This window comes from Lotus japonicus, chromosome 3, assembly GCF_012489685.1.
Source record: "Lotus japonicus ecotype B-129 chromosome 3, LjGifu_v1.2".
NCBI lineage: Eukaryota > Viridiplantae > Streptophyta > Magnoliopsida > Fabales > Fabaceae > Lotus > Lotus japonicus.
Window position 1 is genome coordinate 71,875,638 of NC_080043.1, and position 72,089 is coordinate 71,947,726.

Sequence of the window (72,089 nt, forward strand, 5' to 3'; positions counted from 1 at the left end):
TAGTGCGGGTTGTTTGGGTTTTTGGTTTTTTGTCGGGTGGGCTTTTGGGTGCTTTTGCGGTTTTTCTCCTAGGCATTAGGGGCTTTTTCTTCTCCGGTTCTTGGGGTTCCTTTGTTTTTCCTTTCTTTGCTCCTTTCTGGCTTTGCGAGCTCTTGTTCCCTTTGAGGAGGATTGTTAATCTTGTCAATTTCCTCATCTATCTATGAATATATATATTTTGCTTTCTAAAAAAAAAGACTGTAATTTATTATTTATCATATTTTGTATTTTTCTCAGTTTCAAAAAAAATACTTTTCTCTTTTTTTTTTACATTTTCTTTAAGGGGAAAACTTAGATACCGTACCGTCTATGTTGTTGGTAATGTTCTCTTAAAATAAGACACGTGGATTGTGAGTTGAACCATGGCATAGGGAAAACCCCAATTTCTGCAATTCTTCTGTGAAAGAGACGGTGGTCAGAGTGGAAAGCTTGATTAAGTAAAAATAAATGGGGCACCAACATAATAAGGAACCATCTTCCTTAATACCCTCAGTTCCTCTCTGCCCTTCACGTTTCTATCCATGTCTACCAAATCTCGCACCTCCAGCATAGTTTTTCCTAACACCCACACCAGGAACCACTACGGTAAAGCGAAACTAATACTTTTACCACCGTCAAAATACTGAATCAAGCTTTCCACTATGACTATCGTTTTTCCATGCTGCAATTTCCTGAATTACTGCTAAAGAACAGAACATGCAGCAGCGATTTCTACACAATTTCCACCCACGTCGACGCTGCTGCTGGGTGTTTCTACACGATTTCCACTCACGAAGTTTCTGCAATTCTTATGCGAATTAAAGTTGCTTGCGTCTTCATAGCAGAATGTAACGCCCCGAATTTCAGGGGGTTACGGTAACAATCTAATAAAATAAATATGCAATATTTTCCAAAATGATTTATAACCATGCGTATATTTTTTTCTTTTCAAATGTATTTCCAAAACATGTCATGCATACTCCCAACTACAAAGGGTTTTACATTAAGCCTTGAACAAGGCGAGTACCCGAAACCTCAAATATAAATTTCTAAACCCGTTATGCAAGCTTAAACCAATAATGGTTAGCTCTCTAACTCAAGGCTCTAACTCTACACCCGACTCTATTCTTCAAGTCTTCCACAGTTCTTCAAGTTCTCCTCTCCGACTCGTACGAAGGTCAAGCTCCATCGAAAATTCTCCATCGCCTAATAGCGTTAAGCGCCAAAACAACAAATAACAAACATAAAGGGTTAACTCCATGCCATTACCACGTGTGAAAGAGAAAAACATGCTATTCAGATATAAGTGCATAACATGGCACATACGCTAGCAACATAATTCAAGATAGATGACGACATATATTCAAAAATATAGATTTAAATCAACTATCAACAACCTCAACAATATTTCTACTCAGATATCAGCAACTTAACAACCTATATATTAACTCAGATATCAACAACTTAACAAGGTAACATTTATTCAGACATCAACTTAACAACATATAACAACTCAGATATCCACAACTTCCACAGTATAGAATCAAATCATATGACAATAATCTCAACAATATAACATCAAATCAAATAACAACAACCTCAATCTATAACATCTAATCAGATGTCAACAACCTCAACAATATCGCATCAAATCAGATACCAACAACTTCATCAATATAGATTAACTCAGCTATCAACCACTTAGCATATCAGATGACAATAAAACCAACAATATGAGTCAATCAATAACGTCTCAAAAGACGGGACAATGATAGGACCACACCTCCTCATCGCCACTTTCACATCATCACACAGACAGGACAATCATTGGACCACACCTCCTGATTGCCACTTATTGCGTCTCACAAGACGGGACAATGACGTGGGAAAATCACCACCACATTGACACTTTATAACGTCTCGAAAGACGGGACTATCACGTGGGACAACCACCACCACACCGCCACATAACGCCACTATGGACGGGACAATCACGTGGGACAATCACCACCACATTGCCACTTCAAGACATCTCGAAAGATGGGACGATCATGTGGGACAATATCCACCACATCGCCACTTCAAGCAAACCAAAACATCTTATCCAACTCAGTAGTCACTCAAACAAAAATCTCAAATCCAATAATCAAACCAGGGTAACCACATGTTATTCATAATTTCAACGAACATAAATCAATTCAATGCATACCGACTCAGTTCAATGACAGAAACCAGTAAACGGCCGAAGCCTCTTAGAAAACGGAGACACACGTCTCAATGAGTTCACTCGGCCGAAGCCTCCAGAAAACATTTGGCACAAGACTCAGAAACAGTCAACATAAACAAGCATACAACATTGCAAGCATACCAAAATTTCAATCAATTGCCAATCAAATCAAACATCTTCATCTCAAGCGCATGCAGTGCGAATAAATCATGCAAGACTCAAATGACGCTCTAAAAATGAGTTACCCTTACCTTAGCCAATTTCTCCATCCAAGCTCAACATCCTAGTCCAATCCAAAATAAAGCTCTCGAATCCAGTAAGTTCCCCGGGCGTCCTCCTCAGTTGTGAAACCTCACTAATTGCTCCAAAGTCTCTTTCCTCAGCTCAACTCGTTCCAAACCTTAAGCAAAGTATCATTGCTTAGTCGCTAAGAAACAAAACAACTAATAACACTATCAAAACCCGAAAAGAAGCTTTCGAAGCTCTAGAGTTCGACATTTAGGCACAAATGGACAATAAGACATGTTTTCGCTAAAATGCGCATAACTCGAGCTACAGAACTCGGAATGACACGAAACCAACGCCAAAATTTCGACAATTGAAAGAGCTACGCAATGGCTTAGGTCATACAGACCCAAAAATTATTTTTGGACACGGTACCCTAGCAAACAGGTTTCGGCCACTTTAGAAAATAGGGTTTCCGAACTTTTTCTTCGATCTAAATCAATTCCTAGGTATTCTTAGGCAATATCTAGGCCAGGGAAACTCTCAGAAAAATTATCGGATCGAAAACTAGAACAGGGGTATTTTGGTCAAGATTTTTAGCTCGGAAACTCAAAATCGGAATTTCGAAAAGTAAATTGGATGAGGTCGATTCCCACGATGTTTATGACAACTAATCATACTGACGCTAAGCTCAGTCGAGAGTTTTTGATTCAAAAAGCGGAACCTCAACATAAAATGGGTATTTTGAGCAGAATTGAAGTTCTGCGGCGATTCGACGAGATTCGGCGAAATGTAATCCGCTAAACATGCTCTTGGGCATGCAGGGAATAAGTTTAGACAGAGAAATCAAGTTATTTGGACAGTTTTACAAAAATCTCAAAACTTTGAGCACAGAAAGACATAGAGAAAAGCGACAGAATTTACGATCAGAGGTAAGGAAAAGCATCAGTACCTCGAGGCCTACGTATAGCAACTGTCAGTGCGACGATCAGGCAAGAAACGACGAAAATCTTCCTCTCCATCTCCTCCCTTGAGCTCGCGGCCACCATGGGTGAATGGTGAGGATTTTTGAGTTTTTCTCCTATTTATAGGAGATGGAAAACGCGGGAAAATGAAAATTTCGCGATTCCTATTTTTCCTGTGCATTCCTCGGTGAATTATAAGATAGAATCCGGCGACAGAATTCCAGAACTCGAAACAGGTTTCCTGGAATTTAAGCAAACGACTCGCTAACGACGTTAATCGATTTAACCCGAAAAGTTACTTTTTGCAATCGATGTCGGAAGAGAAAATTTCCTTCTGAAGAAAGATTGGAAACATCGCAAGAAATGGGTGCATGCGTGTGGAATCTTCGTTTGAAGCTCCGAATAGAAAAAGTCTTCATCAACAGTTTACTTTAAGGTTCTTGAGCTATCAGGGATTCAGTTTTGGCAAACTTCCGAGTAACAAAATCGATCATTCGTACATTCCAGAGTTTCGTGTCGAAACACTCGTCAGGGAAAGGAATAAGAGAAATTCTTATAATCCTCTGAATATTTTTGAATTCCGCTTCTATAGTGCTTTAAGAGCGGATTAGCCTTTTACTAACGCTTTCGCCCTAAGGCGGATGTGAATAAAGCTCGTGCTATAACCTATAGCGACTATAGAACTATTCTTAACCATTTCCTGAACTCTCTTCTTCATAACGCTAATCCAAACATTAAACACAAGTCAAGTTCCCCTCGCGCTTACACAAAATCATATGCGTGAGTTGGAAATTAATTATTTATTTAATTCTAAAATCCTGGGTCTTACAATTTCCTTGATTCATAATTAAAATCAAGTCAGAAAAGTAACTTAAAAATAATAGAATATAAACACACAATTAATTTACACAACGAAGATAAATAAATAATCTAGTTATTTAATTCAGGGTCTTACACAGAACGTGATGCAGTGTATCAATTTTCTCTATCTCTACGGGTCATTGAATGATAAGTGTGTGGAATTTTAGAATTTATTTTATTAATTGAAATAAAGCCACGTGTTGTATTTTAATTAGAGAACAGTACCAACAACATAGTTGGAACTGTATCTAAGTTTTTCCCTTTCTCTAATTCATTTTACATTTTCTGATTTTCTACATATATGGATGCCAAAAAAAAACCGACAAATGATGGATACGCACAAATATGAGAAACACAAACAATACAAACAACATGAGAATCTTTTGTAAGACACGATAAAGCGGGAAATTTATATGTAAAAAACGGGATTGTCTAAATGACCCATGATAAAGTTTGGGTTAAATAACTCACCATCCAATCACATTGGAGATAAATGAGTTGGAAATAAATTAATAAATAAAGTATAGAAATTCCAACTCATTTATCTCCAATGTGATTGGATGGTGGGTTATTTAACCCAAACTTTATCATGAGTCATTTAGACAACCCGTAAAAAAAAAAACAAAGACCGATTATGATGGCTTCCACAAATAATTTTTTTACATATAAAAGATAAAAAATATTACCATTAGAGATATTTTAGTTCTTTTCTGATGTATAAAAAGAAAAAGATATTTTAGTACGATTTGTATTGGTACATTGGCGGTCCTACTATTTACTCCACCTTATCTTGTTTTTATGCGCACTTATTAGCATTATTTTAAGAATAATTACATTTCCAAACCTCATTTTTAAGGTGTGAGAAGTAGAAGAGAGATAAAGAAATGATAGAGAAAATAAAGATTTGACTTTGAATTGATTGATAAAAAAAACTAAATAGATAGAAAATAAATATTAAAAAGAGTGGAGGTGTGTATAAATTAAAGGCTTAATTGCACTTTTGATCCCCCAACTATTTCCTTCTTGCAAAAATCGTTCTCAAACATCAAAATTAGCAAAAAAATGTCCTCCAACTATACCTGGTGTTGCACTTTTGGTCTGCCGTTTGCCTTCCGTGAGAAAACTAACGTGAGAAGCTGATGTGGCTCCCTCACGCGCGTCTCACGTGACTTTCTTCAAAGAGCTTGATGACTAGACGAGTCACATGTTTCTCACGTAACTCTGAAAGGCTCCAACGGTCATCTCCCTCCTACATCGTCTACTTCACCATGGAACCCTTTTAGAGTCACGTGAGAAGCATGTGACTTGTCCAGTCATCAACCTCTCTGAAGAAAGTCACGTGAGACACGCGTGAGGCAACCACATCAGCTTCTCACGTTAATTTTCTCACGGAAGGCAAACGGCAGACCAAAAGTGTAACAACATGTATAGTTGGAGGACCTTTTTTTTGCTAATTTTGAAGTTTGGGGACGATTTTCCATTAAAGGCAATAGTTGGGGACCAAAAGTACAATTAAAACTAAATTAAAACTCTTTATCTCACATCCAAACTAACCAATATGAAGTTGTTTTAATTTTTAACGATATTTTGGGTTTGGAACCTTGAGCTATCTTCATTACTTCACATTAAGAGTTTCGTCATAATGGTCTTATCTGATTTGAATATAATTGCTTCAATTTCAATTGAAAATATATGGAATTTTTTAAAAAAATCAATGAATTTAAAATAATAGAAAAACTTAAGAAAAGCAACAAGACTCTAGTATAAATAACTAACATGTTTGGAGATTGAGGTTGTCTAAATGACCCACTAGAAGATTTGGGTTAAATAACTCATCGTTCAATCATAGTAAAAATAAGTGAGTTAGAATTTCTATATTTTATTTATTAATTTATTTATAAAAAATCTTAATGGTTCATTAAGTTGTGGATTAGTAATCCATATGGGTTATTTAAACAATCTCTTGGAGATTAGGTAATTTCACGAAACACTTGTGGTTTAAAAAAAATCAATGATTGTTTAGCAAGAGAAATTAAAAAAAAAAATGTCCATTCATTCACACTTAAAAAAATTTCACTCAATTTTTAGTTAATTTTGTTTTTACATCATATTTTCTCTGTATTTTCTCTTTATCTCTATTCTCTCCATCATTTTTTTCCACTAAAATGAGGTGTGAATATAACATTATGCATAGTATATCGAGTGCATTTGTCTATTAGATAATTTCAACAAACCTTGATTTAACAAAATAAAAAACAACAACTCAAATAGTTGAATGAGTCCATCTTATCTAATCCAACTAAAAAATGAAAATCATCACTCAATCTCACCATTGAAACATATTGCCTCTCCCCTAACCTCTCTTTCACCATTGTGGCAGAATCCCCAATCCCCACTATGGCTCCAACAAAAACACCACCCCCTTAATCAAATTCCCCAAACTCGATTCCACTTCCAACTTCCCAGACATTTACAACCTTGTTTTCCTTACACTCATGTTCCTCGTTTGCATATATGAATCCTCTGCTGATCTTTTCTCTGGATGTCTCAACACTTTCAAAGAACAATTTTCAGGTGGAAAAAACTTCCATCAGGTTTCTTCTTCCCTCCCACCACCGCCATCTTCTCCTTGATCTATTTCCCTCTCACCGATCACAACCTCCATCCATCTCTCTGTATTTCGACCGCGTTGTAGATCTGGTTAATGAGAGCAAAAATTAATGCCACGAAGGGGAAGGGTTGCAGAACTGGGTTGTTGACTGGACAGAGGAATCAGACAGTGGGAGGTTGGCGACAGAGGGGGGAATTGGGTGGGAGAGGGCAAGGTGGAACCGATTCAAGAGAGAAATACGGTGACGGTGGGGTTTGGCGACAACGATGCGATGAGGATACAGTGATGGTGGGGTTTGGTGACGATGGAGGCCGAATCAGCGTTGTGATTTGTCTTTCACCTTTCATCTTCCATTTTTTGATCATGATTTGAGGTTATGGTTTTGATCTTTGTTGGTGATGAGGTTCTTTCTTTCTCTCTGATCTCTCATCTCTCCTCTCACCTTGGGTTTATGGAGTGATACAGTGGAAGGGGGTGAGTGAGTTATGGGCTGAGGGTGGTTGCACGGTGTGTGGGGTTGAGGGTGGTTGCACGGTCTGGTTGGGGTGGTGAAGTTGATGATGACGAAGAAATGAATTATGGGTTTAATTTATTTTTTTATTTTTAAAATTTATTTGTTTTATAAATGTATGTTTTATTAATTATTTATCTACATGGAAGGGCCACATAAGTTGCCATGTCAATTAATGAGTGCCATATCAGCAAATTCTGTTAGTCAACTGACAGAAATAGACGGAAGGACTAAAAACGCTCACGGAAAAAAGATTTGGGACATTGACTTTTGCACGTTTTAAACAAGAGGGATCACTTTTGCACAATCGTGTTACTTCAGGGACTAAATATACAATTAAGCTTATAAGTTAACTTAAATCTTCCAGCTAAAAGTACTTTTTTTTCCGAGTGAATGGTCACTTTCGTCCCTAAAGTTATAGGTGTCGAACATTTTAGTCCCTATTCTATTGAAATATCGCTCGTGATCCCTGAAGTTGCAAAACGTCAATCATGGACGACGTTTCAATAGAATATGGACTAAAATGTCAAGGGACTAACGTGATTGTCTGCAACTTTAGGGACCACGAGCGACATTTCAATAGAATATGGACTAAAATGCCCGACGCCTGTAACTTTAGGGACGAAAGTGGCCCTTCACCCTTTTTTGTCAGAAGAACCTAATAGCTCAATTCAAAAGAGAGGCCCAAGGTACAAATAGAATTCAAGTGTTCTTATAGTAGGGCTGAAAAGCTAACATGAAAACCTGGCCTATGAATGCCAAAAGCCTAGTGAATCGTACCCTAACAAGTGTTCAGAACACATCAGAACTAATTGACTTTGTGACCATCAAGTACACCACTTCACAACCTTTCTCGAAACCTAACCCTAGATCACAGGGTTCCTCTATCTCCATGAGTAGAGATTGGCCCCTGACTCATGGATTGATCCCATAAGCCTACTCTTCCTTTCTGAAAATTGTGTGCAAAGTCATTATTGTACTGTATTATTAAAGACTGTCCGGTGATATTTAGCAGTTATGTCTTTTTAAATTTGTTATCTTCCTTAATGAAAACCTTATTCTTGTTATAATGAAATATACTCTTAAGATATAGGGAAAATAGCTCTTAAGGATATATAGTATGCTCTACACTCATCTCTTCATTGAAATATTTTGTAATATCAGATGTTTCAAAATATAAGATGTTTTAGCAGTTATAGTATGTATTAAAATCAGGGCCGTGTACAGACATTTTGCGGCCTTAGGCGAAAATGTTAAAGGACCCCTTTTCAACTTTTCGTTTTTTTTTTTTTCAATTTTTCATAACTAGATTCATACTTTCTATTTGGCATTTCCTTATGTAAATAATCAAAATAAAAAAATTAACTAAATATTAAAGAAATCTAAATAAACTAAATAGTCTAAACTCTAAAATAAATATAGAAAATGATGACGATGAACAAAATGATAGAACCTGAAATTGAAACCAGATAAAGATTTTGTTGTTTAGATGTTGTGTCAGGCGCAAAGGTGCAGCGTGTTATATTGTTGCGTACTCAGAGTCGTGCCTGTGAAATCAATCATTCCACCAATCCACCGAGATGGAGAATTGACGATGAAAGGCTCCATACGCGGGACGGCAGGATGTATGCGGTTTTCAGAATCCAAATGATGTCAAATCCAAAGAGGTTGAGCCGCAGAGACAAAGTTTGATCAATAGACAATAGGTTTCAAAGGGAAGGAGAAGAAGATTTTTTTTTTTTTTTATGAACAGAAGATGAGGAGATGAAAAAAATGTGAAAGCTGAAGTCTGGAGAGTGAGAGACGTTAGTTAGAGAATTGAGATGGGTTAATAGAGATTTACTTCTTTTTTTTGGGATAAATAAAATACTTTAAATGACATTAGTTATGATATTGATTAATTTTTAAAAGATGATATTGATTGACTAATTTTTAAGGAAGATAGTGATTTTAAATTATTATATTTTGATCAGTTAAAATTTGTTAATATTAGTAATAATAAAAACAAAATTTGGGCCTAATTTCTTTTTTTACGGGGCCTTAGGCTGGTGCCTAATTTGCTTTGCACACAAGACGACCCTGATTAAAATATAAGTTATTTTGTAAACTCAAAACATTTTTCTCTTTTTTTTTTTTTTTTTCATTCTATGCCCTTATTTAATAATATATTTCTTACCTATCACCTTTAATTTTCACTTACCAAAACTTTTATCATGCATTTAACTAATAATCTCAATTTTTTTTCCTTAACATAACTAAACTTTAAATAGAAATATTTCAATCAAAATATTTATCAAATGGTTGTTTTAATACTTGTGCATAACTATAAACAACTTAATATTTTAGAATGGAGAGAATAACTTTTAGGTTAATTCTGAAGCCGATAATCAATTCTAGAGAAGAAGTTCTTGTCTTCAAAATTGTATTTGGTGAAAGAGGAACTCTTCCAAGCATAAACAGTAGATAGAACCATAAACCATACAAAGAACATGAGAATCTTTTCTAAGAAACGACAAAGTGGGAAATTAAAAAAAAAATAACAATTATGAAAAAAAGATATTTCAGTAAGATTTGGGTTGCTACTTGCTATGCTAAGTTGGTGGTCCTACTTACACTCCTTTCTTTACCTATTTTGCACGTGTATGCGGCATCAATTATTGTTTAGCATCAACATAAAAAACTTAAAATATAAGCATCCCGTCAATAGTACAATATAATAATGCAGAAAAATATTGACTAAAATCCATTCGTTTCCTAAACAATGAGAGAGACACTAAATGAGTTGATTTCACTCCACTGATTTATGAATGCATCTACTTTTTTCAATGAGAGCGACCCGAATGTAGGACCTCTTACTAATTTGTAATGAATGGAATACCATCTTTGTAGAGGGAGAGCCAATTCAGATGCACTGTTCTGGCTAATTTGGTAGTTTAATTTAGCTAGATTAGACAATGAATAGATTGAGTAATTCACAAATAGAATGGAAATGACAAAGACCTTAACCTAACTTTTTAATTATTAGTACCACATTCCAGCTCTAGCACAAAGCTCACCTTTCTCTTAACATCAAAAAAGAAATCACCTTTCTCTACTTTGTTTATGTCGATATAAGTTTTAAAAAATAATATTATTTGTATAGAATAAAGTAAAAATATTTTCAAACATAAAATGATTAATAAGAAAACTGCTATTAAATAAGGGTACCTGAGAATTCTCATTTATTCAAGTATGTTAAGTAGGTGAGACCATATAAATGTTTATATGAAAGAGATAAACATAAAAATTGAGAAAACACAAGATTCTTAAATGAAGGATCATAGTCTCAAAGAGACACTTATATTGCAATTTTTAGACATTTACACACCCTTTTACACACTCATTTCTCCAACTCATTTTTACTCAATTGATTTTTCTATGTCCAAAATTGGAGGTAGAATTCTTTTTGCTTCTGAATGCCACCTACCCACCCCTGTTTTATTTCTTTTTTTGTAGAAAAAGAATCCTGTATTCTTTCAAAAAATTAGCAAAAGAAAAATCCACCACCAAACCATTTACCAAAGAAAAAGAAAAACCTCCCTTTTCCTCCTTCATTGTTGGATTGTATTTGTATATAACCAAGATAGTAATGTCTCTTGGGATTGCAAAAATTGTGTGAAACAATCACAACCATTTTCACCATTTTGAACAAACAAAGGAAGAAGAGAGAGATCAACCAACATGGCTTCCTCTGCTTGCACCAAACCCATCTTCCCCTCCACCTTCTCCTCTTCTTCCTCTTCAGAATCATCCACGTCCAAATCCTCTAACATCTCATTCCTCAGCTCCACCACCTTCCCCAAGCTCTCTCACGCTTCCACCACCACCTCCCGCCACTCTCAACAACGTTCCACGGTGGTCAACGCTGTTTTGAAAACAGTTGACCAAACACAAACCTCTGTTTCAAGCTCAAGCTCCAACGATGTCGGAAACCTGAGCCTGAAGCCCACCATCCTCGTCTCCGAGAAGCTCGGCGATGCGGGGATTCAGGTGCTGCGCGAGTTCGGTCACGTGGAATGTTCCTACGACCTCTCGCCGGAGGAGCTCTGCAAGAAGATCTCGTCCTGCGATGCTCTGATCGTGAGGAGTGGCACCAAGGTGACGAGGGAGGTGTTTGAAGCTTCTAAAGGGAGGTTGAAGGTTGTGGGGAGAGCTGGTGTGGGTATTGACAATGTGGATCTGCAAGCTGCTACTGAGTTTGGTTGCCTTGTTGTCAATGCGCCGACGGCGAATACTATTGCTGCGGCGGAGCATGGGATCGCTCTTCTCGCCGCCATGGCCCGGAATGTTGCACAGGCTGATGCTGCCCTCAAAGCTGGTAAGTTTGAAACCTCAACTTTTTTCATGTCTGGATCAGCTTGTTTTTTGTCAGAATCAATTTTGAAATCCAGAAGTTAGTTACAGAAGCTTTTTATCATCGTTGGTTTTAGCTTCATATATGGTGTTTTATTTGCGGATCTATTCATGGCTATGAAGAATTTAACACTTACAGAAATAATTGTTATATTTATTACTATAGAGTATGGGCACACGCTTCACCTTGCTCATTGGGGGTGGAAAAAGCATAGATTTCTGGAGTAATAATTAATTCAATGTTTGGATTGAAGGTGAAAGTGTTTTTCAGATTTGGGTTATTTGCGTATACTCTATATTCAGGTGTTCACGATATCTGGACTGTATGATTAAAGATCGGTCAACTCATATTTTTCATCAAGATTGGGCAATAGGCATGTCTTGAAATTTGAGTTGTCTGATCAAGATTGGACGGCTCAAATTCAGGTACCACATGAATGTTGGGATTTCCTAATCATAGAATTCATTTTCTGTTTTTTCACAAGTTTCACGAATTCCAAGGAGTTAGAAGCTAAATGAAGAATTTGGCTGATTGTAGCTGAATGTGCTTTTTCTCAATTTATTGGTTGATCCATGATGTTTTGCAAACACACCCTAACTTGATAGCAAGATTTTACTTGAAATGATCGGATTTAATTTGGAGAGAAGTTGATGGTTTTTAGACAAAAATGTGTTTTTTCATTTTTTTTTTATGTTAGCTTCATCTATTTATTTTGCTGTTTGGTTAGGGGTAGATAGTGTGGAGTAATTTATTGATATGTTCTTTGTGGATAAAAGTTTCCTTTAATGGTTACCCTCCTTTGGTTTTTTGTGGAGGTTTAGATCTTGCTGACAAAGATCCAATTTTGCAGGAAAATGGCTGAGAAGCAAGTATGTGGGAGTTTCTATGGTTGGGAAGACATTAGCGGTGATGGGGTTTGGAAAAGTTGGATCTGAAGTGGCGAGGCGTGCAAAGGGGCTTGGGATGAATGTGATTGCTCATGATCCTTATGCTCCAGCTGATAGAGCCCGTGCAATCGGTGTGGAGCTGGTGTCATTTGATCAAGCCATCTCCACTGCTGATTTCATCTCCCTTCACATGCCACTTACTCCAGCTACTAATAAAGTCTTCAATGATGAGACTTTTGCAAAGATGAAGAAGGGAGTTCGCATTGTCAATGTTGCTAGAGGAGGAGTTATTGATGAAGATGCATTAGTAAAAGCACTTGATAGTGGAATTGTTGCTCAGGTGCTGCAATTTTTCTTTTCTTTTTCAATTGTCAACAAGTGCTTGAACTGCAATGTTGGGTATGCCACTGAATATGTGCCTCAAATCTCTATATCTTTGTTACTATTGTGTGTGTTGCAGGCTGCTCTTGACGTGTTTACTGAGGAGCCTCCATCTAAAGATAGCAAGTTAGTTCAACACGAGAATGTCACCGTTACGCCGCATCTTGGAGCTAGCACCAAAGAGGCACAGGTTTGTTTTTCTTTTGGGTCCTGCTTTCAATTCTGTTCTTTAGCTCACACCATCGTCTGATCAAGTTTCCTTGACCAATTTTGACTCACCAGGAAGGTGTAGCTATTGAAATAGCAGAGGCTGTGGTTGGAGCCTTAAAGGGGGAACTTTCAGCAACTGCAGTCAATGCTCCTATGGTTGCTCCTGAGGTAAATAGCATTGTGACATTCCAATAAAGTACTACCCATGACTTGTTATATATTGCTATATTATGGAGGCAAATTAAACATAGTGCTTATTTGAAAACCCTTCTTAATTGATTTTGATCTTGAATCCAAAATCAATTCTGGGGGCCAGCTTCGATGAGTAGTATGTGTACTTCAGAATTGATTCTGATGATAGAGAAGTTGATCCTCGAACATGCTAATAGTTGGCTCTTGTGATCAGGTTCTGTTGGAGCTGGCTCCATATGTGTTGCTAGCTGAGAAACTGGGCAAGTTAGCTGTGCAGTTGGTATCCGGAGGAAGTGGAATCACATCTGTGAAGGTGGTTTACGGATCAGCTAGGGGACCGGACGACCTCGACACCAGACTCCTACGAGCGATGATCACGAAAGGCATCATTGAACCAATATCAAACACAATTGTGAACCTTGTGAATGCTGATTTCGTTGCCAAGCAGAAAGGGCTTCGCATAAGCGAGGAAAAAGTGGTTGTTGCTGATTCATCTCCAGAGCTACCTGTTGATTCAATCCAGGTACAGGTATTCAATGTGGATTCCAAATTCGCCAGCGCCATATCGGAGAGCGGTCAGATCAGCATTGAAGGGAAAGTGAAGTTTGGTGTGCCCCACCTGACATGTGTGGGATCCTTTGGTGTTGATGTGAGCTTAGAAGGGAACCTGATCTTGTGCCGACAGGTGGATCAGCCTGGGATGATTGGCAGTGTTGGAAACATACTGGGTGAACGAAACGTCAATGTGAGCTTTATGAGTGTGGGAAGGACATCTCGTGGGAAGAAAGCTATTATGGCTATTGGTGTGGATGAAGAACCAGGCAAGGAGGCTCTTGAGACTATTGGAGCTGTGCCTGCTATTGAAGAGTTCGTATTTCTCAAGCTATAGTTGATATTTTTTATCTATATGGATTTGAAGTACCTGTGAGTTTGGGAAAGTAATTAAGTTTAAGATAGCTATTGATTGAAAAACAAACCTTAGTTTTGTTGCGCGTTTCAGATGAGTTTTACCAGAGGTTTGTAGTGGACTACTAGAGGAAATTTAAGGTTATAGTGGATGTAATGGATGATTGAGAATAAAACTAGCTGCAGACATAAACAGCTAGCATTATTCACCTCCCCTGTCGTCTTCTCTGCACCAAGTTTTGCCATATATAGCATTATCATGGTTTCAACTTTTGATTTATAGCTTCATACATTTGCCGCATACACAAACTGTTGTTTGTCTTTGGTCAGGGTTTAGGGTGTGATTGGTCTTCGTTTCCACTTGTGCAAAGGGAGGTTGACACACAATCCAACATGAAATTGAAAGAAACTTTTTAATTGTCTGTTTATATTGCATAACTAGCTAGTAGACAAACAAATATTTCATCACGGAGGGAAGCTTTTGGGGTATGCATTTAATTTTGGAAAAGCCAAAGAGTTTATTAAAAGAAGCACAAGGATGCTGCTTCAACCCATGAACACAAGTGTTTTACTAGTTAGTTACATGAATAATATATAAGAAACTACAAGCCCACAACACATTTGAGCTTTAAAATAAAATCGGGTAAATAGTCATATTGGTCCCTAAATGTTCCCACCGACTTCAAAATCGTCCCTGGAAGAATTTTATTAGGCTCGCGGTCCCCAAATGTGGCAAAAATCAGTCATATTAGTCCCTGACGTTAAAAACCTCTAACGGACGTTAATCCAATTAATAAAAGTCAACATTATCTTTCTAAGTTTATTTCACTTTAGTCCCTTTCTTCTTTCTTTCATCATCTTCATCCCTCTTCTTCCATCATCTTCACTAAAAACTCCTCCCCTTCTTCATCAACCCATTATGAAACAAAAATAATAAAAAATCAAATAGAATTAAAAACCCAGAACCTTCTATCATCCTCTCTTCTTCTTCATCATCCATCTTCTTCTTCATCATAACAACTCTCAAACTCTCACACAAAATTATTTAAATCCATAAATCAATAAAAATCTTCAAACTCTCTCCTTAAAATCTCCCAGATCTGACCCTCACCACCATAAGATTGAAACCTGGATCTGCCATATCTACTACCTCCAGGTCTGCAAATTTTCTATTTACTTTTGCAAATTTTCCGGCACGCGTGTGTCTCTGTTATGGACCCAAAATCAGAATCTGAGATTGCAGAGATGGCTGAGAAAAAAGAGAAGAGAGAAATTACAAGTGCTTCAATGATGATAATTGAATGGCAAACAGGAAAAAAAAAAGAGAGAAGAAAGAAAGAAAATTCTCCTTCCAAGGGTTTTCACTTAAACAAAGAATTCCCGTTGTAAAACCAAGCTAGTGGTCAGTTCTCCAACTACAGCACTTCAGAATAAATCCTCTTCTACCTCTTTCTACTTTTTAAACTAATCACAGACATAATCAATTCTCTTACTACTCTTAATCGACTAACTAGTTGTGCAGCTACTTTTTCTCAATTTCTTTCATTCTTGTGTCCTGGGTCCCATCACCATTTGTGCTTAGGCTTTAAGGCAAGTATAAAGATTAAAGAGAAACTTTCTTTGATTATGGGTCTTTTTGAGGAAAAAGCATATTTTTGTCTGTTGAGAGAAACAGAGAAATCAATATAACATATGATGTATCCGTGTTTCAATTACACAGTGGAGAATAAAATTACCTTTCTCATGAGATACACCCCTTATATATATATGTTATGGTGTTGAAGGTCAGATCTGGGAGATTTTAAGGAGAGAGCTTGAGGATTTTTATTGATTTATGGATTTAAATAATTTTGTGTGAGAGTTTGAGAGTTGTTATGATGAAGAAGAAGATGGATGATGAAGAAGAAGAGAGGATGATAGAAGGTTCTGGGTTTTTAATTCTATTTGATTTTTTATTATTTTTGTTTCATAATGGGTTGATGAAGAAGGGGAGGAGTTTTTTGTGAAGATGATGGAAGAAGGGGGATGAAGATGATGAAAGAAAGAAGAAAGGGACTAAAGTGAAAGAAACTTAGAAAGATAATGTTGAATTTTAATAATTGGATTAACGCCCGTTAGAGGTTTTTAACGTCAAGGACTAATATGACAAATTTTTGCCACATTTGGGGACCGCGAGCCTAATAAAATTCTTCCAGGGACGATTTTGAAGTCGGTGGGAACATTTAGGGACCAATGTGACCATTTACCCAAATAAAATCTCAGCGTACCAGAACTTTAAACCAGCAACCACCTGTTGAGAAATTAAACACGTGCCTTGGCGGCTGCTTAGATAGTTTAGTTCAGTTTGAATGAGTCAAATAAAATATCTTCTACTAGCTGTTAGTGGAGATATCAGTTTCTGTTTTGTTTTTAATTATAAGTAACAGTCCCTAGAATTTAGCTAGAATTAAGGAGGTTATCTCTTATCAGTTATTTTCAAGATGTATTTAAATTCAAGTTTGTGATTCAATAAAGGATTATGCTTTTGCTGTCTCATATCAGAAGTTTTATACCGTTCAATTTTTTCTTCTGCTACTTTTCTATATATCAAAAACAACAATTGGTATCTAGAACTACTTCTTACGAGACCTGTGCCATGGATGTCGAATCAAGTTTTTCACATGTAGCTCTTCCTATCTTTGATGGGGAGAACTATGACCTTTGGGCTGTGAGAATGGAATCCTACTTGGAGGCTTTAGACCTCTGGGAAGCCGTGGAAGAAGATTATGAAATTGCTCCGTTGCCAAACAATCCCACCGTGGCCCAGATGAAAAATCACAAGGAAAGAAAAATCAAGAAGGCAAAGGCTTGCTTGTTTGCTGGTGTCTTAAGAACGATTTTCACCAGAATCATGACCCTCCAAACAGCAAGTGAAATATGGAATTATCTAAAGGAAGAGTATGCAAGAGATGCCCGAATACGAAGCATGTAAGTGTTGAACTTAATACGTGAGTTCGACCTACAAAGAATGAATGAGTCTGAGACAGCCAAACAATATACTGACAAATTGCTTGGCATTGCCAACAAGGTAAGATTACTTGGCACAGAATTTCCAGATTCAAGAATTGTGCAAAAAATTCTTTTAACAATGCCTGAAAAATATGAAGCCTCTATAGCATCTTTGGAGAACACAAAGGATCTGTCACAGATCACCTTGGCAGAAGTTTTACATGCCCTACCAGCACAAGAACAAAGAAGAATGATGAGACAAGAGGTGGCAGTAGAGGATGCTTTTCTAGCAAACAACTCGCAAGGAGGAAGAGATGAGAAGTATAACAAAAGGAAACAGTACAACAAATCTGGAAGTTCCAACATACAACAGAATGAGTCTTTTCCACCTTGCACATATTGCAAAAAGACAAACCATTCTCCAAGCAGATGTTGGTGGAGGTCTGACATCATGTGCAGAAAGTGTGGCAATCTTGGACATGTAGAGCGTATTTGCAAGTCTTCAACGGAGGCAAAAGTTTCCATGGAGCAACAAGAAGATGAGCAACTCTTTGCAACAACATGCTTTGCCACAAGCAACAGTTCTAGTGATTTGTGGTTAATAGACAGTGCCTGCTCAAATCATATGACTCCTGGTGAAACTCTTTTTAAAAAGAGCTTGACAAAACCTTCACTTCCAAAGTAAAAGTTGGAAATCATGTTTTTATCCCAGCCAAAGGAAAAGGAACGGTTGCTATTGAAAGCGTAGCATGTTTAAAATATATTTCTGATGTCTTATATGTGCCTAACATTGACCAGAATTTACTTAGTGTTGCACAGATGGCTGACAATGGCTTCAAAGTTATATTTGAAGGAAAATGGTGTCTGATTCAGGATGCCAAAGGTAATGATCTATTTAAAGTGAAAATGAGGGCTAGAACTTATGCTTTAAATCTGATGGAGGAAGAGCAAATAACTTTTTCAAGCACCTGCAACAACATCGAATTATGGCACAAAAGGCTCGGACATTTCCATCTTGCTGGACTTCAATACATGCAGAAACATGCTTTGGTGAAAGGTGTACCACGACTTGAAGACAAACTTGATGATTGTGTAGCTTGTCAATATGGCAAGCAAGTCAGAACACCGTTTCCGCAAACAATATGGAGAGCAACGCAAAAATTGCAGCTTGTGCATACAGATGTTGGAGGACCTCAGAGAACACCATCTTTAAATGGTAATATCTATTATATTACATTTATTGATGATTATACCAGGTTTTGTTGGATTTATTTCTTCAAATTCAAGGCTGAGGTTGCCGATATATTTTGGAAATATAAAGCACTGGTGGAAAATCAAAGTAATTGCAGGTTGCGGACACTAAGGTCAGACAATGGGACAAAATATAAAAATAATACTTTCGACAAGTTTCGTGAAGAAGCCGGTATTGTGCACCAACTTACGGCACCTTATACTCCGCAACAGAATGTAGTTAGTGAAAGAAAGAATAGAAGCATTATGGAAATGACAAGGTGTCTTCTACATGAAAAAGGGCTGCCAAAGAAATTATGGGCAGAGGCTGCAAATACTGCTGTCTTCTTGCTGAATAGGCTGCCTACAAGAGTTTTTCAGAGGAAAACTCCATTTGAAGCTTGGTTTGGTTACAAACCAGATTTCCATAAATTTAAAGTTTTCGGTTGTCTTTGTTTCTCTTTCGTGCCACAGGTTAAAAGAGACAAGCTCGATAAGAAGGCAGATTCTGGAGTTTTCATTGGATATAGTAGCACATCAAAAGCGTACAGAATTTTTCAACCTCAAAATGGGAAAATTCTTGTGAGCCGAGATGTCAAATTCATGGAGAACAAACAATGGAGCTGGGAGGAGCCAATGGAGAAGCAAATTTCAGAAATTCCACAGATCATTGATGATGATATAGATGACTTTCATGTCAGAGGTACAAGACCTTTACATGAAATTTATGAAAGGAGTAATGTAGGTGTCTTGGAACCTGCAGAATTTATTGAAGCTGAGAAGAACAAAAAATGGATAGATGCAATGAAGGAGGAGCTAAATATGATTGAAAAAAATGACACTTGGGTGCTAGTGGATAGACCTCAACACAAGCAACCTATAGGAGTCAAATGAGTTTATAGAACTAAGCTAAATGCAGATGGTTCTATAAATAAATACAAGGCAAGATTGGTTGTGAAGGGTTATGCTCAAGTGTTCAGAGTTGATTTTTCAGAAACGTTTGCTCCGGTTGCTCGCCTCGATACAATTAGAATGCTCCTAGCTTTGGCTGCACAGAAAGGTTGGAAAGTTTACCATTTAGATGTGAAATCTGCTTTCTTAAATGGTTATTTGCAGGAGGAGATATTTGTGGAGCATCCAGAAGGATTTCATGTCAAGGGACATGAGGAGAAGGTCTACGAACTAAAAAAAGGCCTTGCATGGTCTTAAACAAGCCCCAAGGGCTTGGTACAACAGAATCGATGATTATCTTCAAAAACTCGAATTTGTCAAAAGTCCCAGTGATGCCACTTTGTATGTGAAACTGATGGATGCTAATGTAATCATAGTTTCTGTCTATGTTGATGATCTGCTTGTAACAGGGAATAAGGAGAAGTTAATCTTGGAGTTTAAAGCTGAAATTCTCCAAGTATTTGAAATGACAGACCTTGGTTTGATGTCTTTCTTTTTGGGTCTGGAGGTAAAGCAAGATCAAGATGCTGTTTTCATATGCCAAAAAAATATGCTAGAGAAATACTCAAAAAGTTTTGCATGGAGAATTGCAGTAGCACTACCACTCCAATGAATCAAAAGGAAAAATTCAGCAAAGATGATGGAGCTAATAAGGTAGATGAGCAGAAATTCAGAAGCCTAATTGGTTGTCTGATGTATCTGACTGCAACTAGACCCAACATGATGTTTTCAGTGAGTGTGTTGTCAAGATTTATGCACTGTGCTAGTGAATTACATCTCCAAGCTGCCAAAAAAATTCTAAGATATGTTAAGGGGATTGCAGACTATGGCATTAAGTACACTCACTTTCAGAGTTTTCTATTTCATGGATTTTCTGACAGTGATTGGGGTGGTTCAATTGATGACTTGAAAAGTACAACAGGTTAATTTTTTAGTCTTGGCTCAGGTGTGTTTTCATGGTGTTCAAGGAAGCAAAATGTAGTGGCTCAAAGTACAGTTGAGGCAGAATATGTAGCAGCTACAGCTGTTGTGAATCAAGCCATTTGGCTAAGAAAAATATTTTCTGATTTACACATGGAGCAAAGTGAGCCAACACAAATTTTTATTGACAATCAAGCTGCAATATCAATTTCAAACAATCCTGTTTTCCATGGGAAGACTAAGCATTTCAAGATCAAGTTCTTCTTCTTAAGGGAGATGCAAAGAGAAGGAGAAATCAAGGTGTTGTATTGCAAGACTGAAAATCAGAATGCTGATATCTTGACAAAGGCCCTTCCAAAGGCTAGATTTGAAGCTTTGAGATTCAGTTTGAGCATCTGCAACCTCCAAGGCAAGGAGGAGTGTTGAGAAATTAAACACGTGCCTTGGCTGCTGCTTAGATAGTTTAGTTCAGTTTGAATGAGTCAAATAAAATGTCTTCTACTAGCTGCTAGTGGAGAGATCAGTTTCTGTTTTGTTTTTAATTATAAGTAACAGTCCCTAGAATTTAGCTAGAATTAAGGAGGTTATCTCTTATCAGTTATTTTCAAGATGTATTTAAATTTAACTTTGTGATTCAATAAAGGATTATGCTTTTGCTACCTCATATCAGAAGTTTTATATCGTTCAATTTTCTCTTCTGCTACTTTTCTATATATAAAAAACAACACCACCACTTAAGCTATTTATCCCTATGTATCTAACTAACGATACCCATCCCTCAACTGCTGCTACGGTTTCCTCTGCTGTGTGCACCAGCTGAGACAATGACACGGATCACTTACCCACTCATAGAAAGTCGCTTTGAACTCCTTTACCTTGGCCTTCAACCACAGCCACAATCTCATCTTGATCACGTCCACAACAGATTCTACCCAGGGAACAACTCCAATGAATACGACAGATTTTTTAGCAACCAAATACTCCACACAGGACTTTTGTAAGGGTTGGAAATAAGCCAAGCCAATCCAAGCTTTGCGTGGCCTAAGCCTGGCATGCATTGTGTTTTCATGGCCCAAGCCTGGCTTGTGGCCTGTCAACAAGCCAAATTTTAAGGCTTGACTTGGCTTATCATAAAGCTTGGCTTGACCTACAAGCCTACTTAAAAGCCTATTTATCTAAAACGGTGGTGGTCGTGACTCACGATTGTGGAGAACAGGCAGACTTTGGGCGCCACAGTGGTGGGTGATTGAGGCCGCCGACATGGGTGCTTGTCTACTGTTGCTGTGCCTCATGTGCTATGCTAAAATTCTGAAAGACTTCTAATCTATGTTAGAGACTTAGGGTTTTATGTTTTATACACAGTAAAGTAAACATCAGTTTAAAAAAACAATATACTATATTATTAATATTATATTTATTTATAATATTAATAAAAATAATAGATAAACAAGCCGACCCATCAAGCTAAATAGACTTTTATAATAGCTTGGACTTGACCTTTTTAGTTAATTAAGCCTTTTAAAAAGCCTAAGCCCAGCTTTTTTAATAAATGAGTCAAGCCAAGGCAAGCCTCTGACGAGCCAAGCCACAAGCCCCTGTTGGGCCGCCTGGCTTATTTCCACCCCTGTACAAGTAGTGTAGTTTTGTAGCAAAATTACAATTTTGGGATACTTTTTTTTATTTATCATTCTGGTGTAGATATCACTATCAATGCCAACATTGTCAGTGTTTTTCTTATTTTTTTAAACAATTGCCAACATGCGTTTTATTACTTTTTTTAAAAACAAATCGCCAATTGGCTTATATATATATATATATATATATTTAAATTAGCAACTAAAATTGTATTTAATCAATTGATACTTACAAACACTTTTGTGCCTTACTCACTTTTATAGCGTTTTCGAGGGTTAACTCAAGTGGTAAAAATTATGAGACATAAGAATTAAGTGAGATGAATGGTGAAGGGCCCAGGGTTCGAACCCTAAAGATGACTAATTTACTAACATTACTAACAACTAACATTTACTTATAAAAGAACTCGATGACTAATTTACTAACATTACTAACAACTAACATTTACTTATAAAAGAACTCATTTCTGCAGTACTATGACCATAATTGTTTGAACCAATATTTAAATATAAACAATATACATTACATAATTTAATTTAAGAGAAATAGCACAAAAGTGTGTGAGTGTCAATTGATTAACTATCATTTTAATTTCTGATTTTAAAAAATAAATAAGCCAACATGGTTGGCGATTGTTAAAAAAAACACCAAAAGCATTGGCGATTCTTTAAAAAATAAAAATAAAATAAAGTGGAATCGCCATTGACAGTGACAATTTATACCATAATGATAAATAAAAGAAAAAGTACCCCAAAGCTGTAATTTTGCTACAAAACTACACTACTTGAATACAAAAGTCTTCACACAGCGGCAAACCATGTAACTTTCCATCCAAGAGCCCTTTTCTTTTGGGGTATGTTGATTCTAGCTAAGTGCATATTGATAATTTTCGGGAGAAACTTTTGTGATAGTAAGTTTCGATCAATTTAATTTTTTCTCATAATCAATTTTGGAACCTAAAAACTACCTAAAAAGCTTATTTCCATATTTTTTTGTCACATCATATCCAGCGACAATTAAAATAATCCCTCGAGACTCTAGATTATAAGTTCACATTAAATGATTAAACATATCCAAACAAATTTTTTTCATTCACACCGTTTAGTGATGAACCGTCGATTAAACAACTATGAATCTCAGCTATTTACAGGGGCGGAGGCCAGGGGGACTGGGTGGTGCCGTGGTTTGTTCCTCAACTTCATACGAATCTATAGTATAAAGATTAAATAGTCACCCTGATGACCTGATGCTGTATATATGTTTATGTCGTTTACAACTATTAAAGGCAAGCATTCATAGCCCGTAACTCAGTACCATGGCTTCCACCACCCATATATTAGCCACTTATTTTTATTCTTTTAAGTTGAAGGGTGGGTTGAATGAGACCATCGTGGTTCATGCAACATTAGTTGATGCCTCCCTGTTGTGCATACTGTTCATAGCTTCAAATTTTCACTGTAAATTTTCAATTTTAACCAAACAAACAATAGTGACAAAAGCTGCCAAACTTAAAAATACTTACATTCACCACGGTTTCAAAAAAAAAACTTACATTTACCTCACACTGAAAGAATAGATGAGGGCTTGACCAACCTCTTGAAATTAATACAGTTAATTATTTATTAATATTGTACTCAATATAATTATTGTTATGAAGAGGATGACCATTGAACCAAACTCATGTACTCTATACTTGACCCATTGGCTAATGCTATAAATATAGAGGAGGTTGCATCAAGCAACTTATCCCCATTCCTAGTATTCTCTAACTCTTGCTTCCCTCTCTACCTCATACTCCTCTCTTCTCCTCTCTTTCTTTACTAATTTCTCAACATGACATGGATACACTAATTTCCAACTTCATTTTTTGAGTTGGGATACGATTTTGCATATATTATTATGATTAAAATATTTTCAAAAGTAAATATTTCATCTAACATAATAAAAAGTTGTATTTGTTTATTAAAGAATGACTCATTGTCTGTGAAGGACATGTAATGATATATGATATATTGATATTGTACGGTAACTCTATAAGAGGCTATGAAATCGCATGGTAATGTGGTGGTAAGTGGTAGCTCACACTTGAGGGGGAGAACATTAAGAATTCAAGTGTAATTTAGAGACTCTCATACTTTGAGCTCTTCTATTTCCCAATCAGTCATTTCAAAGTATGAAGATAAAAATGTAAAAGTGTGAAAATCCCCGAAGGATTCAAAATGCGAGAAAATATTATTTGAAATATTGAAGCATTATTTTGATTAGCGAAGTTCTTCATATGGAAGAAGTGATTATGATTGGCATATGACCGGTTAGACCATCCCGAGTTTTCTGATGCAAAAGTCTATTTCTCAGATGTTGTTCTCAAAGCAAAAAATTAAAATTGTGGCAAAAATAAGGGGAATTCTCTATTATTCTTGAATATATTTGATGTGATACATGTACACATATTCAGTATTTATCAATGTTTGCAGAACCGGACCGGTCATTGAACCGGTCTAGGTACCGATTTGAGGTTCAGAGGTTCAACCGTAATTGAACCGTGGTTGAACCGGTTGTAATTAAATAATATATTTTAAATGTAAACATGTATTATTATTATCATATTTTTTTTTTGTTACAATGGGAATGGAAAAACAAACGAAAACAACTAACTAAAAACGTGCTGACAGAGCAGGGGAATCACTGATGCTGGTGGTTATTATCATATTATGATCATGAATTGACATTATTGTAAATTTAATAAAATCCCAAAAGGTTTAAAAGAGTTGGAAGAGGTAATAATTTTTTTCTTTCACGAATGCTTAGTGGAACTTGAATGTTAACCTTGGTCCTTGAGCAAATAATGAAAATGAAGGCTAAAAAAAACCAACAGTATGCGTGCGTGTTATTGTTGGCTGGATGTCATGAGACCATTGAAACGTGGCCCATGTATCAAAATGTGGCCCATGTCTTAACATTCCCACTTCTTCCAATGTACCTTGGCATGCCCGCAGAGTGGGGGAGATCTAAAGTGAAGTCTTTACAGTGGATTAAAGAGAAGATACTGAATAAGATACAAAGATGGAGTGACAACCTCTTAAATCAGGCAGGGAAAGAGGTTCTAATCAAATCTGTCCTTCAGGCTATACCTACTTTCGCTATGTCTATTCTAAAATTCCCAAAGACCTTTTGCTGTCAGATCTGTTCAAAAGTTGCCCAGTTTTGGTGGAAGGGGAAAAAACAGCGAGGGATACATTGGAAGAAGTGGGAGCTCCTAACTTTCAGGAAAAACGAAGGGGGTATGGGCTTCAAAGACCTTGAAAGTATGAACCATGCCTTACTAGGAAAACAGGCATGGAGAATCCTACACAATCCTCAAGCTATATGGGTGCAAACTCTGAAAGGTCTTTATTTTCCAACTTGTGATTTTCTACAAGCTAAATAGAAAAGGAAAAATTCTTGGGTCTGGACTAGTATTCTCCATGGCAGAAATCTGATCCTAGAGCATGGTCAATGGAACATTGGTAATGGCAACACAGTGGACATTTCTGGGCATAAGTGGGTCTCAGCTAATACTCTGGTTCAAGGAGGACCAATAGGAACCAAAGTGGGAGAACTTATAAACAAAGAAAACCACTCCTGGAACGTTCAGAGAATCTGCCAACTGCTACCGAGTACTGAGGTAGGAAAAATCATTCAAACCCCCTTTCGACTCACTGATGGGGAAGACCAGCTTATATGGCCATACAGACCTTCTGGAGTTTATGAAGTAAAATCTGGCTATAGGCAAGCTAAGGAAGCCAAGAATCATCCTTCCCAAAGGACTTCCTCCTCCTCAAATCCTACTGATACTCTCTGGAAAACAATTTGGAAAGGATCAATCCCAAACAAGATTAAACAATTTCTATGGAAACTTTGCCATAATGCTATTCCGTTGAAAGGCAACCTTAGAAGAAGAGGGTGTGGAAGGGATAACATATGCCCCATTTGCGAATTAGGAGAGGAAGACATAACTTTGTTTCTTCCTCTGCCAGTGGACAAGACCAGTTTGGTTTGGAGGAGCTCTCCAATTTAATATCTCTGATGTGGAAGGGATATGCTTTTGGCAATGGCTAGAAAGGAAATTTGAGCTCCTAGCTCAACGAGGAGATGATACAGAGTCTACTGTCAGATATTTGGGATTCACTTTGTGGGAGATATGGAAGATGAGAAATGCTTTCGTTTTCAATGGACAAAAACCAAACCCAACCTTATGCATTCAAAGAATTAATCTGGCCTATCATGAAGGAGGACCTGAAGTTATTACACCCCCGGAAACTTCTGAGATCCATCTCCCCTCTAAGAAGTCTTACCAGTGGAGGAGACCCCCTTGAGGCTTCCAGAAGTGTAATACAGATGCATGACTCAACAAACACAATAACAAAGCTATGGGGAGTATGATATTCAGAAATGAGAAAGGAGACATTACCCTTGGCTCAACATCTCGATTCTTCAATTCCAAGCCAATTATGGCGGAGGCTTTAGCCCTCAGAGCATCGGCGCTTACAACGGCAAACATGAAAATTGAGAAAATTTTATTTGAGTCAGATAATCTTCCATTAATAGAAGCCTGTTTAAGGAGGAAAACAGTGGGAGCAATTCAAAATATAGTGGAAGATATCTTAACCTGGAAAAAGGATTTTCCTAATTGGGGATTTACTTGGACAGGTAGAACTGGGAATCAAAGTGCTCATGTCCTTGCCAATCTAGCACTCCATGGCTCTCTTCCGCCTCAGTGGCTATGGAATCCACCTCAAGAGCTCCGATGTGCCCTGGTGCGAGATAAGCAACACTCCCAGGAATACATTATCAGAGGGTCTAGTTTGCATCAAGGAAACATGACTGGTGTTGGCTAATCCAGTTTGCCATGAATCTGTTTTATGAAGGGATGAGAAGATTACTGGGGACTTGGTTTGTTAAGGAAGCTGGTTCTTCCTCATCTAGATCCAACCTTGGTTTTGGTCGCTGACTGCAAGCAAGGAAGGAATTTTTGAGTGGTTGCTAGCTATTCTCTCCACTTTATTTTTTCTGGTATAGAGATTCCCATCACTTATTGTATATAGTTGGGAGCTGAGCAACCTCTGTTTTTTGTTTTAATGCTTGTCCCTTGTACTATTCTTTTCTCTTACTGTTGAAGCCACTTGCATATTGTCATATCTCTTAGGCTTTGTAATTCAGCTTTGTTCTTGGGCTTTGACCCGTGTTTTTAATGAAAGTTCATTCAACTTTGACCAAAAAAAAAAACCTCCACCCCAGTGTTTGAGCGCCGCCCCATTTCTAAGCTTCTTCTCTTTCAGATTTTGCACAAAGAACACATGGGCATGGAGGCTTGCTCGATCTCTCCCTTAAAGTGAGGGGCACACAATGCTTTATTATTTGGAAGAAGCTCTACTCCTTGCATGCTTCCCCTATCTCCTTCACTCTATCCTCAATAGCAGATGGGTTATCTGTTTGGTAGATTACTGGAGAGAGTTTGACCGGAGGATGAAGACACGCCGGAGAATGGCCGACGCGACGTCATCGGAGGCAGAAACGACAATTCTTCCATGATCGGTTTAGACCGGTTCTGACCGGTTTCACCGGTTCTTGGCCGATTCCACCGGTTTCCCACCGGTTTGCATGACCCCCGGTTACCAACACGAACCGAACCGCTCTAAGCACCAGGTCCTGGTCGAACCGGTTTGACCGCCCGGTCCGGTTCTGCAAACACTGGTATTTATCGATGCATCGACCTTGATAGAGTAAAATTTTCAACCTTGATCAAGTTGTTATGTGACATGATTTTGATTGTCGAGTTGCACATGTTCATATTTAAAATGATCTAGCAAAGATATTTAGCTAAATGCTTCTTATTTATAGCTAGACAATTATTAAGAGAACAAATGTCCTTATTTTTTTTGGACATGTGATGTCGCTAAATCTATATGCATCAAGCCAATGTGTCATTATAATTCTCTCCATTGAATTGGTTCATTGTCAGGAACCTAGTATCTCTCATCTAAGAACTTTTTATATGAACTATATGTTCTCCATTGTCCAGCAGACAACACTTAGATGAGATTAAAAGAAATTTGAGATTATGCTAAGAATTTGAGCTATTGCCAGAAGATATTGCATATCTTACTTATAGTTATTTCTCGGCATCAAGGGGAGAGAAAAACTAAGCAGCTCTAAAAATTTGCGTAGAATGCATATATATACTCATGCACAATAATGTGAATCTTCAAAAGAATGCATTCTCTGACCTGAAAGAGATTTTAAAATTTATTTATGTTGCAAATGTCATTCTCTATTGAAATCTTATTAGGCTAAGACAATGCTAAACTTGGTTCCAAAGATACATTTTAGAGAAGAAAAAGGTATTGTTATGAGGAAAATTATCATGAAAAGTGTAGAGATTACAAAAACTGTTTAAACCTCTTGAAGAGGTTCAGGTACCTGTGATGATTGATACAAAGAGATCTCAATCGATTACACCCTCCAGTCACATATATAAGTAAAAAAGACATTTTAGGTTCATTCATTTAATGAATGTATCTAGTCATTATTAATGATTACATATATTCAATAAATGAATGAACCTAAGATATCTTTTTTGCTTATATATGTGACCGGAGGGTGTATATCTTTACAAGTTGAAATAAGGAACCAAGAACTTGAAAAATTATCGACAGATAAGTAGCGCTCAATATTATAAGTGCGAGAATCTTGAACCCATATTAAAGGGTATGATTGGCCAACATATAAAGTGTTAAGTTCAAACGCATCATAAAGTTTTTAAAATCTTATTTTGATCAAAACAATTTTATAGAAGAAGTTTCGTTGGAAATTAAACTCACTATATAGCATTTGAATTTCAGGAGAAACTCAAGAAAATGTTATATGCTTCAACGTTCCATCATCAAAAAGAAAAGCTTCAGAAGTTGCAAAACAGTTCTGTGAGGCAATCTGACTCTCACTCAAGATCCAAGTCTCTAATCGTCCAATGCCACGTCATCAGTCAGAATTATTGAAGACAAATTTTGAGCGTCAAAGTTAAAGTTCGATTGTAACCAGTTGCCCAACATTCAAATCAAAAGGCAACCAATTGACTTATATTCAAATTAGATCACATGAAGACTAGTTTACTTCAGCTAAAGGCACGTTGACCAACAAGGGAAAAGTACAAGTCGTCAACATCATATTTCCCAATTGTCTCATGTCTGAAAAGTAGCCCAAGTCTATCACCACCTACTAGCTGATAAACATCATCTTTTTGGCTAAAGGATAGACTTACTTCTGAGCTCACATTAAATGGAGCTACAAACCAAAGACATTTGAATCAACGGTTTGATCTCCTTTCATAACGGCTAGAGCAACGGTTGGATTTTGTCTCACAACGGCTACAACACTAGCTGAAGGTATGAAAAACGATAAAAAGGGGGTTTGAATAGCGTTTTATATCTAAAAACTTAACCCACTTGAGATTTAAATAAATCTCTTCAATCACCAATGATAAAAGTGCAGAGATAAGAGATAAGGAAAGCACGCAAATGATTTTATCCTGGTTCACTTGATAAATCCCTCAAGCTAATCCAGTCCACCCGTTAAGGTGATTTCTTCCTTCTTAGAATGAAGGCAATCCACTAATCAGAGTTTTGTTACAACTGCACTTGCCACCTGCAAAGTGACTGACAATACACTGACTTAGCTAACACTAAGATTCACTCTCTTAGTCTTCTCTAGAACAACCTTGATCTCCTAAAGGTAAATCAAACAACTGTTTGAAGGTTTTGGGTTTACAAATAAGTGCTTCTTCAAAAGCTAATAGTAAACACACTTAGTTTTATTTGAAGAAAGATTGCTAAGAAGATTTGAAATATTTCTTGCGCGTGAACAAGTTTCTTAGGCGGCATCTTTCAATCTTCAGCCTCTTTATATACTCCAAGGATTAGGGTTTGAACGTTGCATGGAGATGCTACCATTGGAGGGCAGATCTGGAATTTCCAGGTTCTGCTGTGGCTGAATTAGTTAGGTAAGGTCGTCAGGAATGATACAATTTCTTTTGTACTTTGGATAGCGACATGACCTTCAACCTTGTTGACTTCTGATCAGAGTGATGCTTCATCTTGGAACTTGTGAAGCTTGATGATCAAAGTCAGAGGGAAGCTTGGATCCTCTGACCTTTGTACCTTCTGCTTCTAGACTCAGAGGAGAAGTACTTGATCTTCAGAGCCAGCTTACTCTTGGACTTCAGAGTCTTCACTACTCAGCTTTTGATGCTTCAGAGCGTCTGATCCTTTAGAGCTTCTAGTGAGCTGAATCCATATCAGAGCTTTATAATCTTCGGATCTTTTGAAGCTTGATCTACTGTTCAGATTGAACATAGTACGTGCGAAAGCGTTGCAGAGGTTACTCTTTGAGCATTGTGCTTCTGAATCATGTGAGATAGGTCCAGAGTCTTGGCCTATCATTTGAACACTCAGAAAACAACGTTAGAGTACCATAATTGTTCATACTCAATGGTTAACATGTAATCATCAAAACATAGAGTTGTACTACTAGATCAAAACTTGATCTTACACTAGCAAGCGAGTATATAAGACACTCTTGAAGATTGAAGACTAAGAGAATTAATTCTGAAAGAACAAGAACTCAAGCATTCATTCCAATCTTCTCAAAAGCATTCAAAGCTCAAGCAGAAAGTTTCTAAGAGTCAAACACAAGCCTTTACTTCTGCAAGTGAAAGAGAGAACCTTGTACCTTAAAATAGTCAAATCTTTTTATTCTCTTCTCACTTAGTTTCAGAAATCTTAAGTGATCCAAAGTCAGATCTTAGTCCAAACACTTAGAGTTCCAGTACCATAAATTCTCTACTACTACTCTTGAACGAAGAGAAATTCTGTAGAGTGATTTAATCTTTGTAAGATTATTGGAGAAGTCCTGAACAATACTTGTAGGAGGAGTCCTGTAGAATACTTGGAGAAGTCTGTGATAATACTTGTGGGAGAAGTCCTGTTGAATACTTGTATTGGAGAAGTCCTTGATACTTGCTAGTGGAAATCTTGGTGGTGGCCAAGTACTGGACGTAGCCCAATCGTTTAGGGTGAACCAGTATAAATCTCTGCATGCTGATCGTTCTGCTTTACTAACTTATTTCCGCTGCACTAAACAGTTTACGAAAAGTCATACTTAACGTTTTCTTAAAAGAACTTATATTCTTTTCATAAACCAAAGTTTTAAAACGTAAATTTCAAGTACACAATTCAAACCCCCTTTCTTGTGTTACTTATTTGCATCTCATAAAGAAACAATTTATTTTAAAAAATATAAGAGTTTCTGGACTTAAAGTCTATACCCCAAAGATGTAAAAGGATATTACATAGTTGTTTGGTTCTGAATTGGTCATTGATTGACAAAATGGAACATGCTTTTAACCAGTTCTGGTTTCATTGTCCAAATTTGAATATGAGAAATTCTACATTGGATATTCATCCATCACCTTGCAGACAACACAAGGCTAAAGAATGATACATCAAGGGAGATAGAACAAAGTACAAATCACCGAAACTCTTCTTCACTCATGATCTACAAAAGAATAGTGACATAGACATCCAACAAATTCGTTCAAGTGATAATTTGGCAGACTTATTTACGAAGGCTCTTCCAACAACAACATTTGAAAATCTTGTGCGAACATTGGAGTTCGTCGGCTGAAAGATCTCAATTAAAATGCATTGTACTCTTTTTTCCTTAACCAAGTTTTTTTCCATTTTAGGTTTTTCCTGGTAGGGGTTTTAATGAGGCAATGTACCAAGACGAACTATAGAATGATGTACTCTTTTTCCTTCACTAGGTTTTCATCCCATTTGGTTTGTAATTACGGTTCTCGCACAGGACAGATGTCGAACGCGATGCTGGGACAACCGGTTCGACAATTGACTAACAATAACAAAACCAGCAAAATAAAAAAGAAGAACACAGAGGATTGGTAACCCAGTTCAGTGAAAAACTTTCACCTACGTCTGGAGGGTTCGCACCCAAAGAAAGGAAATCCACTATCTCAAGATTCAAGAATTACAGACACTCATGAACACCACAGTTCATAGTTCACATCATAATCTACCCAATGTATTTCTACTTAGTATCTCAACCTAAGTATGAGAGCCCCTCTCCCTTTCTCTCAATCACTGCCATAGTGATTGGTAACAAACAATCAACAATCAGAGTTTGTAGAATCAAATAACACAGAACACAACTTTGCTTTATAGAATCAGAGAGCAAAGTTTGTTCACAGAAATAAGGACAAAGAACAATGAACAACCCTAAAACACTTGATCTCTCTCTATTAGCTTCGGTGGTTTTCAAGCTTTAGGTTTTTGTCATTTTATAAACTTCAGCAGCAGTGGCTTGGGCACTAGGGTTTTCTTGGGCTGAAGTAACAGATTGCAGCAACAAATCAAAACTGAATCTCCAAGATATTGTTGCAAAATTCAAACGTAAAGATAGAAACCAATCTTTTAATAAAGATTGTTTCAACAAATAACAACCCACAATTAAAACCATTCTGGTACAACTACTTGAACCTCAAGTAACTTTAAAAAACATATCTTCATACCCACATCACGTTCCAAGCAAAGGACTGATATCCTAGCTTCACGAAATCAGATGTCAAGGCATTTGCTTCGACATCAGGTTGTTTTTGATAAAATGCAGACAACAATGTAACAACATGGTTTTTTCTAGTAAGGTTTTAACGAGACACATTCTTAAGAGATGATCATCCCGGGGGAATGTTATGAATTGGATGACCATTGGACTAAGCCCATGTACTCTATACTTGGTCCATTGACTAATGCTATAAATATAGAGGAGGTTGCATCAAGCAACCTATCCCTATTCACAATATTCTCTGACTCTTGCTTCCTTACCTACCTCTTACTCCTCTCTTCTCCTCTCTCTCTTTACTAATTTCTCAACAATTATATATTTATTCTAATTATGAGAAAATAGTACTTACGTATCAATTTTATTGCATATGTGTTATACTATGTGAAAGTTTAGAATTATTTTTAGAAGACATATGTTTTTTCTATTTGGTCCCCTTAAGCCAAGAGTCTGCCTCCCCTAGTTATCTACCAATTGTGTTGGACCTTGTTAAAAACTCCTTCCTAAAATATAAAAATCATTGACTAAAATTAGTTGTATAAAAATTATCATTTAGTGTGATAAAACTTTTGTTATAAAAGAATTTCTAAACAAGTTTAAGTAATTTCTGCTTCTAAAAAAGAATCAAATTAAAATTGAGCAGGAATGAGCACATATATTGAGAAAGTATTCTAAATCGAATTGTTGGCACCAATGCGCATATATTCTATACTATATACTATTTTGGAAATTAAAAGATGGCAACTCTGACAAATGTCATCCCATCATTCTATGTCTTTCTTCAGAAGTTTTCTCTCTCATACTATAACTAGTAGTAGATGATGTTATATTTATATTTTCTGATTTTTTAGTAATTTTTTTGGTACATCAGAAAGATAAATTATACCTGTCAGGAATCGATCTCTGGACCTCCCCCTACCCAACTCATATGTTCCCCGGCTCCTACCACATGAGCTATCCTACGAGGACAAATTTTTTTAAATAATTTTAATATTAAATAATTTCATATTTTTGAAAATAATTAATTTATTAATATTTCATTTAATAGTTATTAATCACATTAGAGTAATTAACAAAAGTTAACTGTAACTTTTTTCAAAAATAACTACTATATTAATTTGACATTGGTTTTTAATGACTTTAGAATAAAAATAAAAGTGCATCGTGTGGCCTGGAAGGGAATTTCATGAAGCTTATGCTGATAAGAGTACTTAAGTTCTGTGGTGGTGCTGTTCAAGCATATTTTTTTTAACAACAAAAGAAGTAATTTTATTGATAAAACTTTCATGAGTAAACCCTCATGAAACCAGGAAATCCAACATCACCCAACCCGAGCTCCCCGAGCTGTTCAAGCATATTACTTGGCTTTAGTTTGTCATTTTTTGAGATTGTTTGCCTTTACTTCAGGATATTGTTTGGTGGTTTTTAGTCTCATTGTATTTTGGCCCCTTTATGATTGAGTACTCTTTTTCTTTCATTAGGTTTTTATCCCAATGAGTATTTCCTAGTAAGATTTTAATGAGACCCTCTCTCAAAGACATTTTGTGGCCATAGTGTGGGGTTTTTTTCTTTTGTATCTTGTTATTTTCTAGTAAGATTTTAATGAAAACGTCTGATGTATGTCGACAAAGTACTCTTATTTCTTCCGTGCATGGCGCGGGATCAATACTAGTTCCAATTATTTGAAAGGACAGTGTCAGGAAAGACTCAATAATGTCATGTACCGACAAGCTAGAAGCCATTCATTTTTCAATCAATTTGTTGAGGATTATAGGCTGATTGATCTCCCTATGCTAAGAGGGGAATTTACTTGGAGTAGTAAGAGAGGTGGGGGTTGTGGAGTCGGTTGTATATGTTTAATAAGAAAGGAGGATTTGCTATGCTTTAACGACGCTACATAGGCGGCAACCGGTAGAGGATTGGGGATCATCATATCATTTCTTTGTCATGGGGAACCAATAATTTTGGCCCAGAGCCTTTCAAATTCTATAATTATTGGTTGATGGAGGGTTTTAAGGAGATGGTCGTGACTTGGTGGTGTACAACAGTGATGGAGGGATGGTCAGGGTTTGTGCTACTTCAAAAGATGAAGGGGTTGAGGGAGAAAAGTAGTTAGTTGCATAAGGGCTACGGGGTGTAGGGTCGAAGAAAATGAAAGGTTTAGAGGAAGAAATTCATGATGTTATGAAGCGTATGGAGAAAGATGGGGTATCAGAGGACTTGAGAAATTAGAGGTTGTCAGTTATGATAGGATGTATTTATAAAAGGCTTAATTGCACATTTGGTCCCTCAACTTTGCCCTTCTAGTGAAAATCATCCCCCAACTACGAAATTAGCAAAAACCGTCATTTTGGGGAACGATTTTCGCAGGAAGACAATGGTGGGGTGTAAACTTCCAGGACGTATTTTGCTAATTTCATAGTTGGGGGACGATTTTCGCAGGAAGGGCAAAGTTGGGGGACCAAATGTGCAATTAAGCCTTTATAAAATGATTACCAAGTTGTTGGCAAAAAGAACGCAGATGGTTATGCCATACTTGATTTCACGGAACCAATTTTCTTTTACTCCAGGGGAGTCAGGTAGCTGATTGTATCCTAAAAGCTAATGAGGTGGTGGATACGATGAGAAAGCGATACAGAGGAGGTTTTTTGCTGAAATTATACTTTGCAAAGGCGTATGACAATGTTGAATGGAGATTCTTACTTAACATGCCAGAGGAGATGGGCTTTGGTAGTAAATGGACTTCTTGGATTCACTATTGCGTGTCTACGACAACCTTAATGGTACTAGTTAATGGTTCCCCCACAGAGTTCTTCGAAATACAGAAAGGATTGAGGCAGGGTGCTCAAGGAGGACACAAACATGGTGGGTGCTTTTAGAGACAATTTTATGTCATATTTCCTCAGCCAGCGAGTACACTTCTAGCTAGACCCATGGTTGGCTGCTACATCTACCCATGAGCCCTACGCACGTATCTTTGTGCTGGTTGTTAATCAGTTGGAGACAATGGCATATGTGGGAGTGTTTGTTGGTGGCAGGTGGTCCTCGAAGCTTTTCTTTGTACGCCAATTTTTTGATTGGGAGGTTACGATTCAACAGGCTTTCATTAAGAGAATTAAATATACTATTATGGGTGTAGGTGAGGGCAGCTTGTTGTGGTTGTGCGGTACAAGTGGCGAGCTGTTAAATTGTTGTTGCTCAAGTTGAACTACTGATCTTTGGCTCTCTAGCTTGGATTATTCCACGTTAAATCTGAAAGCTTGTTCCATCCAAAGTAGTGCTTTTATTTGGCAGGATTCTAAAAACTGCATTGTTGTAATGGAGAACTTGAGGGATCGAGGAATTGAGGTGAAAGGTGCGCCTTGTGTTGTTTTTTGTGGGGAGGGAGTTGACTGGTGTGCTCCTCAAAGTGTGTGCAGGTTGTTTGATGGAATAGGATATGTTGCATCAAAACAGACCTGGTGCTTTGGTCTTGGATTTCTTATGCGTTGTGGTGGTCACTATGGATGGCAAGGAACAATATTATTTTCCTAAATTCAGTTTGGTCCTTTGATGGAGTCTGAGATTTGCAAACGGCTAAGTGGAAGCGGTGTTTTTACTCGGCTTATGACTTTGCTCAAAACTTTGAACATGTCAAGGGGAAAAATGTGGTGGTGATCGACAAAGAGGGAGACCTTGTGGTGCCCCCCTCCATCGGGTGTGCTTAAATTCAACATGGATGGGTCTTGTAGAAGGATGTCAGGGCCTAGTGGTATAAAATAAGTGGTGCGTAATAGCAATAGCGAGATTTTGTGGGTTCTTTTGTAATGTGGTGGGAGAGTTATAGGCTTATGAAGAAGAGGTAAATGAAATACTTAATGCTTTATTGTTTTGTAAGAAGAGGTAAATGCAATCTTGATTGAGAGTGATTTTGCTTTATCGGTTGGATGAGTTACTTATAAGTCACATAGACCTTGGAAGTTGTTGAATGATTTAAATATGATTGATGCCATTATGCGAGAGAGAGAGTGCTTAGGTATGATGACCCTATTTTAGTAGTGTTTTTAGGGTCATTTCTTTGTGAGTTTTGAGTCTTTTCTCTTTGTCTCATGTAGTGTTTCATGCATTCTCATGCATTTTTTTTTTATCTTTATTTGAGTTTTTGTTTAGTTTTGGTAATTATGTAGTTTTATAAGGGTCTTTCTTGCATTTTTATAGAGTTTAGGACTTGCATGTGTTTCCCATGGAATTGTGATGACTATTGTGCTTAAAAACCCTTTGAATTTCTTGATATTTTTCCTTGTCTTGATCCTTAAGTACTTCAGCAGTTAACTCATGAAGAGGGAAGGCCAAAAAGCTTGAAGAATTACAAGAAGCCAAAAAGACCATCAGGATGTGTGACTGGCGCTCAAGCGCCAGCCTTCCAGATGAGGGGAGCAAGCTTCTGTCATATGGGCGCTCAAGTGCCCCAGGGCAGCGCTTGAGCGCCCCTACTCGACCTGGTTGCCTATAAATAAGGCCTTAGACCATTTTGTTTAGAACTTATGACTTTTTCTTATAATTTTACCAAGTATTGAAGCTTAGGAAGTGCTTTTGGGGCTTGTGGGAAGCTTCCCCCTTGTATTTTCCAGGTTTATTTACATTTCTTGTATGGATTTCCTAGCCATTAGTGGCTAGTTTACTTTTTGCTTTGGGTTTAAGTGATTTCATGAATCTCTAGTTGTTAATTCCTATCCCTATGTTTTTTTTTCTTGAATCTACCTTGAATTTTAATTCTATATTGCATGATTACCTTGTGTGCACACTTGCTAAAGGCTAAACTATAATCATATCGGAAGATTGTTGTGGTTTAGGGACTTGGGTTGGAATTGACCCTTCTATGCTTGCTACCAGGAATAGAGTAAGGGTTGGGTTTTGTTGGCCTAAATTTGCATGATCTAAAACCTCATATGCATGACTTAATGACTAAGTACACAAGGAATTGGGCTTAGCTTTTAGTCTGGGAGAATTGCTTATGTGAGGAATCAATAAGTGAGTAACTAGGCTAGAACAACAAGGGATTGATTCAAGGTTTCATATGCATAGGGTAGGTTGACTAGAGAGGATTGGATGATCGATAACCCAAGGCATTTCCATCAATTGATAATTTCAACTCTTTACTTTTGCTTATTTTGCAAACCTTTTTATCACAATCAACCAAATCAAAATCTGGAATTTTCTTGCTTTCTAAACTCACAAGCTTCAAGCTTAAACCATAATTCTCACTCACGGTCCCTGTGGATTCGATATTAAAACCCGGAGATATCTGTGCACTTGCAGATTGTCCAACAAGTTTTTGGCGCTGTTGCCGAGGACTGTTTGTGGTTTTCGGTTTAAGTTACAAGTTTGTAGTTTTTTTTGAACATTGCATTGAATAGGTGTTACTAACCTTTTCTTTGGTTATGTTATTTCAGTTTATGCAAGGTAGGCTTGGCACGGATCCATTGGTGTTTGATCCGGAGCCGGAACGTACTCTCCACCGTCGTCGAGCCCAACAAAGGCTTGACGCCATGGCTGCTCAAATGACGGAAGAAGAGATGCAAGCGCACATAGACATGAGGGTGCAAGAGGCCCTCGCTCAAAGACTTGTAGAGAAAGAGGCAGAAAATGCCAATCGCTCTTTGAGAGATCTCACCATGGCTGCCATGAGTTACGATTATCCAGACATCATTGTTTTCCCCGATGGCATGAGAATCTTTGAGCTGAGGCCGACATTTATCAATTTGGTGAGCCAAAATCAGTATGGTGGTGGTGCTCTTGAGGATCCTCATGCACACATGGAGCGGTTCACCCGCAATTGCAACACCTACAAAATTCAGAACGTCTCAGCGGACACAATCCGGTTGAGCTTGTTCCCATTCTCATTAAGGGACACGGCTGAAGAGTGGTTGAATTCACAGCCCCAGGGTGGAATAACATCTTGGGAGGATCTTGCCGAGAATTTCACCACTAGATTTGTCCCGAGAGCTCTGTTGAGAAAGCTCAAGAATGACATCATGACATTTGCTCAAGCGGCTGATGAGAACTTATATGAGGCTTGGGAGCGCTTTAAGAAGTTCTTGAGGAAGTATCCTCAACACAACCTCACCCAAGCGGAGCAAGTGGCCAAGTTTTATGATGGACTCCAGTATTCTTCAAGGTTTGGCCTTGATGCGGCTTCAAATGGAGAGTTCGATGCTCTACTTCCACAAGTGGGGTATGAGTTAACTGAAAAGATGGTCATGAGGTCTATGAACTCCAATCATGACCGCCAAGCCCGAAGAGGAGTGCTAGAAGTCTAGGCTTATGACCAGCTCATTGCCTCCAATAAACAACTATCTAAGCAAATGGCGGAGATTCAAAGCCAAATGAAGACGACCAAGTTGGTTGGATCAAGAGCCGTCAAGATAGAGTGTGTTACTTGTGGAGGTCCACATGACAGTGAAAGTTGCATTGAGACAAAACCTGAAGAGGAAGTCAAAGCCTTGGGTCAAGCTCCTAATGACCCATTCTCAAATACATACAACTCTGGATGGAGGAACCACCCAAATGTTTCTTGGAGGCAAGGAAATAGCGGTCAAGGAGGGAATTTTCAGAGACCATTTCCCAACCAAGGTGTGCAAAGTCAAGCCTCTAGACCGCAACAGCCTCAAGAACAAGTTCAAGATGGTGGTAGCAAGAAGAGTTTGGAGGAGCTTGTCGAAAGCTTTATAAATCGCACTGAGAACAATTACAAAAATCAGGAGGAAGCTATAAAGAACCTTGAGAATCAATTAAACAAATAGCTGGGAGACCTCCCGGAAAATTTCCTTCCGACACTATCCCAAATCCTAAGCAGGAGAATGCCTCTGTAGTGACTACTAGAAGTGGTAGGGTGATGAATGAGCTGAAAGGAAAAACAGAGGGAGAAAAGAGAAAGGAGATAGTGGAGGAGGAGATTGTTGTGCCAATTAAAGTTGAGGAGAAAGTTGATCCCATACCTGAAACCGTCAAGGTCCCATTTCCAAAAGCATTGGACAAGAAGAAGTAAGACAAGAAGTTCTCAAAGGTCATGGAGGTTTTCAAGAAGCTCCACATTAACATACCCTTTGCCGATGCTTTGGAACAAATGCCCTTATATACAAAATTCACGAAGGATATCTTGCATAAGAGGAGATGGTTGAAGGATGTGGACGAGACAGTAGTGCTAACTGAGGAGTGTAGTGCCATTTTACAGAGAAAGATGCCAAAAAAGAGAAGAGACCCCGGAAGCTTTACAACTCCGGTGGTGGTTGAAGGTGTGACGGAGGTTGAGGCCTTGTGTGATCTAGGAGCGAGCATCAACTTGATGCCGCTTACCATGTATGAAAGGCTGAACCTTGGTGAAGTTACTCCTCCGACTATGCTTTCATTGCAAATGGCGGACCATTCTTTGAAGACTCCCTATGGTATAGTGGAGGATGTGATGATAAAAGTGGATAAGTATGTCTTCTCGGTGGATTTTCTTGTGCTTGATATGGAAGAGGATGAGAAGATTCCTCTGATTCTTGGGTGACCATACTTAGCTACCGGAAGAGCCAAGATTGATGTTGATAAATGTCATTTAATCCTCCGAGTTGGGAAGGACAAGGTTAGGTTCTCAGTCTTCAACCCCTTGTTGGAGACTACCCTTTTCGAAGACTTTGTTTGTGAAGTAATCAAGAGTCTACCAAAGAAGGTTCAAGAGCCCCCGAAGGTGAAATAAAGAGATGTAGAGTTCAAGCTAGCTCTCATTAAGCTTGTTAGTAGTAACAAGTATGGGGGGTCAAAGTACGAGAATCTCCATGCTCATATGGTGAAGTTTTCCCTTGCTAGTGCTCTTGTCAAGAAGGAGGGGGTGAGCGATGATGAGTTAAAAATCAAACTCTTCCCTCATTCCTTGACGAAGGAAGCAAGAGCATGGTTTGATGAGCAACAAGATATAACCTCATGAGAGGATTTGTTTCAAAGGTTTTGTGTAAGGTTCCTTCCTTGCACTTGTGGTAAATCAATTAAGAGTAAGGAATTTCCTTCCTAACATCAAAGGAAGGATAGTCTACCTTGGACTATAACATAGGGCTGAATGGGAGACAACCCATGCTTTATTTTTGTTTAAAAATGCTTTAGGATAGTTCTTTTTATTTTTATAAAATAAAAAAGAAAAAAAATTTGGGACTGGGTTGGGCGCTCAAGCGCCCTGGGCTGGCGCTCAAGCGCCAGCTCAACAGAAACATTTGTTTTTGGAGCACCCAGTGGCGCTCAAGCGCCCTATACCAGCGCTTGAGCGCCCCAACACGCACACACACACACACAGTTTTTTGTTTTAAACACTTCAAACCCTTCATTTTCCCACTTTCTAACTTCCCTTTCTCTCTAAAACTGCCCCCTCACTACTTATACCCATTTCCTACTTCTCCCATCTCACTTGCACACATTTTTGCCCATTCTTTTTCTCTCAAGTTTGCATTTCATCAAGAGCATTCCACTTGCACCCACTCACTCCAAGTTCAAGGTAAGTTCCATTTTTCCACTTCCTTCCATCTACATTCATGGGTTTTGTAATGCATGAGTCTTGGGGGTTGTGGGTGAGTGATTCTAAGCTTGTGCAAGTTGGGTTTGGTTTGTTTATGCTATTCATGGGTGATTTTTGCCAAAATTAGTAATGGGTGTGAGGATTTTTTAGAGTTGGGTAGTTAGGTAGTAGTAGTTTAGTTTAGCTTTGTTTTGTGCCTTCTAGGTGTTTGTTAGAATTCTCCAATGAGTTTTTTTCTAGTTGATTTTGGGCAAGTGCTTTGTGGTTGCTCTCTTTTCTTTGCCACTTTCACTAGAAAGCTTGTTGGGTGCTTTTAGGGGTTTAAGTTTTTAGTTTTGTGAATATTCTTTCTCTTTATTTTTATTTTTGACTAACATGTATAATGTTTTGTTGCGGCTTGTGGTTGTGCTAACTATTGTGCAGATGCCTACTAAGAGAGCAAGATATCCCAAAAGAACTGCGGGGTCTTCCTCCACTACCCAGAACTTTGACCGCTCCCATTTCTTATCGGCAACAAAGGAGGAGTTCTATTATTCCGTCCTAGCACACAAGGAGTGTGTGAAGGAGCGAGGAGTATTCTATAGGAAGGGGAGGAGAGACCCCCTCGACATGCAAGAAATCATGGAGACGAGAATGTGGGGGAATTGGGTCAATCCCATTCCTATTGCTTGTGAAATCATGGTTAGGGAATTCTTTGCGAATACCTACTGTGATGATCAAGATAACAAACCGGATCCCCCAACTTTCTCGTCTTGGTTCAGAGGTGATGTCATTGATTATGGAGCTGAGGGGATTCAAGAGTTTCTTGGTCTTCTCACGGAGCATGAGGAGAATGCCCTTTTCCCATGGAAGAGTAGGAGTACCTTTCATCATTTGCTTTTGGACCGTTCTTCGGAGTTCCTGAAGGATCTTGAAGTAGTGGTGGTTAGGCCCGGTCAAAAATGGGAAAACGATGACAAGGGTAATATCATCTACTTGCTGAGGCAAAACATGACACCGCTGGCTCGAGTGTGGGCTGAATTTTTTACAGGAATCATTGTTTTCTAGCTCTCACAAATCAGAAGTGAGAGCGGTGGTGCTGATTGCCATTTACTACATCATTAGAGGCCACCCAATGGATGTGGCGAGGATTATTTCTTACAAGATTTACTCACACTACAATGTGGGTAAGGAGAAGCCTCGACCCATCTTTCCTCATCTGATTTGTGCCTTGATCCATGATGTCAGGGACAAGGCTAGGAGGCCAATCTTTGTTGTGCAGAAGAGGTTGACGGTTTCCCCCATTCTGAGCAAGGATCGGGTGATCCAACTTTTTAAGGAATGGATGTCTAGGATGCCTCGAGAGGAAGAAGATGAAGAGGATCCTACGGAGCCAGCGGAAGAAGAAGAAGAGGAGGAGGAGAATGATGTAGTAAATGAGGTGGTAACTCCACCGCGTGCTAGTCCTTCACCTGCTTAGATGGAGGCCGCCTTCGGGCTCATGTTTTTGAGACAAGATCGTCTTCATATGGATCTTGATCTCCATTGGAGGGGCGGTAGCACGTCGGATTTTAATACATTGGAGCAAGGAATGATTGATCTGAGCCTAATGCATGATGCCGGAATTCATCCGGAGTATGATGATGGGATGGGCAACCAAGGCCCCATGGAGTGATTTGTGATGATGTATTTCTACTCTTAGATAGGTCATGCATTTTTATCATATTTTCCATTTGTAGTTTTTGTTTTCTTTTGCTCATGCATTATGTAGTTAGCTTTGTTTATTTTGTTGGGTCTATTGCTTCTCTATACTCACATGTTGATGCCCGCAAGTTGTGCTCTTGTACTTGTGCTGATTTTGAAAATTGTTTTTATGGATACTTAAGTTGTTTTTGGGGATGAGTGATTGCATGCTTGGGAAAGAGATGAGGAGACTTCGGTCTTCCGAGAGTTTCTTGAGAATAGGTTGGTGTGAGTCCATTAAGGGTCTATCTTTGACCCTTCACCATAAAAATTCCATGGAGGATCCTGACTTACTTGTACTTCTTGGTTCTGCGTTGATTCACTCATTGCATGCTTTGTGATACTTGCCTAATTCTTGAGACTTCTTAGGAATTTGAGCTTCTGAGTTTATTGGCTTGAACATTATCCTTAGTTGTCCCATTTGAGCCTTGATGGAGATTTTGTTGTTGCCAAATAATTGGGATGGTTGTTAGGTTGGAAATTCGGGAAGTGTTGGTCCTTGAAATTATATGGAGCTAAATGAATTCTAAAATAGTCTCTTGCCCCAAATGAAAATTGAAAAAATAGAAAAAGAAAAGAAAAAAAGAGAACTCCTAATCAAACTAGAGTTGAAAAAGGAAAAAAAGAAAGTTGAGAAAGGGGTCAAGAGACTTGTGTTTAATTTGCTTGTTGTTAAAAGGTCCGGGGTGTTTATTTTGGACCACACTCATAATTCTTTGAAAGCCTAGTCATCCTTAGGGTCCAACTACCGGCATGTTTAACCAAGCCAACATTTCAACCCTCTTTAAAGTCTCTTCGAATCTGTGCAAGTTTGATCTCTGTGGCCTTTGAGTGAATGATACCCAGCACCTATGAACTACTTGTGTGCTCAGTGCACTATATCAATGTCTCATCTTAGGAGTTTAGATCTATATGCTTTCCATGAATGGACTCTACACTCTTCTCTACTAGAAAGTTGCATGAAGTTGGTTGTTGAATATTTCTCTTGGAACCGGCTGTAGTTTCTCTATCCCCCTGTTTTGTGGTTAGTGTCCCTTGTTAAGGCACTTGTCTTGAGAGCATTTCTTGCGCTTGAGGGCAAGCGAGTGTTTTTTACGCTCGAGTGCGAGCTGTCGTTGAGTATAGTGGTGTGATGACCTTATTTTAGTAGTGTTTTTTGGGTCATTTCTTTGTGAGTTTTGAGTCTTTTCTCTTTGTCTCATGTAGTGTTTCATGCATTCTCATGCATTTTTATCTTTATTTGAGTTTTTATTTAGTTTTGGTAATTATGTAGTTTTATAAGGGTCTTTCGTGCATTTTTATAGAGTTTAGGACTTGCATGTGTTTCCTATGGGATTGTGAGGACTATTGTGCTTAAAAACCCTTTGAATTTCTTAATATTTTTCCTTGTCTTGGTCCTTAAGTACTTCAGCAGGTAACTCATGAAGAGGGGAGGCCAAAACGCTTGAAGAATTGATGGAAACATTCAAAGGGGGGGGGGGGTTACAAGAAGCCAGAAAGACCATTAGAACGTGTGACTGGCGCTCAAGCGCCCCAGGGCAGCGCTTGAGCTCCCCTGCTCGACCTGGTTGCCTATAAATTGTAAGATCAAGTTTTGATCATGTAGTACAACTCTATGTTTTGATGATTACAAGTTAACGTTTTAGTATGAACAATTATGGTACTCTAACGTGTTTTCTGAGTGTGTTCATGACAGGCTCTGACCTTGATGTAATCTCATACAAATCAGAAGCATTTTGCTTAAAGAGTGACCCTAGCAACGCTTTCGCAATCTCTATGTTCAAATTTAACAGTAGAAAAGCTTCAGAAGATCTGAAGATAGTCAAGCTCTGATGTGGACTCAGCTCACTTGAAGTTCTGAAGATCCAGACGTTCTGATAACCCAGACACTCTGAAGGCTCAGAAGCTCTGGTGGTTTAGAAGACTCTGAAGATCCAGAAGCTGAAAAGTGAAGTCTCTGAAGTCCAGAAGCAAACTGGCTCTGAAGACCAAGTACGTCTCCTCTGAGTTTAGAATCAGAAGCTACAACGGTCAGAGGATCCATGCTTCCCTCTGACTCTGATCAACAATCTTCACAAGTTCCAACACGAAGCATTCCTCTGATCAGAAGTCAACAAAGTTAAAGGACACGTCACTATCCAAAGTACAAAAGCAGTGCACTATCCTGACGACCTAACCTAACATTCTCAGCCACAGCAGAAGCTGGAAATCCCAGATCTGCCCTCCAACGGTAGCATTCCCATGCAATGTTCAAACCCTAATTCTTGGAGTATATATAGAGGCTGAAGACTGAAAGATGCTGTTGTAGAAACTTATACGCGCAAGCAATATTCAAATCTTCTTAGCAATCTTTCTTCATCGAATTCATTGTGTTTACTACAAGCTTTTCAGAAGCAATCTCATTGTAAACAATACTTTTTAAACAGTTGTTTATTTTTACCTTTAGGAGATCAAGGTTGATCGGATCCTAGAGAAGACTAAGAGAGTGAATCTTAGTGTGAGCTAAGTCAGTGTATTGTTAGTCACTTGTAGGTCTCAAGTGCAGTTGTAACAAATCTCTAATTAGTGAATTGCCTTCATTCTAAGAAGGAAGAAATCACCTTCACGGGTGGACTGGACTAGCTTGAGTGATTCATCAAGTGAACCAGGATAAAATCTTTGTGTGTTTTTCTCATCTCTTATCTTAAGCACTTTACTTGTGTTTCGAAAGATTTGCTAAAATCTTAAGTGGGAAGTTTTATTCTGAAAACGCTATTCAAACCCCCCTTTCTATCGTTTTTCATACATTCAATTGGTATCAGAGCGCAAGTTCTGATTACCACACCTAACAGTGTTCAGTGATCCAGACCGATGTGAAAAACAAATGGCTACCACCAGTGAAACGCAAAAAGATGGTTACAATGCAAAGCCTCCTATGTTCGATGGTCAAAGGTTCGAATATTGGAAAGACAAAATCGAAAGTTTCTTTCTGGGCTTTGACGTAGATCTTGTAAGATCAAGATTTGATCAGTGGTTGCATCTCTATATTTTGATGATTACAATTAAGGTTTTTGAGGATGAACAATTATGGTACTCTAACGTTTGTCTTTTATAGTTGTGACAAACAGGTTCTGATTCTGACCCAAGCCGATTCCATCAGAAGAAGAAGACCCAAGGGTAACCAAAAAGAGAGTTCTAAATCTTATCATGTTCGTTCAGAACAGTGGCAAATCCTTCAGAAGCTCTGAAGATAGAAGCTCTCAAGAGGTACTAAAGAACCGGAGTCAGAAGTTCTGAAGACCAGATGTTCCAGAAGGAACGGTCCTGAAGTAGAAGACTCAAGTTCTGAAGACCTGCAAGAAGTTGGCTCTGAAGACCCAAGCTATTCTAGCTCTGGCGTTCAGAAGTTCTGAGGAACATGTCCAGAAGCAGAAGTTGCAAGGTCAGAGGATCCAAGCTTCCGTCTGACTCTGATCAGAAGCTTCACCAACGTCCATCTGAAGCACTCCAGATCATAAGTCAGCTGGTGAAAGGACAGGTCGCTGTCATAGTACACATCGTACAGTCACAGCCTGTCCGCCACCTACCTCGTTCAGCCTAGCAGTCTGATATTACAAGATTGCCACTCCAACGGGCAAAACCCTAGCAACGGCTACATCATATGCCTTGGAGTATATAAGGGCTGAAGATAGAAGAAAGAAGCTAAGAAACTTTGCTGATATTCTTGAATTCATTCTAACCGATCCCTTAGCAATATTTCATCACTACTCTTAAACATCTGAGTTTACCACTAGCTTTTTGAAGGTATGAAAAACGGTAGAAAGGGGGGGTTTGAATAACGTTTTCAAGATAAAACTTCCACCTTAAAGATTTTAACAAATCTTTTTGAGAACTAAGTGCTAAAGATGAGAGATAGAAAAGCACACGAGGATTTTATCCTGGTTCACTTGATAAATCACTCAAGCTACTCCAGTCCACCCGTTAAGGTGATTTCTTCCTTCTTAGAATGAAGGCAATCCACTAATCAGGTAAGAGTTACAACTGCACTTGAAACCTACAAGTGACTAACAATTACACTGACTTAGCTCACACTAAGATTCACTCTCTTAGTCTTCTCTAGGATCCGATCAACCTTGATCTCCTAAAGGAACTAAACAAACTGTTTATCAAAGAAATGTTTACAAGAGATTTGCTTCTAAAAAGCTAATAGTAAACACAATGAATTTCAGATGAAAGAAAGCTTAGAAGGATTTGAATATTTCTTGCGCGTGTGTGAATGCTTATAGCCGCTTCTTTCAGTCTTCAGCCTCTTATATACTCCAAGGATTAGGGTTGAACGTTGCATGGGAAATGCTACCGTTGGAGGGCAGTTCTGGAAATTCCAGCTTCTGCTGTGGCTGAGAACGTTAGGTAGGTCGTCAGGATGGTACAGTTGCTTTTGTACTTGGATAGTGACATGACCTTTAAACCTAGGAGACTTCTGATCAGGGGAATGCTTCATGTTGGAACTTGTGAAGCCGGTTGATCAGAGTCAGAGGGAAAGCACAGATCCTCTGACCGTTGTATCTTCTGATTCTGAACTCAGAGGGAAGTACATGGTCTTCAGAGTTTCTTGCTTCTGGACTTCAGAGTTTCCACTATTCAGCTTCTGTATCTTCAGAGTCTTCTACACCATCAGAACATCTGAACCTTCAGTGTTTCTTGGTTGTCAGAACTTCTGGATCTTCAGAGCTTCTAGTGACTGAGTCCATATCAGAGTTTGTGTAGCTTCAGAACTTCTGAAGCTTTTCCACTGTTCATATTGAACCTGGTCAATGCGAAAGCGTTGCTTGGGTCACTCTTTATACACAGTGCTTCTGATTTGTGTGAGATTGAGTTGAGGTCAGAGCCTGTAAATAGCACACTCAGAAAAACACGTTAGAGTACCATAATTGTTCATATCAAAAGATTAACTTGTAATCATCAAAACATAGAGTTGTACTACTAGATCAAAACTTGATCTTACAATCTCCCCCTTTTTGATGATGACAAAACTAAGATTTTTGATGAACAATTCTTAAACATTAAACTGAATTCACTCAGAGTTTAGAGATATAGAATAAGACTTATCCTGATGTGAATAGTTTATCTTGCTCATTCTGAATTCAAGTCACTGCTTGATTCTGAGCTTAGCTCCCCCTGAATCTAATACTTGATGAAAACGTTAGAAAAGTCTAGATTCTGAGCTAAATAATATAAGAGTTCAGAGTGAAAAACTTATGACATAGATGAAATAGAGTAATCAGAGCGCATAAGTAATCAGAGTCAATTGACACGGTATCAGAGTCTTGGGTATCAGAGTCAAACTAAAATCACTTCAGAAGAAGTGAAATGTATTCCTTGTATTTGCCTAGTGACACATCTATGGTCATAAAGGTGGAACTCTTAAATTCTCCAAAAGAAAAATAAATCACACTAACACATCTTACACATCAAAAACTGGGTTGTACTCCCCCTTTTTGTCATAAGCAAAAAGCTTGGGGTGTGAAAAACTTAGCTTGAAGTACAAGGTACTCCCCCTTAGAGAAGGTCTAAGTTTGAAATGAAAACGATGCATGAATCAGAGTTAGGCGAATTAAAGAGAAGAGTTAATGCACAAGAAGAACGTTTACCACCGGCCAAGGGAGTAAAGAAAAGGGTCAGTTACCAAGAACGTAACCTCGAGAAACTGTAGGAGCATTAACTTTCAGAGAGAGAGTGAAGCCTATATAAAGCGATGGGGAAGGGGTAAGCTTCACAACTCGAGCACTTTCAACAAAAGAAGAAAAAATGGCATCATACAGGGTAGCACTAGAAGAGCTGAGAAAGAAAGCCTTTGAGGAGGACTTGTTCCTTAATATAAGGCATCCAGAGGGTACAAAAACTATCTCAGAGCTTACAAACACACTGCTGGAAGAAGACCTGCGTCCAGAGTTGAGGAAAGACTTAGAAGAATTCCTTGCCTTCGTGGAGGAAGTGCAAGAACTCAGCCAGCTTGAACTAAAGCTGCTGGGAGAAAAAGAGATCATAGAAGGAAGGCTCAAGACTTCAGAAGAGGTTCTGGAGAGGAATGAGCTGAACGTCAATCTTAACAACATCCAGTATTCACTGGATCGTCTGGAGAAAAGTAGGTCAGAGCAGCGCCAGGAGTGCAGAAGAATGAGGAAGGATCCTCCATTCTAGACTTTAGGAAAAAGAAAAAGTATGATGTAAAAGCAAAGTGATTATGAATAAAAAAAATTTTGCAAACACAGTGTGACAAATATATATATATATATATATATATATATGCAAAGATAAACAGAACTAACAAAGCAAACAAAAATAACTAAAGAAGCTAAAGGAAAATAAATAACCAGAGTTAAAAAAAAATAAAACTGAGTAAAGCAAGAAAAACGGAGAGATCCTAAAGCTAAGGTTTATCAGTGCGACGCAGAAGTTCCATCATCATTTGCTTCATTTCAATCAGCATAGACTCATGAGTGTCAAGACGTTGTTCCACGGTGTCGAGTCTGGACGAGCTGGACTGGGTAGAACTGGAAGGAACTGTCTGAGCAGCTTGAGGGGCTGGAATGGAAGCAGAAGCAGCAAGAGTAAAGACCACTGGTGCCAGTCTACGGGCTTCAGCTTCAGCTTCAAGTTTCTCTGCTTCTAATCTGGCTTGTTCAGCTTGAGCTGCGGCTTGACGTGCAGCTTCTTCAGCTTCCTCTTGCTTCCTTCTGGCTTCTTCAGCAGCTGCAAGGAGCTTGTGTCTTTGTTCTAGTTCATGAAGAGCCACTCTTCTGGCAAACCTCTGCTTAGCAGCAGCTATCCTCTGATTCCTTTCAGCAATAAGATGACTCATCATAGCAGGGACCTGAGCAACTAACCAAGTACTCAGAGCATCCCATTCCTCAACAACAGAGTCAGGATTCTCACTTAGGTCATTGTGACCTTGCACGTTGCGTAGCATCAAAGAAGCTTCTTGATTAAATACATTGATGCACTCAGAGAGAGAGGTGGGTCTGAGGTGAGTGTAGGGAACTATGGAGAGGTATTGTTCTGGAGAGGTAGGGTGATTGCTGCTATGAGCTTCAGAGACACCTTGGGGAGAACCAATGTCACAGGTTTGGACATGAGAGTCAGAGGCTCCAAGGTGTGGTTCAGAAGTTTCAACCAGAGGATTAGGTGATCTAACCGAAGAGTGGTTAGACACAGATTGTTCTGGGTCTGGTTGAACTAGCTCTTGTTGGATAGGGTTAGGTTGAGCATGTTGAGCTAAAGGGTCTGCCTCATGTAGGGGATTGGCCAAGATAGGTTCATCTGGGTCAACTAGACGTTCAGGTCTAGGTCCAGGATATCTCCTAGGGCTTGGACATGTGAGGTAATACTCTTCTAGGCTAGACACCTTTTCTTTTCTGACTTCCATGAATTTTCTAATGGATTCAGAGTTGTTGGAAGGGGAAGAGTCAGCAACATTTATGGGGAATGATACAGGTGTAAAGACACTTGATGAATCTGTATCAGTGGTTCTGGCAACCAGATGTTCTGATGCTCTGGGGACAGAGTGATCAGAGGTTCTGGGTTCATGTTCTGGTTGGTTGGTTTCTGGTTGTTCAGGAATGATGGGTTCAGAAGTTAATGGGTTATACTGGATGGTGATAGGTGAGGTTGGAGCAGAGGGTCCGGTGGGTTGGTTCTGAAGCATATTCCAAAGAGGTGCTTCATTTGGAGAAGGTTGGAAAAATGAAGACCTTGGTGAATTGGGTGGTGAAGTAGTTTGTGTGGCTGGTTGAGACTCTGGGATAGGAGTGAGTGGGTTGGAGGAATGTTTCAGTAGGGCAGAAATAGGGAGTGCATCAAATGTATCTAAATCAGAATCAGAAGCAATAGCAGACTTACTTGATGCACGCATTGAAGATCGAGTCACTCTGACAGGAGTCTCAATTCTTCTGATCACTTGAGCAGCAGGTTCCACACTTGTAGGCCTCACCACAAGTCTTACTTGTTTCTTCTTCTTCTTGGGAGGAGAAGGACCAGCATCAACATTACCATCACCACCAGCATCAGGCTGGATGGTTTCATCATGTTTCCTCTTAGGCTGGTCAGCCTTCTTCTTCTTCTTCTGAGAACCATCAGATTCCTCAGAGGATTCTTCTAAGATCATCTTCCTCTGAACCTTCTTCGTGAGAGGAGGATCAAACTCCGGTGCAGGAGGCAGCATTCTGTAGAATTCATCAACATCAATTTCAAAGCCTTGACTCCTCAGATCATCAACGAAACACCTGATTGCTTCAGGGTTGTCTGCCTGGGTCCACAAGGGAAAGTCATTCAGAGGGACTCTTCTCCTTCTGATTTCAGAAGATGTGTCTTCATGGGCAGGAGCAATCTTCTTTTTGACTAGACCCATCTTCTTCAGAGAATTTGCAGTGAAGACATCACTGACAATGGTGGTCAGATCCTCTACGCATCCAGCATTGATCAGATCTTGAATAAGGCCACTCTCAATGAAGAGATCAGACAACAATCTCCCAAAAGGGATATACTTGATTGCTGACTTGATGGAGGCAGTAGTTCTTGACTTCCTGATACATTCCTTCAGGTAAGAGAACAAGAAGAAGGGGAGGCAGAGTTTCCTCTTGTCTTGGATGAAGACTAGCATTGCCTTCTGGCAGAAGTTGATGTAATCTGGAGAACTGCCCTTTGGCCTCTGGTTGATGCAGTTCAACAGAATCTTGTGCCAGATTCTGAGCTTGGGATGAAGATCCATCACTTTGTAATTAGTCTTGCCTGGTTTGTAGTTGGTGTACAGGGCCTTGTTGGTCTCCTCCTTCGTTTGGGGTTTCAGCTTCGATTTAGTGAATTGGAATCGATACCCACGAGCAGTTTCTGGACCCAGCAGATTCACGAAGGACTTCTCTGTAATTATGATCTTCCTTCCAAGAATGTGAGATACCACCTGAGTATCATCGCAATCGGCGTGCTTCCAGAATTCCTTGATCAGTTTGTCATACACCGGTCCTCGAAGCATGTTGAAGTAATTTTCCCAACCTTGAGCTTGGACTTCAGGACGAAGATCATACCCATTTGTAGCAAGATTGTCGAGGTCAAATCTCCATTCTGCCAGTACTTGAAGTTCCTCAGGAGCATATACGCAGTGAACGGCACAGCCCTGTTCTGCAATCGGAATAGTCTGCTCTTGAGCTTGATCTTGAACAGGAGCTTCAGGACCCAGTTGGCCTATAGCTTGACCAACTACCATATGAGGGAATTGGGTTGCATCAGCAGTATCTCTTCTGGTTTGTCTCACCATTGTTAAAGAGATTGAAGGTTTTGGGTAGAAGATAAAGGTTGAGGATGAATAGAGTGCGAGAGAGAAATCGAGGGTAAGCGGTTTTGAAAATACAGGAGAGAGAGAGTAAAAACCGAAAGTGTAGGGGATCGTGTGTGTATAGTGGGTTTTATCAAATAACCGTTGTTGATTCAAAAAGCATTTTTAAGATCAACGGATAAAAATTAAAAGCATGATAGTAACAGTAAATACACGTATCACACACAGGAGAAAAGCACATCTACACGCATCATGACAGACTGTCACACGGGCACAAGGAACTATGCATCAGAGATACTGATACACGTGTTACTGTCTCAGCTTCAGAGTCAGCACCAATGGGTACTTACACTCTGATGGAGTTTCCTTCTGGACTAGACATCTTCTGATCAAGAAGTATCATAGTCAGAGGTTCTGATCCATCTTCACTCTGGACAAAAGTCCATATTCAGATTTTTCAGAATAAAATTAAATCTATCCTCTGCTAAGGGCTTTGTAAAGATATCTGCCCATTGATGGTCAGTATCAACAAACTTCAGAAGAAGTACGCCCTTCTGTACATAATCTCTAATAAAGTGATACTTTACCTCAATATGCTTTGCCCTTGAATGTAGGATAGGATTCTTACTCAATGAGATTGCAGCAGTGTTATCACAATAGATTGGGATATTGCTCTCAAGGATTTGATAATCCTCCAGCTGATGTTTCATCCAGAGCATCTGAGTGCTGCATATTGCTGCTGAGATATATTCTGCCTCTGCAGTGGATAGTGCAATGGTTGATTGTCTCTTGCTTGCCCATGAGACTAAATTGCTTCCCAGAAATTGACAATTTCCAGAAGTGCTTTTTCTCTCTGTTCTATCTCCAGCATAATCAGCATCACAATAACCTGAAAGCTTATACTCTGATGTTTTCTTATACATCAAGCCAAGGTTAGTGGTGCCTTTCAGATACCTTAGGATCCTCTTAACAGCAGTTAAGTGGGTTTCCCTTGGATCTGATTGGAAACGAGCACATAAGTGAACACTAAATAATATATCTGGCCTAGATGCAGTTAAATATAGAAGTGAACCTATCATACCACGATAAAGCTTCTGACACACTTTACCACTTGCATCTTCTTTCTCCAGAATGCATGTAAGATGCATTGGAGTCTTGGCCACTGTTGATTCCAGCATATTGAACTTCTTCAGAAGTTCTTTAGTGTACTTGCTCTGATGGATGTATGTTCCTTCTGGTGTTTGATCAACTTGTATACCCAGAAAGTACTTTAATTCTCTCATCATACTCATCTCAAATTCAGCCTGCATCATCTTAGAGAATTCTTTGCATAGAGATTGATTAGCAGAACCAAATATAATATCATCAACATAGATTTGCACAATTAAGATATCATCTTTGTAAGTTTTGCAAAAGAGAGTTGTATCTACTTTACCCCTTACAAACTCATTCTCCAGAAGGAATGAGTTGAGTCTCTCATACCATGCTCTGGGAGCTTGCTTTAGACCATAGAGTGATTTCTTCAATTTGAACACATGGTCTGGCTTCTTCTCATCTTCAAAACCTGGGGGTTGATGAACATAGACTTCCTCTGAAATATAACCATTTAGGAAGGCACTTTTCACATCCATCTGATGAAGAACTATGTTGTGATTCACTGAGAAAGAGATCAACAGTCTGATTGCTTCTAGTCTTGCTACTGGAGCAAATGTTTCTGTGTAGTCTATTCCTTCCTGCTGACTATAGCCTTGAGCAACTAGCCTTGCCTTGTTTCTGACTACATCTCCTTTCTCATTCAACTTGTTTATGAACACCCATTTTGTTCCAATTACATGGACACTCTCAGGCTTCTTCACTAAGCTCCAAACATCGTTCTTGGAGAATTGATTCAGTTCTTCTTCCATGGCCAGAATCCAATCCTTGTCCTGAAGAGCTTCATCTATGGACTTGGGTTCAATTAAGGACACCAATCCTTTCAGACTAAGCAAGGTCTCTTCAGAGGGTCTGAAGGCTGATCTGGTTCTGACTGGTTCGTCTTTGTTGCCCAGAATCAATTCCTTAGGATGAGCTGCAGTGATTCTGCTCTTCTTCAGAGTTTGTGAATCAGAGGGACCAGCTTCTTCTTCTGGTTCATCTTCCTCTGGCTCAGCTTCCTCTGGAGCTTTGCCTTTGTCAGAAACATTTATGCTCATATCTGCAAACTTCTCAACTAGCTTTGACTGGTCAGAGTCAAGCTTATCGTCAAATCTAACATGGATAGACTCTTCAATAGTCTTATCATCAGTATTATAAAATCTAAAACCTTTAGATCTTTCAGAATAACCAAGTAATAGACATTTAGAAGATTTAGCATCAAATTTATGCAATCTATCCTTAGTATTAAGAACATAGCAAACACAACCAAAAGGATGAAAATAAGATATGTTGGGTTTTATGTTCTTCCACAATTCATAGGGAGTCTTATTCAGAATTGGTCTCACAGAGATTCTGTTCTGAATGTAACATGCTGTATTTACTGCCTCTGCCCAAAAGTGCTTAGCCATGCCAGTTTCTTGGAGCATGGTTCTAGCCATCTCCTGAAAAGTTCTGTTCTTCCTCTCAACAACACCATTTTGTTGAGGAGTTCTGGGACAAGAGAAATCATGTGCAATTCCATAGGAATCAAACAGACTCTCAAACTTATCATTCTCAAACTCTCCACCATGGTCACTTCTGACACGCACAATCCTACAAGCCTTCTCGTTTTGCACTTGGGCTATGAAGGTAGAGAACACAGCATGAGACTCATCCTTGCGGGTTAGAAACTTTACCCATGTCCAGCGGCTATAGTCATCAACGATAACCATCCCAATCTCTTGCCACCTATAGACTCAGTTTTCACTGGTCCAAAAAGGTCGATATGCAGAAGTTCCAACGGCCTTGAGGTTGAGACAACATTCTTTGCCTTGAAAGGGACTTTAGTGAATTTGCCCTTCTGACATGCTTCACAAAGAGCGTCTGAAGCGAACTTCAGATTGGGTAAGCCCCTGACAAGATTTAGCTTGCTCAGCTGAGAAATCTTTCTCATACTGGCATGCCCTAACCGTCTATGCCATACCCACTGCTCTTCATTAACAGAAAGAAGACACTTCACATTCTGAGCCTCCAACTCAGATAATCTGATCTTATAGATGTTGTTCTTCCTCTTGCTGTTAAACAGAACAGAGCCATCGATCTGACTTACAGCCCGGCAGGACTTTTGATTGAATATAACATCATAACCCTTGTCAGCTAATTGACTTATAGACAATAAGTTATGAGTTAAGCCGTCTACCAATAACACATTATCAATGCATGGACTACTATCTACACAAATAGTACCAGTACCAACAATTTTACCCTTTTCATTTCCTCCAAAGCCAACTTCGCCTCCAGGCTTAAGTTTTAGCTCTTGGAACATACGCCTTTCTCCCGTCATGTGACGCGAGCATCCACTGTCCAGATACCATGATTGGTGTTTCAGTGGAGCTATCAAGGATATCTGCAACATAGATAATCTTATCCTTAGGTACCCATTTTCTGGGTCCTCTCTTGTTAGTTACCCCAGAGGTTCTGATCACCTTGGGTGTCTCAACATGATATTTTAAAGGAATATTTGCATGATATTTAGACATAGAGAAAGATCCCTTTTTAAGAGGGGTTTTAGCAACTTTAGCAGGTAAAGGATCAGGCAATATGGTACCAGAGGGAACAAAGCATTCATACAAAGATTTAGCTTTAGACACAGAGGGCTCATTTCTAATTGGTTTAGAATAGCCAATGCCATGCATTCCATTTCTGCTTACGCCATAGATCATTGAAGCCATTAAGCTTCTATCTACACTTTTAGCCAGGAATCTTTGAAAAGACTTTTCATACTTAGATTCATTTCTACAATCAAAGGCATCACAAGCAACTATTTCTTCTAACTTAGCAATCTGGTTCTTAAGCACAGAGTTAGAATTGATCAAAGCATGATTATCATTTTTCAAATCAGAAATAATTTTCTCATGTTCAGAAGGAGTCTGAGAAGCAGCAAATAAGTTCTTTTCAACTTCTTATGCTTAGATAATAAAGAGTTATACTTATCCATGATATCAGACAAGGCATGTTTCAGTTCAGAGGTAGAGAAAGAAGCGAATACCTCATTTTCATCGTCTGAGTTAGGATCTCCTTCTGATTCTGAGTCAGAGTCAACAGCTTCCTTTGACTCTGCTTCTTTGTCTTTGACAATAGCCATAAGTCCTTGGACTTCACCATCAGAGTCAACATCCTCTGACTCTGATTCATCAAAGGTCACCATCAGACTCTTCTTCGTCTTGAAGTGCTTCTTTGGCTTCTTGTCCTTCTTCAACTTTGGACAATCACTTTTGTAGTGCACTGATTCTTTGCACTCAAAACATGTGACTTCCTTGATTGATGACTTCTTCTGGCCTGAGGACTCGTACTTTCCTTTTGCCTTTCCAGAGCCTTTGTACTTGCTCTGCCTGTGCTTCCAGATGTGGTTGAGTCTCTTGGAGATCAGAGTCAGCTCATCTTCATCATAATCTTCAGATGCTTCTTCAGATTCTTCTGCTTCAGCTTGGAGAGCTTTTGACTTTTCAGCTTTAGCCTTCTCAGATTTGGATTTCAAGGCTATAGACTTTTTCCTCAGATCTTGCATCTCAGAGCGCTTCAGCTCATGGCACTTCAGTATGCTGATGAGTTCTTCTAAACTCATACGCTCAACATCTCTTGTGAGCTCTATTGAAGTCACCAAGGGCATCCAACTTTCAGGAAGACACCTGATGACCCTTATGACATGATCTTTTGTTGTGTAGCTCTTGTTGAGAGGTCGTATGCCAGCTACAAGCAACTGAAATCTGGAGAACATTTCTTCAATAGACTCATTTGGCTCAGAGATGAAGGATTCATACTTTTGGATCAAGGACAATGCCTTTGATTCTTTGACTTTCTTGTTTCCTTCATGAGACATCTTCAGAGATTCAAAAATGTCTTTTGCAAACTCACGATCTGTAATCTTCTGGTACTCTTCATAAGAAATAGCACTTAGAAGAATTGCTCTTGCTTTGTGATGTTGTGAGTACAGCTTCTTTTGATCTGCAGTCATCTCTGACCTTGGGATCTTCTTGCCATCTGCATCAACTGGACGCTCGTAGCCATCCACAATGATATCCCAGAGATCTGCATCAAAACCCAGAAAGAAACTTTCGAGTCTATCTTTCCAATACTCGAACCTTTGACCATCGAACATGGGAGGCTTTGCGTTGTATCCATCTTTCTGTGTTTCACTGGTGGTAGCCATTGTTTTTCACACCGGCCCGGATCACTGAACACTGTTAGGTGTGGTAATCAGAACTTGCGCTCTGATACCAATTGAAGGTATGAAAAACGGTAGAAAGGGGGGGTTTGAATAACGTTTTCAAGATAAAACTTCCACCTTAAAGATTTTAACAAATCTTTTTGAGAACTAAGTGCTAAAGATGAGAGATAGAAAAGCACACGAGGATTTTATCCTGGTTCACTTGATAAATCACTCAAGCTACTCCAGTCCACCCGTTAAGGTGATTTCTTCCTTCTTAGAATGAAGGCAATCCACTAATCAGGTAAGAGTTACAACTGCACTTGAAACCTACAAGTGACTAACAATTACACTGACTTAGCTCACACTAAGATTCACTCTCTTAGTCTTCTCTAGGATCCGATCAACCTTGATCTCCTAAAGGAACTAAACAAACTGTTTATCAAAGAAATGTTTACAAGAGATTTGCTTCTAAAAAGCTAATAGTAAACACAATGAATTTCAGATGAAAGAAAGCTTAGAAGGATTTGAATATTTCTTGCGCGTGTGTGAATGCTTATAGCCGCTTCTTTCAGTCTTCAGCCTCTTATATACTCCAAGGATTAGGGTTGAACGTTGCATGGGAAATGCTACCGTTGGAGGGCAGTTCTGGAAATTCCAGCTTCTGCTGTGGCTGAGAACGTTAGGTAGGTCGTCAGGATGGTACAGTTGCTTTTGTACTTGGATAGTGACATGACCTTTAAACCTAGGAGACTTCTGATCAGGGGAATGCTTCATGTTGGAACTTGTGAAGCCGGTTGATCAGAGTCAGAGGGAAAGCACAGATCCTCTGACCGTTGTATCTTCTGATTCTGAACTCAGAGGGAAGTGCATGGTCTTCAGAGTTTCTTGCTTCTGGACTTCAGAGTTTCCACTATTCAGCTTCTGTATCTTCAGAGTCTTCTACACCATCAGAACATCTGAACCTTCAGTGTTTCTTGGTTGTCAGAACTTCTGGATCTTCAGAGCTTCTAGTGACTGAGTCCATATCAGAGTTTGTGTAGCTTCAGAACTTCTGAAGCTTTTCCACTGTTCATATTGAACCTGGTCAATGCGAAAGCGTTGCTTGGGTCACTCTTTATACACAGTGCTTCTGATTTGTGTGAGATTGAGTTGAGGTCAGAGCCTGTAAATAGCACACTCAGAAAAACACGTTAGAGTACCATAATTGTTCATATCAAAAGATTAACTTGTAATCATCAAAACATAGAGTTGTACTACTAGATCAAAACTTGATCTTACACTTTTCAGAAGCGATTCCTGTAAACCCAAAACCTTTTACAAACACTTTGTAAAGTTCCTTAAGAGACCAAGTTTGGTCGGATCTTGAGAGGACTGAATCAAGTTTGGTTCAGTGTTTAGCTAGTCTTGAGAGGATCGGTAGATCAGCTTCTTGAGAGTATACTAGTGAGAAAATCAGTGTACTGCTAGTCACTTAGCAGGTTGCAAGTGCAGTTGTAACATTCATTGATTTTAGTGGATTGCCTTCATCAGAAGAAGGAAGAAATCACCTTCACGGGTAGGCTGGATTAGCTTGAGCTTTTTTCTCAAGTGAACCAGGATAAAATACTTGCGTGCTCTACTTCATATTCTTCAGCACCTAGTTCTTATCTTTAAGTTTGTCAAAACTTAAAAAGGGGAAATTTTTGTTTAAAAACTCTATTCACCCCCCCCCCTTTCTAGTGTTTTTCGCACCTTCAGATCTCTGGGATATCATTGTGGATGGCTATGAGCGTCCAGTTGATGTTGATGGCAAGAAGATCTCCAGATCAGAGATGACTGCTGAGCAAAAGAAGCTTTACTCACAGCACCACAAAGCTAGAGCTATTCTTCTTAGTGTTATTTCCTATGAAGAGTACCAGAAGATTACAGATCTTGAGTTTGCCAAGGGTATCTTTGAATCCTTGAAAATGTCCCATGAAGGAAACAAGAAGGTGAAAGAATCAAAGGCGCTGTCCAACAAGGTATTATGCATTTTTATAGAAAATCTAATGATGTTGCTGATATGTTAGCTAAAATAGGTTGTGATTGAGAAATTCGTCTTTAGGAGTTTTTATCTTAGTATGTTTGGTAGTCTGGGCTTGGTGCAGTTATGACATGGACTCCAGGATTAGGACTTTCATATTTACTAGGCTAAGTAATTAGGGTCGCAGTCCGCCTTTACATCATCCCTCATACAGGAAGGTTCCAGCCCTTACCATTTCACCACGACATGGAAGCATTGCCTAACCACTCTAGGGAATCTAGTACGGAAACTCTTCTTCGGCATCAAAAGTGCAATTGCTAGCTGCAATTTGTCCTCCATTTACACAGCCCTGACTACACTTTGGAGACTGACTATCTCTCATATTCATCTAATGATTAGCATCAATATACTTTCTCCAACTCCTAGGCCACATTTGGAATCTGTATCTTTGCTAGATTTAGATGCCTGTAATAGTGGTGAGATAGCAAAGTCAAGCAAGTATCATGACCAGTTAAAGGATTTAATGAGTTTTGATGAAGACCTTAAGGATTTAACAAAGGAAACCTTGTCCAACCAAGGAAATGATGCTAGTGATGTAATGATGCAGCCCAATATGGGTTTTGCTGAGGCACCTAAAAGTAACTTTCTTCATCAAGAATCATCTGTATGTAGTTTGGGTATTGTGAAGCGGAGGTAAGGCTATTTGTACCAATGGACTATGTTATGTGAGTAGGATGCAAATAATATCGTGTTATTGTAAGACAAAGATTTGTTCAGGTGGTACAACTCTATGTTTTGATGATAACAAGTTTATATTTGTGTATGAACAATTATGGTACTCTAACGTTTGTCTTTTAAGTGTTTGACAAACAGGTTCTGATTCTGATTTAAAGGCTTATCCATCAGAAGTTGAAGACCAAAAAGTAACCAGTATAACACTTCTGCAATCAAGACGCTCTTTTGAACGGTAGCAAATGCTTCAGATGTTCTGAAGATTAAAGCTCTGATGTGGGCTCTAAAGATTCAAGTGTTGAAGTTCTGAAGACCAGAAGTTTTGAGTGAACGGTCCAGAAGTTGAAGACTTGAAGATTCTGAAGTCCAAGAGTAAGCTGACTCTGAAGACCAAAGCGCTTCTAATTCTGAAGACCAGATGTTGTGGGTGAACCGTCCAGAAGCAGAAGTTATGTAGGTTAGAGGATCCAAGCTTCCTTCTGACTCTAATCAATTGCTTCACAAGTTCCAACATGAAGCGTCACCTAGATCAGAAGTCAACTAAGCTAAGGCAATGTCATTGTCAATAGTACAAAAGCAGTGTACTATTATGACCGCCTTACCTACGAGGTTCAGCCACAGCAGGTTCTGGAATTTCCAGAATTGCCCTCCAACGGATAGATTCTTTCAACGAATACATCAACTCACCTTGGAGTATAAAAAGGCTGAAGAGAGAAGAAATTGGCTAAGAAACTATTGTGCAATACAAGTGAAAACCTACAAGAAAATACCTTAGCAATATTTCTCCATTGTTCTTACTGTGTTTACTCCTGCTTGTTTAGAAGCAACTCATTGTAAACCCAAACCTTCTACAATCTGTTTGTAGTTCCTTGAGAGACTAGTGAGGTCAGATTTCTTAAGAGGACTAAGACTTGTTTGTCTTAGTGTTGCTAGTTCTTATATTTGTTAGTCACTAAGCAAGGTGTGCTAGTGCAGTTGTAACAATCTTTGATTAGTGGATTACCTTCATTCTACGAAGGAAGAAATCACCTTAACGGGTGGACTGGATTAGCTTGAGGGATTTATCAAGTGAACCAGGATAAAACACTTGTGTGCTTTTCTCATCCCCTTATCTTTTACACTTTGTGTTCTTGAAACCGAGAAGATTTGTTGAAATCTTAGAGGGAAAGTTTTTAAACGTAAAACCCTATTCAACCCCCCCCCCCCCCATTCTAGTGTTTTTCATACCTTCAATTGGTATCAGAGTGTAAGTTCTGATTACCACACTTAACAGTGTTCAGTGCTCCGGGCCGGTGTGAAAAAATCAAATGGCGACCACCACCAATGAAACTCAGAAAGAACACTACAGTGCAAAACCACCTATCTTTGATGGAGAAAAGTTTGATTACTAGAAAGATAGAATCGAAAGTTTCTTTCTTGGCTTTGATGTTGATCTCTAGGATCATGTTGTTGATGGCTACACACGTCTAGTTGATGAAGATGGTGTGAAGATTCCAGGAGATAAGATGAATGCAAACCAAAAGAAGATGTACAAAAATCATCACAGAAGATAAATAGCGACACAATAGATACTTGGCTACGCATGCCATATTTAGAAATTCGAAAACAGGGTTAAAAGGCTACAATGTCGAAATTGGCAGATAGTCCCCATTACAAACTTGGCGAATAAAGGCCATTCGTAGAGTCATCATCATTAAATACAAACCAACAAATGATAAAATGAATTGTAAAATCCAAAAGCCTAGACTTAAAATAGTCAAGTCGGTCACTGAAGGTCGCAATCTTGGTCTCAAGACCCCTCTTGATCAACTTGTCAGCATTGATCTCCTTGATGAACTTGCTCGAAGAAATCACAATCTCTTTAGAGCTGCGAGTAAGTGCGTTCAATTCCTGATCCACAGATGGACTTTCCTCGACCAAGGCAGCCTTTTGCTTCTTCAACTCAGCCATTTCCTCCTGAAGCTTAGCCAGTTTGGCATCAAGTTTAGTGAGATCAACTGCTATAGCTCCTTTCCTGGCACTCAGCTTAACAAGTTCCTCCTTCGCTGTCGCAATCTACTGTTTGCCAGAAGAAACTCGAGTTTCCTTAGCCATTATGGTCTTATCAACGATCTTGGCTTGGTCAAAAGTAGCCAACACGTCAACCAGAAATGCTTGAAGTTCAGCAAGGGTGGCAACCTGAGCATGATCAAGTTGTTGGCCTAGTAAAAAAGCAAGTAACTTTTTGACTGCATGGCTAGCCTGAGAGTCAGCTTGAATTCGACCAATAAAGCCTTCAGCAAAGATGGTGGCCTTAAGCTGGGCCAAGCTCTCTTCAATCTGTTGGCTATTGGCTATGCCACTAGATTGAGCAGTTTCAGCTTGTCGGGGTGGAGAGTCCAGCTCCAAAGTGTCGTCGAGGAAACCTTGAAGGGTAGCAAGAGCATCCGCCTCAATGAGAGTGTCAAGCCGCTCGCTAGACAGATGAGATGGAGACTTGGTCTGAGAAGAAGCTGAACTCTCCTTAACTTGAAGCGAAGTCTTGGTGGTAACAAAACCCTCTTTAACTTGGGAAGAAGCGCTAGCCGGCGTCGACATTTGGAAGACGGCATCAACAGCAGCCTTCTCTGTTGGAGAAGGCATTGAAGAGGTCACTTGGTCAGGTGGAACCACGCGGGGCACTCCCTCTTCGACCACAGGGTTAACGCGCCCCATCTCACCCTCAACAAGCGGAATCTCGTCATGAGGGATGTTGTCCTCATTAGCAGTCAAAGCAGTACCCTGAAGTTCCCGTGGAAGAAAATCAGTAAAATTATCTCTAGCGTCTTTTGTGAAATAAGGCTCACACCCAGGATGTTGCCAAGCAATTGGCTTCGAATTAAAATGAAAATTTAACTTGTCCCATTCGGAATCAGAATCACTGGAGTCTAAACCACTTGAGGATTTCGAAAAAAAAAAGATGGGGACAAAGGAGATTTCAAAATGGCTCTAGGCACAGCCAATTTAGACATGTCAGTTTTCTGAAGAAGGAAAAATGAAGCTTCTTGAGAATGTTGTAAAATAAAACATGCTAGAGAAGACCATGACCTACAAATGGTTACCTTTGGAAGAGGATTCCTGGCAGGGCTGGATTTGGCTGAGCTCGTAGGGAGTTGAGAAGTTTTATCGCCGGTTCTGCAACTGGCCTTCTTCGAACTCTTCTTCTTCTTCTCGACTGGCGGAAGAGAAGAGTCATGAGGTTGCTTCTCAACAGAATGGCGTTTGGATGTTTTAGGCCTAGGAGCAGGAGAATCTTCCCGTAGTGAAGGGCTAGAAACAAAACACTCTTGTTCTTCAATCTGAAAAAGACAAAACCCAGGTAAGAACTGTGAGAACACATCAAATATCGAGAAATGTGAAAGGAAAACTTACCACAGTGTTCTTAGAGGAAAGAGGTTGGGTCCTCTCAATGGTTTGGCCCTCATCACATTCAGCGGTGGTTTCAGGAACGTCCTGAATGACATGCTTCCTCGATGAACCTTACTTTCTGGCATCACAGCTGAGCCATCACCTCCTTTAGGCTTCTTCTGACTAGTGGAAGAAGTGGGATTAGCCTTCCTTTTTTGACTCTGTATCAAAATAAAAGAGCAATGAGTTGAAGCATATGAGAAAAAAGGAAGTCTAAGAGAAACAGGTACCTTAACAGCAGCAAGTTTGGAAGAAAGGTTGTCCTCATCATCATCATCTGCCTCAGCGGAAGCAGTGTGTGAAACCTGGGGAGGAGCTTGAGGAGGCAGTCGAGGAATGACTTGAGCTGCAGGGGTAGTGAAAGTAGAAAAGTTAAATGATAACTAACTCACTACAAGCCAAGTCGAAACGCTCACCTGACATATACGCATATTCAGCGATATGTGGTTGAAGATTTCGACCAGGACATAATATGGAAAATTCTCTATGTAATATTTAGTCCAGGTCACTCGCTTCCGAGGAGGTAATGCTTCATTGGCTATAGTATTTATGCAAACATGATCGACCCACTTGGGCAAAACAGGAGGAAAAGCCAGAGCAAACTGACAGGTAGGCAAAGATGGGAACCTAAAGCCAGTTTTTTGAATAACAAAAGAAAGTTTAGCCTCACCAGGACGGAAAACTAATCGAGATTTCTTGGCTTTAGATTCCCACTTTTCCCTTAGAACCTGAGATGCCTTAACAACGGTTTCCCGAAGGCGAGGACCCAGAAAATATACTACACCAAAGAATTCTTGAAAATCTTTGATCTCAGCCAGGTGCATACCTTTGGTCTTCTTCGAAGATCCCTTCTGCAAAAGAAAAGCAGTAGTCATACACTGAATGCAATCTACAAGAGGTAGCTGAATCTGAGTCTGATATCCAGACCACCACGTCTTGAAAACTTTGGTGACATAGTACGAAGCGGTAAAAGAAAAAGGGCTAAGGTTGAGCAGCTTTTTATTATGAAATTCGACAGCAATCTTGAACTTCGTCGCCGAAGTAAAAGGACCAGGGTAAAGGACAAGGCCTTTGTCGAATTGGGTGTTGGGTAGAACCTGGCTTAATCCAAACTGTCTGGAAACTAATTGGGGATTATAGGCACACAAAGTATAGTTGTTGTTGGCAAAAGCTACAGTCAAAACCTGAGGAGAAAGAATGATTTGCCAAAGCAAAATATGGTGTTTGGTCTGACCAAGACAAGGATAAGAACGTCTTAACCAGGAAGGGCCATAAGCCAGTTTGCCATAAGGAGAAAGACTAGAACGATAACGTTCTAACTCAAGGAACATGGTGAAATATCTCCTGAAGTTTGCCTCAAAGTTAGCAATGTTATGAACCCGGGTTAACGCTTCGAGTCGGTGAGCATCAATCCTTTTACTAAACGTGGCGGGGGCATCTTCTCTCCCCGACAGCTTGGGTTCAAATATAGCATTCAACCAAAGCTGAAGTAACCACAGAGGACCAGCCGCGTACAAAGATGAAACCTTTGGGTCTCGAAGATCTGCCACAGCCTCGCTAAGAAGTTGGTAGAGGTTACCAAGAACTAACTTACCCAAGGCAATTTTTTGACCTTCATGTAGCAGGTTGGCGAGGGGCAAAAGCTTGGCAGAAATTATCAACGATTTGGTACAAAACACATGAGCTGATAGCCAGTACAAAAGGAATGCAACGTGCTCAACATCAAGGACAGGACCATTATCGACATAATGTTGCTCAATAAATCGACTAAAAGTTATATTAGCAGTGGGAATCGATATTGGATAGGTTGGCTCAGGAGAAGACTGATAGTCATCACCTAACGGCCATAAACCAGATATGGCAGCCACGTTGAGGAGAGTCGGTGTGATCATACCAAGGGGACATGGAAGCAATTGGTGGCTCCCTCCCAAAAATAGAATGAGCTCATCAACATGGTTGGGTTGTACAATACAGGGGATCTCGACAGTTGAATCAAGTTGAAAATACCTAATTCTTTCCAGACCTGCCCCTTTTCAGCTTCGATCATGTTAAGCCAGGTGAGTTAGGCTCCTTCGTTGGAATTTGGATTAGTGGGAGCAGAACGAAAAGCCCTCTGAGGATCAGGGAAAAAGGGCATACGATATGAAGATCGAAAAACTAAAATAAGCTCATGGCCTCGAACACTAGGGTGAAAGGACTCATGATCATTAGGAAGGCTATTAGTTTTCCCCCGGTTCACTACTTTCAGGGGACCTAACATGGCGCGCAAAGTACCATTAACAGGGAAAGGAATGAGTACCTAGGATTTCCAGATAGTCCGCTTCTCCTCCTCGTTTGGTGGCTCTGGAATGAGCACGCGCTTGGTCTCATCCAGCTCAAGTTCAGCTGCCAAAGGAAAGGCGTTGCCGGAATCGGAAGCCATGGAGAATCCTAGGAACGTCGCCTAAAGCTAAATCGCAAGAAGATTTTGGGGAAGAGAGTAGCAAGTTCTGAAGTGGGTAAAGCTTGAGAAGAGCTTTAATGGAGTATTTGTAGGCTTGGAGAAGAAAGCGAACTTGAAACCGGATTGCAAAAGGTTGAAGAAAATTTGAGGTCCAACGGTTATTTTAATAATAAATTTCCATCATCCCACGACTCGAGCAAAAAGTGCAATCATGGCCCTAGTGCTAAAGGCTAAACTTGGAAATGTAGCAGCCAGAGTCCATCAGGACCATTGGATGAGCGAAATAGATGAATGTCTAAGATCACCAGACGGTTGGGTCTCTAAGTTCAAAAAATGCTTGGTTTCTCCAAGTTAAATGGTAGTCGAAAACCAACATTTTTGGGGGGCATTTGTTAGCTCAAAATTTCAGTAAAGGAAAGCTCATCGATACCGTTTCGTCGAAAGAAGGTTTATCGACACCAGTCGAAATTTGACAAAAGAGGCAGCCATGAAAAACGCTAAGTTAAATGGCAGAGTGAGCCATAATTATGAAATTCGACCACAAAAGGGAATTGCATCCAAACGCACAAAGCGGTTACAGAAAGAGTGGGCAGTTAAGAGCGGTTGAGAGCGCATGCCTTCCCCCACGATGCAAGTGAGCAGTTAGAAACGCATGCCTTCCCCCACGATGCAAGAAGCTTCCAGAATAAGCAAGAGATCATGGAACATAACACCTATTCTCAAGCTCACTAACCCATTCAGCAGAGGAAGAAACTGCCAAGGACGTGTGAAGCAATAGAGCACTATAAATAGGAGAAGATCATTCAGAAAAAGGGTTCTCAACTTGACTCTAAAAACTCACTAAAAAGCTCACATGTCCGCATCAAAGAGACTTCAAGAGCCTAACGTGATGATGAATGAGTATGTTGCAGAACCAACGATTTATGATTCATGCCTTGACGCTTTTCTTTGTATTTAAGTTTAGCTTGAATTCCTATCGAGTTCTTTGCTTAATGTAATCTTTACTTTCCAGATTTCCCTTTTTGTATTCTGCGCTTTGTCTAATTTTAATGCAACTCAAGTTTTAGTTCTTGTGAATCGTTGATTTCCCTTACAACTTGGCTCCAGTCAAAAAACACACTTTTTGCACACAACACTTTGATAAGACGTTTTCCCAAAAGAACCCTTATTTTAAATTTTTTCCAGTCGAATTGGAGAATGTTTGTTTACCAAATATCACCGTAAACACACACTAAATACTTTTATTATAAAACCTTAACATACGGTGTGTTTAACATATGAGATAAAAAATGAATTTTGCTTCAAAAAAGGAAATGAAGTTATAGTAGCAAGCATGTTCCATAGTACTCCTTATAGACGGGGAGAAATAAATGTCAAGTTAAAGATAATGAAAAAACAGAATTTGTCTAGGAGCACACGATATAGTTGAAATAAAAAGTTGAAAATAGTCAACTCTCAATGCAAAGTTCTTAAGCTCCTTATAGACGGTAAGTCTCAGCCTTCAAACTGGTTGGAGCCTTCCAATTTGCCATTTGATGGTATCTACAAGCAACCAGTTAAATATTTAAGAGATATAGCCACATAACATAAGACTCTACATAAAATTTTTCAATTAATTATAAATAAAAATTGTAACCTATTATATTGAGCAAGTTGTTCCCTCATGAAGGTATAACCACATTAGAAGACAAGCGTCAAATTAAATCTTTATGAAAAAGAAAAGAAAATACACCTTGAATTGAACACTTGCTATTGTGTCTCTCAATAAGGTGTCTCCAACTATCAACCTCAGCTCTTTCACGAAATCATGACGAGAAATCTTCCTTACCTAAACTAGAACGACATGATATATTAAAAACTTTTAAAGTGTAGAAAGACAATAGAAAATTGAAGCTATTGTGCATACCTTGTAAAGTTCATAATGTGATTTGATAAAACTCATATCACTGGCAGGAACCTTATCGTTGATAGCAACCATAAGTATAGGAAAAGGAAGCCAAGGAGATTTTGGAATTTTTGAGGTGCCTGCAATCCCATTAGCAGTTATTCCCTAAGGTGGCCCACAGTAAAAAAATCATATAGGCATTAAAGCTAAACATAATAGGATTTAATACTAAAAGACAAATATAAAAAGTACAAAGTCCGTACAAGTTGTACATGAACACAAGAATATATTTATCAAACAACCAACCTCCCGCATAAAACGTTAGAGGAAGCAAAATAAGTTAGCAAAACAATGATACTTAATGAGCTATACATTCCTTAAGGATGAGAAGAATTAGATGTACTTAGTAAAAAAAAAAAATGCTAACATGATCATATCCCATAAAATTGGCAGAATATTTGTTGGTCAAACCTAAAAAAGCTTCTACAAAATAAAGGCATGTAAACTAACCACTATTTCTCTTTTTAGAATAAAACAACCACGTCATATTTATCTTCAAGAGAAATTAAAACTAAAAATATATATTTAAAGTATAGGGAGAAAAGATGAAAGCATTCTTAGATGAAAAAAATTGTTAGAGTTGGTATTAACATTTCCTTTTACATAGAAAGTAATAAAACTTGGAAAACATCCTGAATGATAGTTCAAGTGGTAAGAGCTAGGGATATAAGAGTTGGGTTGGTGTGAAGGGTGAAGGGTCCCGGGTTCGAACCCGGAAGAGGGATTAATTTACTAACATTTCTAACAACTAACATTTGCCTATAAAAAAAACTTGGAAAACATATAAGATGAAAAACTAATATCAAGTAACTTACATTATCCTGTGAAGAGGCTGACTGTAACATGTCACCAGAAACATGACTAGCCGAATTAGACCCAAATGAATTAGCACTTGAATCATTATTCTCTCTCACAGTTCCACAAAAATGTCCTGTAACAAAACATCATGTATTAGTGATTGAGAACAAAAAAATTCTCAAAAGAAATAGTACTAAGAAAAAAATAATCTATGGATGAAACCTTATTAACTAATACGAAAATGAATTAGAAATTCTTCATCCAAATGGAAACATTAAATTATAGATATCAAGTAATTTTCCTTTGATCAACCTTTGAGTACTAATTATATAATACTAAAATGTACAACTTATTTCTACTAGGAAAAAATATGTTAATAACATATGCTATAGAAAACACAAAATAAACTTATGGAACAATGTATATTACCTTCAACATCCTTGAAACTAACAACAAATTCTGGATATATGTGAGTGTTTATATTCATATTCCATACTAAATAGTATTTTGGGCATTGGATGTCATCCACCCCATTATCATATTCAGAGCTTCTGGGTTGCAATTGACTAGAGGCGATGTCAATTCCAGGATGAAGAACTTCCATGTTCCCCATTATTACACGACAAAGGACCAAGTGTCGAACACCATTTTTGTCAATATGAGAATAACGGGCGCTGTAAATATGGAAAAAAAAAATTAATCTTAATATTAGTATAGAAAATGCTAATTTCAAAGTTGATCGTGTGAAAAATAACCTGGCATAAGGGCAGGAAACAACTCCAAGATGAACACCAACGTCGTATGTGAATTTGGTTGCAGATAGGACACAATGCCCAAGTGTAAGGCCCTAAGTTCAACTTGGAACAAATTTTATGGAAGTTTGAATAAAATTGAAGTTTTTGGCTATGTTTGATAACTGGCAGATTAGAACTGTCAACTTGTGTGAATTTTTAGAGGGTCTTAACGACTTCATTTGGGAAAACTTCCTTCATGAGAGTTGTAGCCCTTCAAGTCTAGAAAATTCTCCAAGTGGTTTCGCGTCGATCCGATATCTGTAGCTCCAGATATCCCCGTTTTAGTGAACGCAGTTCCGGCTGTACAGTGCCAGCAGAATTATTGCATTGTTTTTCTTCTAAGTCCGTATTTAATTATGAATTTACCTTTGAGGGCTTAGGTTTTAGTAAGTTTCAGGTCTGATTAGGTAATTAGACTGGTGGGTTAAGGTTGGACTTGGGTCGGGCGTGTGGAAAAACAAAACCCTAGCCCAAGTGATGGAGGGTGGGGCGCGAGCTGCTTAGGGTTTGGAGGGGGGGAAAAGAATTCTTTTCTCATTCTGTTCTGAAAACAGAAGTTGGATACCTCTTACGTGAAAACTCAGGAGAGAAAAGAGTGAGAGAGCCTTCCTTTGCACCCTTGAACCGCCGCCGCTCCTAGCCTTGCCACCACCGTCGGACCGTGCGCGAGAGAGAGAGGACCGTGCGCGAGAGAGAGAGCTGTTTGGGAGAGAGGGAGACTTGGACAGCAAGGAAAGCTATTTCAACCTTCATTATTCTCCTCTTTTTCCAGACCAAAACCCAAGGTAAGGGCTGGTCTTAGGATCTTTTGGGTAGGATAAGGTCATAACATGAGCTTTCTTGAAAAATTGTGATTCTTGCTATGCGATTTCATGAGGTTAGGGCTGAGTGTTTTTGTTTCTGCGTTTTATGCGGTGAAATTCATGCTTCCAAAGCCTTGTTTGACATGTTTCTACTGTCCAATGTTTCTATGACACGATCACATGCTTACTTGCTAATTTTGGTTCATGGAATGTGTGTTCCTAACATGATCAATGTGAAAACTTGAGTTCTGGAATTTCTGGGAGAATATGATGGTGTTTGGGGACTATATTATGCTTGTGAATATGAAAAGGAAGAAAGAAAAAAATTTGCAAAACCCTAAGGTCTAAAACTTGGCTTGGCCGAACCCAATTTAGGGGTATTGGACCACTTTTTCTTCCGTTTTCATGTTCATATCGTATGAGTTCTCGTTGGGACAATTTATGGTAAATTATGATGCATGAAATTGTGGATTTAAATCCTTGTTGAGGTCTTGATGCCATGAAAATTTGTATGCATGCTTGCAAAATTTGCTAAGTGAAGTACTTGCCATAACTTGATGTTTGTGTGATGATGAAAGCTGAAATCTTGTATGACTAATGTGTTGTTTGGGCTGTACTTGGACACATGTGATCAAAGGGAAGGAAAAGAAATGTTTTTGAAAACCCTAAGGGCTTCCTTTAGGTTCGGCCGAACCCTACTTTTGGGGGTTCGGTAAATTCTTTTCTACCGTTTGATGCACAAGTCTTAAGATACATCACTTGATGACCTTTCTACGATTCAAGGTGCATGAGTTGTGATTATTGGTAACAAGGGTCGCTCACCTAGCTGTAATTCCCTTGTTATCGTGAATGGTGCTATTTAATGTGTGCGGTTAAGCTAAAGACTTAGGGTGACTGACTTAGAGCCTTAAGAACAAAGAGAAAAAGAACTAATATTGTTGTGACTCGCTTGCAAGTGAAATTAATTAATTTACGGATATAGGTCGGGTAGACTATGGTCCATGAGAACGATGGGCTTGCACGCGAGGGAGATTTTGGGTCGACTGCGGTCACCCGTGATTTTTGTGGATCATTGCGGCTCCACGTGTTTGGTTGACTGCGGTCACCGTGATTTTTGTGGATCATTGCGGCTCCACGTGTTTGGTTGACTGCGGTCACCGTGATTACCGTGCCTCTGCGGAAGCACGAAGATGGCCATGGAAGTGTTTGGCGGGTTGTGCGAAGTGAGGAATCGTTAGGTGACTAACTAACATCTAAAACTTTAAAGAGAAAGAGAATTATTTCGATAGCGGATGATGTTCATTTATATCCAGTGTACTGTATGTTCTTGTTGTTTTCCTTTTAGACCTGACCCTTGCTTGTTTGCTATGTGTTTACTTGGGGGCGGGTAGATGGTGCTGACTTCACAGTCGTCAGTCCACATTCTGGAGCTGAAACTCCTCAATGAGGAGGAAGACCGAGCCTGGATGGCCGACACGTCCGGGATT

The 72,089-nt window shown here is 39.0% G+C and overlaps 2 protein-coding genes and 1 non-coding gene across 3 annotated transcripts; 2 read left to right on the forward strand and 1 right to left on the reverse strand.

Moving 5' to 3' along the window:
* The first annotated feature begins 10,974 nt into the window (after window positions 1-10,974).
* LOC130745670 (D-3-phosphoglycerate dehydrogenase 2, chloroplastic-like) lies at window positions 10,975-14,656 on the forward strand. The gene is made up of 5 exons (XM_057598031.1): window positions 10,975-11,775; window positions 12,662-13,038; window positions 13,159-13,269; window positions 13,362-13,457; window positions 13,696-14,656. Exons 1-5 carry the CDS (start codon window positions 11,139-11,141, stop codon window positions 14,368-14,370), a joined length of 1,896 nt encoding a protein of 631 aa, XP_057454014.1. The 5' UTR covers window positions 10,975-11,138; the 3' UTR covers window positions 14,371-14,656.
* Window positions 14,657-38,776: 24,120 nt separating this feature from the next.
* On the reverse strand, window positions 38,777-38,883 carry LOC130709573 (small nucleolar RNA R71). The gene has a single exon (XR_009010048.1). It is a non-coding gene; the product is annotated as a small nucleolar RNA R71 (small nucleolar RNA).
* Window positions 38,884-39,828: 945 nt separating this feature from the next.
* LOC130744657 (uncharacterized) lies at window positions 39,829-40,311 on the forward strand. The gene has a single exon (XM_057596822.1). The coding sequence runs from the start codon at window positions 39,829-39,831 to the stop codon at window positions 40,309-40,311; it is 483 nt and encodes a 160-aa protein (XP_057452805.1).
* Window positions 40,312-72,089: the final 31,778 nt, after the last annotated feature.

Bases quoted from the DNA above. Each gene is read 5' to 3' on its own strand.
- LOC130744657 (XM_057596822.1), top strand. From the start codon at position 39,829: ATGGAGGTTTTCAAGAAGCTCCACATTAACATACCCTTTGCCGATGCT.
- LOC130745670 (XM_057598031.1), top strand. From the start codon at position 11,139: ATGGCTTCCTCTGCTTGCACCAAACCCATCTTCCCCTCCACCTTCTCC. The intron at 11,776-12,661 runs GTAAGTTTGAAA...CCAATTTTGCAG, and splicing joins TGATGCTGCCCTCAAAGCTG to GAAAATGGCTGAGAAGCAAG. The intron at 13,270-13,361 runs GTTTGTTTTTCT...TTGACTCACCAG, and splicing joins CTAGCACCAAAGAGGCACAG to GAAGGTGTAGCTATTGAAAT.